The sequence below is a fragment of the Paramisgurnus dabryanus genome, chromosome 12, assembly GCF_030506205.2.
Source record: "Paramisgurnus dabryanus chromosome 12, PD_genome_1.1, whole genome shotgun sequence".
NCBI classification, from domain to species: Eukaryota; Metazoa; Chordata; class Actinopteri; order Cypriniformes; family Cobitidae; genus Paramisgurnus; species Paramisgurnus dabryanus.
The window spans coordinates 2,867,804-2,938,987 of NC_133348.1; the positions used below are offsets into that span (position 1 = coordinate 2,867,804).

General features: G+C 37.5%; 7 protein-coding genes across 7 annotated transcripts; all 7 read left to right on the top strand.

Moving 5' to 3' along the window:
- The first annotated feature begins 16,497 nt into the window (after window positions 1–16,497).
- Window positions 16,498–17,416, top strand: LOC135737851 (C-C motif chemokine 14-like). The gene is made up of 3 exons (XM_065255730.2): window positions 16,498–16,811; window positions 16,947–17,058; window positions 17,151–17,416. The coding sequence occupies exons 1-3, from the start codon at window positions 16,742–16,744 to the stop codon at window positions 17,278–17,280; spliced, it is 312 nt and encodes a 103-aa protein (XP_065111802.2). The 5' UTR covers window positions 16,498–16,741; the 3' UTR covers window positions 17,281–17,416.
- Window positions 17,417–21,585: 4,169 nt separating this feature from the next.
- Window positions 21,586–22,417, top strand: LOC135737852 (C-C motif chemokine 13-like). Its single transcript, XM_065255731.2, has 3 exons — window positions 21,586–21,745; window positions 21,904–22,015; window positions 22,107–22,417. The coding sequence occupies exons 1-3, from the start codon at window positions 21,676–21,678 to the stop codon at window positions 22,231–22,233; spliced, it is 309 nt and encodes a 102-aa protein (XP_065111803.1). The 5' UTR covers window positions 21,586–21,675; the 3' UTR covers window positions 22,234–22,417.
- Window positions 22,418–26,849: 4,432 nt separating this feature from the next.
- LOC135737853 (C-C motif chemokine 4-like) lies at window positions 26,850–27,870 on the top strand. Its single transcript, XM_065255732.2, has 3 exons — window positions 26,850–27,098; window positions 27,369–27,480; window positions 27,567–27,870. Exons 1-3 carry the CDS (start codon window positions 27,029–27,031, stop codon window positions 27,682–27,684), a joined length of 300 nt encoding a protein of 99 aa, XP_065111804.2. The 5' UTR covers window positions 26,850–27,028; the 3' UTR covers window positions 27,685–27,870.
- A 5,879-nt stretch (window positions 27,871–33,749) lies between these two features.
- On the top strand, window positions 33,750–34,563 carry LOC141283048 (C-C motif chemokine 18-like). The gene is made up of 3 exons (XM_073816298.1): window positions 33,750–34,041; window positions 34,182–34,293; window positions 34,385–34,563. The coding sequence occupies exons 1-3, from the start codon at window positions 33,972–33,974 to the stop codon at window positions 34,506–34,508; spliced, it is 306 nt and encodes a 101-aa protein (XP_073672399.1). The 5' UTR covers window positions 33,750–33,971; the 3' UTR covers window positions 34,509–34,563.
- Window positions 34,564–37,371: 2,808 nt separating this feature from the next.
- On the top strand, window positions 37,372–38,624 carry LOC135737854 (C-C motif chemokine 3-like). Its single transcript, XM_065255733.2, has 3 exons — window positions 37,372–37,551; window positions 37,706–37,820; window positions 37,913–38,624. The coding sequence occupies exons 1-3, from the start codon at window positions 37,485–37,487 to the stop codon at window positions 38,088–38,090; spliced, it is 360 nt and encodes a 119-aa protein (XP_065111805.2). The 5' UTR covers window positions 37,372–37,484; the 3' UTR covers window positions 38,091–38,624.
- Window positions 38,625–51,842: 13,218 nt separating this feature from the next.
- Window positions 51,843–52,797, top strand: LOC135737856 (C-C motif chemokine 14-like). Its single transcript, XM_065255735.2, has 3 exons — window positions 51,843–52,001; window positions 52,285–52,396; window positions 52,481–52,797. Exons 1-3 carry the CDS (start codon window positions 51,932–51,934, stop codon window positions 52,605–52,607), a joined length of 309 nt encoding a protein of 102 aa, XP_065111807.1. The 5' UTR covers window positions 51,843–51,931; the 3' UTR covers window positions 52,608–52,797.
- A 9,933-nt stretch (window positions 52,798–62,730) lies between these two features.
- Window positions 62,731–67,074, top strand: LOC135738229 (C-C motif chemokine 20-like). The gene is made up of 4 exons (XM_073816297.1): window positions 62,731–62,924; window positions 65,805–66,029; window positions 66,374–66,485; window positions 66,571–67,074. Exons 2-4 carry the CDS (start codon window positions 65,960–65,962, stop codon window positions 66,698–66,700), a joined length of 312 nt encoding a protein of 103 aa, XP_073672398.1. The 5' UTR covers window positions 62,731–62,924; window positions 65,805–65,959; the 3' UTR covers window positions 66,701–67,074.
- The last annotated feature ends 4,110 nt before the right edge of the window (window positions 67,075–71,184 follow it).

Consider the following 71,184-nt stretch of genomic DNA (forward strand, 5'->3'; position numbering starts at 1 on the left):
TGACGTAACTCACTGCCGAACCACCATAGTACGACACATAGTTGGCGAAACTAACTACCTTGGGTGCGTTTCCCGAACAACGACGTAACTCGCTGCTGAACCAACATAGTACGATGCATAGTTGGAGAAATGAATTACCTTGTCAAGACTGTTTCCCGAAAGCATAGTAACTTTGTCGCACATTCGTCATTTGACCCATGTTGGTTTAACACAGTTGATGTCACGTGGGAGGTGAAGTACTAATTAATCTGTGCAAATCAATTTAATGTCAGATTACTGCTGTAAAAAACATATTGCATCGGAAGACTGATTTTGTTACTGTGATTTAGTTATCTGTTGTTTATTTTCAAGATAATTAATTTCAAATGCAGTGCTATAATTCTGTTTAGAAACTTAAAGATGTAAAATAAAATGTGTATATATTTAGAATGATGGACATAGACTGTACTAAAGCAATAAGCCCCGCAAAGCAGTGGGTTACCAGTGCATTTTATAACAGCTAAGGGGCATTGTTAGGCACGACGCAAAGCGGAGCTGTTATAAGATATAACAGCTTATAAAAAATGCACTGTAACCCCACTGCTTTGCGGGACTTATTGCTTTTATAAAACGGTTACTTCATGTGCAGGATTTTATAAAATGAAACACAAATAAGTTGTAAATATATTAGTACAAAATATTACGCTTCCGCCAAACAAAGTAGTCCCCCGAATCAAGTGTGGCTGATACAGAGCGTAGTTCCCAACCAACACAGATGCAGCAAAGACACAATGAAAATATGATTTAAGACTGTGGTGTTTATATTTATAAATCAACATTCATCTAATTTATACATTAACATTTATATCGTGCAACTGTTTATGTGATGATCAAATATGCTTGGAAGCATGCTGAACTCTTTCCCCGTCAGCGTTTTTTTTTTTTAAGTTGCCACCCAGTTTTAGTTTAATGCCTTACAGAAAAATGATCTTCTTTAAATAAACATAACATATCACAGGAAAGAACAGACCATCCGCTTTCAAACAACAACAACAAAACCGTTTCATCCTACCTTCATTCGTTCTCTTATCACCTCTCAAATTTTCAGCTAAAAGCGGAGATGATTCCATTTTTGTGAAGAGCTTTTGTAAGAGATCAGATTCAGAGCCTGATGAAAACACGCTGTTTTTTTAGTGTTGAGTGAATGCGTCCGTGTTTAAGTTGGGTAAGATCGCCAACCAGTGGATAGCGGAAATATGAATTTGAGGTAGAAACTCCTCAGCGAACGTTTTCTTTTTATTGACGAGATGACTCAACAATATTTATTGACATTTATCTGGATATCGCCTTTAATTGTGCAATTAGACAAATTAAAAATATGATTAAAGACTGTGATGTTTATTTTCATAAATCAGTACGCAGCAACAGTGGCGCAGTGATACTTGTATAATGCGGTCTGAACCGTGGGTTTACCAGGGAATTTTATCATGGCTTAGAACGCATTTCAACCAATCGGAAATGAAGAACCAGAACTGCCCGTTATATGATACATGTTTTTTGCTTATTTTGTTCAAAAGCATGATCAACGTAAGTCTACAAATTATAATAACAAGGAACAATGCTTCAAACGACAGATGAAGAGCTGGCGGAAATATATGTCCCTTACCAAAACACAGCATCTCCATGACATGGCAATACTACAGCAAAAATAAAAGTTACGCTTTCTTTCTTTGCATATACATTTGGACAGTGTTGTCCAAATCTTCCCACAAAGTGACGTAGATATGTGGGAGCGTGTTTGAATGAGGCGTGTGGATGAGCCTTAATTTTTACCAAGAATATCTCTTTCGGTTGATTCTTTGCACCTTTACGCATCTTCTATGCACAGCTTTTAACACTTCAAGGACAAAGGAAAACGTGAAATCGCATCATATGAATTTAAAATTTGACCCTTTTAGCTCACAAACAGCCCTGGTAAGTGAGAAAAACAAGACAGATGGGCATACAGCTTGAAAAAACTGATATAGTGGAGACAGTGCATAATGCTTTCAGCAGATCCTGTCTAAGTGTTAACAGGACCTTCACTATGAGTGATGACTTCCTGTTTATGGCATCATTTACTGTATGTACTAGGAAACACCCAAGTACAGGGTGGATTTTCATCTGGACATAATATTCTTGACACCAGGATATGATAAGCAGGGATCACCTGATCTTTGGTCACTACCGGTCACGAAATATTCCAACTCCAAAATATCCCCAAGCGATGGAACATGCAGTACTTGCTTATGAACAAGCTAGATGTGTAATATTGTATAATGTACTATTGTGTACTATAAATGTACTATTCAAATGCAAAATTTGATTATTTAAAATTAAAATGTATTTCTTTACCAAACAGAATTATAAAAATGACAGTTTTTGGTGTAAGTCACCAGGGGTTTATTGAAGATATGCATGTTGTTAAGTCTCCAATAACCATACCGAATGCCTTTATATTTCAAAACTACGTATAAAACTATTTTACAAAAAGTCAATATACTGTAACCTGACTCAGTGTTCAAATTGAGGGGGGCTGGGGTGGTCCCGGACAAAATGGTTACGGTTCGAGTTAAGGATTATTTCTTTGATTAAATGTTGATTTAAGATTACATCTTAGTTTGTGAAATTATGGCAACCCTATACGAAGGGGGGGGGGCAGTGAGTCAATATATGAGTTATATGTAGGACATCTTTGACCTTGAATTCTTCCCATGTCTAAGAGGAAAGTGATTTTTTCCCTGATGCAAAAGCTTCAAACATCCACTGCCACTGAATCCCTCAGGAAGAGAGGCTCTCCATCACAGCTGGTTAGTGACACCATCTGTACTGTATGTGCGTGTCTGTATACATCTGTATGTCCATGTGAATGAGTGAGTGGGAATGTGTGTGCATGTGCAAGTGACTAAGGTCATGAGATTATGTAAAAGGCTTTCAACTTTTGACAAAAGTATTCTACAATTTAATTCGCTCATTAAAATATTCAGAGTTGAATAGCTTGTAAAAGAGCAGGCAAAATAAATATCACAACTGTTTTATTATCACTGATTAAAAGAATTCAATCATTTTTGACAGAACTGAATATGATTGTTAAGATAAGGATATTAGAAAGGAGGATATATAGTCATCTTATCAGGTAAAGACCATTAGTAATGCTGATAAGATCTAGGAATGCAGCTGTAATGTATCTAACCGCACATTATACGGTACATATACTGAAAAAAGAGAAAGTATTTGCTCTCATGTCTGTTCACAATTATTTCATGTTATGAAACCATTCCTACGTCATCTTACTGGCACCCGAACAACATATTTTGACCTGTCAAGTCAAACGAAAACACTTTTCTGGAGAGAATGAGAAAGATCTGATGTGTCCGAACACATTCTTGAGAAGGGTCAAAGAGTTTAAAACTAATTTATAACTTGGTTATTCAAGGAATCATTTACATGAAACATTGCACAATAAATGGTCCCAAGCTGTGACTGGGGCAGTACCCTTTAAACAGGCTATATGTGTACCATTAAGGTACCAATATATACATTTGAGTTATTAATATGCACTCTTCGGTACCATTATGTAACTCTGAGGTATCTGTACTTTTGAAAGGGTAGCGCCCTAGTGACAGATTTTTTATACAAAAAAATTTCCTGGCATTGTAGGTCAGACAGAATTTTCTTTTAATTAATAAAGGCCAAAGCATTTGGAAATAAATCACACAAAGTAGATGATATAGAGATGGCAATGAAATTGACTCAGAGGTACCATGAGTGAAAGAATGTGGCACAAGTATCAAGGTTGTTAAAGTTCACATCAGATTGCTAATTGTTTGCACCCAGACTCTCAATGGAAAGATGAAAATGAGCTGGTCAACAGTGAGGTGGTATTGGACCTGAACCCGGGACACGAGGATTCACGAGTCGATTACTAAGCAATGTGACCTGAAGACGCTTCAGAAATGTTTGCACTCTTTATTATGTAAGGAATTGCTTAAAGCAATAGTGAATCAAAAGTAAAATAAAAAACAAATCAAACATAAGCTGTTGTTGGCTTCAAAAGACTACAGTATATCATTTGGGATGTCCGCGGGTTCAAGCACTCCACCCTAATAATGTGACATTTAGCCCTGTGAATGTATACCCTGCCAAAAATGCAGATTTTACACCAGTACGTGATTTTTACTGGAGACCCCCTTTCGAAACGCGATTGGGGATGTGTCCGAAATGCATCAAGGCAGGAAGGCATCAAGGCATGTACAAATAATGTTTGCTTTACTTTCTGACTTCTGAGATACCTTCATCGTCTTGTCCCACAATTCTATGCGTGCGTGTGTGTGTGTGTGCGCGGGGAATGTGATTGGTCAAGCCTGGATGAGTTCGAAATAATAAAATGGCGGCCAAGAAAGCATTTGGATCACAAATTTTGTCGATAAAAGTATATTAGCACTTTTTACATCTTTTGATTGCATTTCTAGAGAGAAATTATATTACAGTTTATTTAATATGGGATAAGTTATCACAAAGATGCTCTCTGTTTATATTTCAAACAGAATTCCATTAAGCTGCCTATAGACGGTTTCATCTGGCGCACGTGGGGTGACGCAATAAGCGTCTGGTCGGAACTTTTCTTCCGGTTTCTGTTTGTTTAATGGTCTGACTAGTTGGACTGAACTCTTAAAGAGATAGTTCGGCCAAAAATGATATTAAACCCATGATTTACTCACCCCCAAACTGTCCGAGTTGCATATGTCCATCGTTTTTCAGACAAACATTTTAGAAAATGTTTTAGATCTTTCAGTTGATTAAATGTAATGTTACGGGGTCCACGACCTTCAAGTCTAAAAAAAGTGTGTCCATCCTTCACAAAATAAATCCAAACGGCTCCAGGATGATAAACAAAGGTCTTCTGAGGGTAATCCACGCGGTGTTGTTGTAGAAATATCCATATTTAAAACTTTATTAACGAAAATAAATACCTTCCGGTAGCGCCGCCATCTTAGACTCCTCTGTATTCAGGAGAGAGTATTAGCGTAGTGTACGCACTTTTCTTAGTGACGTATGACAAATTCGGAGGACGGGGGCACAGAGCAGCAGCAGAGTAGCCTCCGTAGGCTGCGTAAGCTCTCATCCTGAATGTGGACGCGAGTAAGATGGCGGCGCTACCGGAAGGTAGTTATTTTCGTTAATAAAGTTTTAAATATGGATATTTCTACAACAACACCGCGCGGATTACCCTCAGAAGACCTTTGTTTATCATCCTGGAGCCGTTTGGTTTATTTTGTGAAGGATGGACGCACTTTTTTTGGACTATGGGTGGACCCCGTAACATTACATTTAATCAACAGAAAGATCTAAAATATTTTCTAAAATATCCGAAAATATGTTTGTCTGAACAACGATGGACATATGCAACTCGGACAGCTTGGGGGTGAGTAAATCATGGGTTTAATATCATTTTTGGCCGAACTATCCCACCTTGTTGAAAAGAACAAATGTTTTGGGTTCCTATGTAATCTACGTGTTGTTTATTTTGCTTGTTATATAAATAAACTACTTTAAAAGGAAATTGTTGTTATTTATTCGTCGCAGAGTTTACCGGAAGTTACGTGATGACCACAAAAGCCACGTGTTTTTGTTGTTACTGCTGAAACCGTCTATAAAGGCTGTCAGAATTCCGCGGAGCAGCCTTCATGCCGCCAAAGTCATTGCCTCATGAGGCAGCGAGGCAACAAGTCAGCTGCCATTGGTTTCGGGCGCAGCCTAAGCTAGTTTTGAGTAGCAATTTCAGTGGGTCTTGCTCTGAAAACCTGGCAACCCTGCTATCAATATAGTTGTAGTATCAACAGCTTTATGGTGCTTTTACTTCTTCTTTTAGTGCTTGACAGCCTGTATAGCTACTATAAACCGATATTGTCTGGAGGCAATTATATGAGGATAATTCATCAATGTTCCTGTGGCTCAGCTGGTCAAGCATTGCGCTAAGAGTGTTATGGGTTTTATCTAAGGGAACATATCGCTTTGGATAAAAGTATCTGCAAAAATTCACAGATGTAAAATGTAATGTAAATATTAGTGCTGGGCAAAGATTAATCACGATTAAATGCATACAAAATAATATTTTGTATGCAATAAATCGCAATTAATCTATGCCCAGCACTAGTAAATATGTAGGTGAGCTATGTAAATCAATTTAATTATTTTTAGATGAACTGTCATTTGTGTATACTCTTTGGTGTCTAAGATTTTTTTAAAGAAACATTTTCATGCTGCTGTCTGTAGGCTATGGTTTTCCATAGTGGGTTGAAGTGTAGGCTACTGTGTGTGACTGGACAGTGCTGGTTTAATTTTGAAAAACAAAACTGGTCCGCATCATACTTTCCAACATTAGTCTTCTTAACACCTACAATAGTACACACCTACAATGAACTAAGTCATTATTAGGTTGTTGCTGTTTGTATTTGTCGCCCCCTAATGCATGACAATAAGTAACGCACCTAAAGCTTTAATGACGTGGGATTGAAAAAGATGCACCCTTTCTAATACCAGTGTCATGGGAAAATGAACAAATTACAGCCTTGAGACGTGACTTCCAGCTCAGGATAGACCTAATGAAAAATAAAAACCTATATTTTCATTTTCAAACAGAAAGATTTGAAGAAAATTAAAGAGATTACGGAGCATAATCAGGAGCATTAAGGAATATTGAGAACAAAGTGGAGATTAAGGAATATCAAGGTCAAGGTATCTTTATTGGTACCCGAAGGTAAATTTGTTGCGCAGACCGGACATTTAGCAATCCATCCTTAAAAACAATTCATAAGACATAATAACATACAATAACAATAAAATATTACAATATGTAAAAAGGTCATGACAATTTGCTTCTGCACACACCCTCAACACCCAACTAAAATATATAAAATAATCATACATATCATCTCCTGCTTTTTTCGTTCAAATTGTATAGCAGCAGGTACTTTTTGAGAGAACAATATTGAGAGAAAATGACATGAAACTTTTAGGGGCGGTTTCGCGGACAGGGATTAGACTAGTCCTAGACTAAAATAAATGTAAGAGCTGTCCAAACTGAAAACAACTTGCACTGACATATCTTAAAATACATCAGTGCCCTTTGTTTTGCCTCAAAAAGCACACAAGTAATGTTTTTAGTAAGGCATGAATTTTTAATCAAGTTAAATTTCCTAATTAAACTAAGGCCTAGTCCTGGTTTAAGATGATCCCTGTCCGCGAAACCACCCCATACTGTTTAAAACCATAATGGGGTGGTTTCCCGGACAGGGATTAGCTTAAACTACATAGGCCTTATAGTTTAATTAGGAAATATAACTAGTTTTAACAAACATGCCTTACTAAAAACATTACTGGTGTGGATTTTAAGGCAACATAAATGGCACTGATGTATTTTAAGATATGTCAGTGCAAGTTGTTTTCAGTTTGGACAGCTTTTAAATTTATTTTAGTCTAGGACTAGTCTAATCCCTGTCTGGGAAACCGCCCCAATAGGTTTACAAATCTACTTACTTACAGTAATATAAAACTTAATGTTTAATTTGAATGGATTTAGATTTGGAATCGTTTCAACAAATTAAAAAAGAAATTGATTCAGTATTATTGCCTCCAGTAAATGCAAAAAAAAAAAAAAAAAAAACTGTAATTAGTTAACATTAGTTAACTACATTAGAACTACATTAGCTAACATGACCTAATAATGAACTGCACTTATAATGAATTTATTAATCTTTGTGGATGTTAATTTCAACAATTACTAATAGGCCCTACTTTATTAAAAAATTGTAAACGTTGGTTAATGCACTGTGAACTAACATAAACAACCAATTATAAGCTTTATTTCTATTAACTAACATTAACAAAGATTAATAAATACTGTAACAAATGTATTGCTCATGGTTTGTTCATGTTAGGTAATCCATTAACTAATGTTAACTAATGAACTTTATTGTAAAGTGTTACCAAATAAACATAGGCCTAATAGATCTGCCAAAAGGGTCTTATTTTTTATTTTATTTTTTCAATTTAACCTCAATTTTAAAAAGGAATCACTTTTTATCAGGGCTGTGTTTAAGATGTTTTTGTGGACATACAGTTATCATTTCACAGCACACTGCTTCAAGCAAACCCAAATAGTTTAAATCTATATATATATAGTTTTATTTATACATGCAGTTTGACATTGTGACATCTGTATGATTGCATATATTACTCTCTTATCTATGTGTTTGGGAGGAAAAACAGGATGCAGTGGAAATCTGTGAATGGGATAGGAGCAACGTCCCTGTGGGCAGCCCTGGTGAGACTTTTCTGGCCGTGGCCAAATATTGAACCTCTCTCCTTAGGATGGTTGAAGGACGCCCAAGGTCAGTGTTTCATCTCTCATGGCCAAATTTACAACCCGGCCCACTCATGCCTAGATACAATAGCCCATTCAGATTTATCACCACCCTCACATTACTGAGCTCAAGTCTGTTTCGATGCATCTCTGCAAACTTCCTGTTGTGGTTATTATTATCGCAAATGATGACTTGGTTGTACGGGGAATTATTCCGGCAGGCAAAACTTCTAAGAACATAGTAGCATACTAAATTCAATAAGATGGTTTTTTTTTAATGCTATGTTTTAATAGTTTTTGGTGCTCAAATCTAACGCTGATGTTAATCCTACTTTTACTCAGTTTAAAGCTGTGCCTGGCATAGCCTGCTTCATGACTGCCATGCTTCAGAGTATTTGTTTAAACTAGATGTCTTTCTGTACTATCTACAACCTGTCAAAGCACACTTGAGTCACCTTTAAAGCACTTTTCTAAGAAATGTCAGTAAAGAATGTTAACTAGACGTAAGGTTTTATAGGTGCGCTTGCAGCAAAGATTGACCTTTGAGTAGAGGTTACATGCGGAGGATGGAACGGAGAGGATCACAAAAGTCCCGTGTGCATGGGCAAAGTTCATCAAGTGATTTTTTTTCACTGGGATATTTTACATACTTGAGTAAACTAATGAAGTGATACGCACACAAGGGTTAAATCAAGAAAAATATTGAAAATATGTTTTTTGTTTTTTTTTTTGGACAAGAGGGAGTAAACTGATACATAAGAGAGAGATGGAAAGAATTATGATCCATTACTGTTTCAAATCTCAAGGGTGACCGTAACAAAACAAACAAAATGTTTGTAATGCAAGACACTTTTTATAGAAGCATCTGCCAATTGCAACAGTATTATTAAATGTAACAGTATGTATGTAAATGTAACAGTATATACCTCCCAAAGCCAATAGCTCAGTAAAACTTTAAAATACATTCAGATCCTCAGATCCAAACTTCTTGTGCTTATCCATTCACAATTAGAAGTGCATTGATGATCATCATTTCCAAAATAAGTTTAAAAGCACCATTTCTGGGATGTTTCCGACAATCTTCTTATGCTCTTGTCAGGGCTTGTTTACATTTTCAAAGTCTCATCTCATGAGAAATTTTCCCAAACTAACTTCTGCTCAGCAGTAAGAACTCCCAGCTGTGTTTATGGGTCAAAGCCTCTGCTCCTATCAAGAGAGGCTGATGTGTGTTTGGACATGTTTTAAGATATTCCTCCAGCCTCAACTGTCCTTTTGTAAATATTTGAAAATAAAAGGAATTAAAAAAAATATATACTGTGCTATTTATTCAAGTACCCTTTTAAATAGTTTATATTAGCACCTCAGTAAATATTGGCACCAAATGTATGGGCCTACATACAGTATCGCTACCTACAGTAAATGGTACCTGACTTTTTTAAATGCTACGGTCCCAGTGATGACTGAGGACCTTTTTTCTGACTATGCCAGTGTGAAACATTCCTAAATTCAGTTCATAGTTGGCAAATAGTGAGACCGACTTAGCCAACACTGGTACATGCCAACAAAATACCTCTTATGGAGTTGTTTTCCAGTCTTCTGTGCACTTGAATTCATCCCAGGCCACAGTGTTCATCTCGAACAGTCGTCTTTGTTAAAAAATTTCCCATGACCTGATGTTGTGGGCAGAATGGAGTTTCTGTTGTGGCTTTTTTGCAGGGTAACCTTTAGGAAATGTATTGGTGTTTGAAAATAGATCTTTCAAACAGATAATCAAACCACAACCACATCATTGGCTTTAATCATCAAACGTGTCATATTGTATATACAGTAGTACACAGTCATGTACTGTCTGTATTATGACATACTGAAGGAGATCTTATTATTTTATATTAAGAAATTTGGGAGTTGTATGAAGTTATTGTCGTGTAAGTGTGTCATAAAATATCATTGTTGTTTTAATCTTGATGATGGATGAAATGGTTTGTTTCTCAATTGATAACAGTGACGAACAACATGCAATGAATGAAATAAATGACATTCCAAGGGGACCACGATGTATCCTATGTATCCTACCTACGTAAACAGATAAGAAAGGATTGAGGAAAGTCAAAAATACAGACAGTACTCTTTAAAAAGGTACATATTCCTGTTTTCCTATTTTTATCAGTCTCTTGTATCCTGTGTAAAGAAAAATTGCCCATGGGCGTGAAGGGGGACAGGATGTATTTCACTAGATGAAATGGTATGGTTGATACTGAGAATTCCAGTGTAGTAATTTTAATAAAATCACAGTAATTATTTCATACATTTGAAAGTTTCCTGGATAGGGATTAGACTATTCCTGGACCAAAATAAATGTAAGAGCTGTCCAAACTGAAAACAACTTGCACTGAAATATCTTAAAATACATCAGTCCCCTTTGTTTTGCCTCAAAATGCACACAAATATGTTTTTAGTAAGGCATGTTTGTTAAAACTATTTATATTACCTAATTAAACTAAGGTAGTCCTGGTTTAACCTAATCTCTGTCCGGGACAGACTACACATGTTCGTGACATGATTTTGGAAATTTATAATACACTTATGTCCAATTAAAATCTATACACTGTAAAAAAATCTTTTTACTCTCAAGTTTGTAAGTATAATTAACTTTGACAAAATTACTATTTTTTAATCTTGACTAGTGATGAGTTGTTGTAGCATAAAATAAAATTGAATAAGCTAGTCAAGATAAAAAAATTTTTTTTAAATGATTTGTAAATCCAAATCAATTATACTTTAAATTTAAGTGCAACATCAATTTTTACAGAGTACTTTCTGTGAACTTTTTGTGAAGAGCAATAAAATTTAAGGAGTCTAAATTACTTCACATGCAACAGCGCTTCCTAGTGGCTCTTTTCTGTAAATGCTTCCATGATTTATCCCATTTGATGCCGTTCATTTTTGCTGTAAGATATCCTGATATCTAGTTGTTTATCCTGATATTCTTATTTGTGAGTATCAAATGTCATGGTTTTTAGTTTATTGTTTAAATTATGTTGCTCAATTGATAGAGCATTGTGTTAGCAACAAAGGTTATGGGTTTGATCCCAAGGAACACATACTGCTAAAATGTATAGCTTGAATACTCTAAGTCACTTTGGATAAAATCGCTTGCCAAATGCATAAATGTAAAATTTTATAAAGTACTGAATAGTTTTTGAACAAAAATATAAAATCAGAGTTTTTGCTGACACACTACACATCAGCAAATGTTTATTAAAAAAACCACTGTAAAATGCAGGCTTACAGCTGTTGGAACACATTTTAAAGCATTTTAATTATTCCCCTATTCACTGTAAAAAAAAAATGTGGCATGAAGTTATAACAACTTGGTCAATTGGTCAAACAAGTTATTTTCTAATTTTAACCTGTGAATAGTTGACATTACTTATAGGGGTGGTTTCCCAGACAAGGATTAGACTAGTCCTAGACTAAAATAAATTTTAGAACTGTCCAAATTGAACACAAATTGTACTCGCATATCTTAAAATACATCAGTGCCATTTGTTTAGCCTCAAAATGCACACCAGTAATGTTTTTAGTAAGACATGTTTGTTGAAACTAGTTATATTTCCTAATTAAACTAAGGCCTAGTCCTGGCTTAAAGGAACACGCCCACATTTTGGGAATTTAGCTTATTCACCGTATCCCCCAGAGTTAGATAAGTCCATACATACCTCTCTCATCTCCGTGCGTGCTGTAACTCTGTCTGACGCAGCCCCCGCTAGCTTAGCTTAGCACAAAGACTGGAAATGCATGGCTCCAGCTAGTATACTGCTCCCAATAAGTGACAAAATAACGCGATCAATTTTCCTATTTATGTGTTGTGATTTGGATAGTCAAACCGTGTACAAATAACAAGGTGATATGAGACACAGCGATCTTTTAACAGTATACATACTGAGAACTATATTCTCTGAAGACGAAGCACTGCCGCATGGGCGGAGTGATCTGCTCGCAGCACACGAGAAGCCCCTGGTGAGGAGCAGAGAGTTCGGAAAGAGTTGTGCAAATCACTCCGCCCATGCGGCAGTGCTTCGTCTTCAGAGAATATAGTTCCCAGTATGTATACTGTTAAAAGATCGCTGTGTCTCATATCACCTTGTTATTTGTACACGGTTTGACTATACAAATCACAACACATAAATAGGAAAATGATCGCGTTATTTTGTCACTTATTGGGAGCAGTATGCTAGCTGGAGCCATGCATTTCCAGTCTTTGTGCTAAGCTAAGCTAGCGGGGGCTGCGTCAGACAGAGTTACAGCACGCACGGAGATGAGAGAGGTATGTATGGACTTATCTAACTCTGGGGGATACGGTGAATAAGCTAAATTCCCAAAATGTGGGCATGTTCCTTTAAGCTAATCCCTGTCCGGGAAACCCATAAAAACTAGTTGAAGCTGTTTAACTTAATTGCTTAAGCGTTTAAAAATTTGTTGATTTGACAAAAATGCTGCATTTTTTACAGTGTATTGTTGATCATATATATTATGCATTTGGACCAGGAATATTACAATACATTGTTTATAAAACCAGGTGAGAATGTTTCTTATTTAAGATCTGTGTGATTAACTAGATATAGCCTTAAATACATATATAGTTGTACAAAAGAATAACAATTATCTTATATACTGTATATCTACACTCACCTAAAGGATTATTAGGAACACCTGTTCAATTTCTCATTAATGCAATTATCTAATCAACCAATCACATGGCAGTTGCCTCAATGCATTTAGGGGTGTGGTCCTGGTCAAGACAATCTCCTGAACTCCAAACTGAATGTCAGAATGGGAAAGAAAGGTGATTTAAGCAATGTTGAGCCTGGCATGTTTTTTTGCTCAGACAGGCCGGTCTGAGTATTTCACAATCTGCTCAGTTACTGGGATTTTTTATGCCCAACCATTTCTAGGGTTTACAAAGAATGGTGTGAAAAGGGAAAAACTTACAGTATCCGGCAGTCCTGTGGGCAAAAATGCCTTGTTGATGCTAGAGGTCAGAGGAGAATGGCCCGACTGATTCAAGCTGACAGAAGAGCAACTTTGACTGAAATAACCACTCGTTACAACCGAGGTATGCAGCAAAGCATTTGTGAAGCCACAACACGCACAACCTTAAGGCGGATGGGCTATAACAGCAGACGACCCCACCGGGTATCACTCAACTCCACTACAAATAGGAAAAAGAGGCTACAATTTGCACAAGCTCACCAAAATTGAACAGTTGAAGATTGGAAAAATTTTGCCTGGTCTGATGAGTCTCGATTTCTGTTGAGATATTCAGATGGTAGAGTCAGAATTTGGCGTAAACAGAATGAAAACATGGATCCATCATGCCTTGTTACCACTGTGCAGGCTGGTGGTGGTGGTGTAATGGTGTGGGGTATGTTTTCTTGGCACACTTTAGGCACCTTAGTGCCAATTGGGCATTGTTTAAATGCCACGGCCTACCTGACCATTGTTTCTGACCATGTCCATCCCTTTATGACCACCATGTACCCATCCTCTGATGGCTACTTCCAGCAGGATAATGCACCATGTCACAAAGCTCGAATCATTTCAAATTGGTTTCTTGAACATGACAATGAGTTCACTGTACTAAAATGGCCCCCACAGTCACCAGATCTCAACCCAATAGAGCATCTTTGGGATGTGGTGGAACGGGACCTTCCTGCCCTGGATGTCTATCACAAATCTCGATCAACTGCAAGATGCTATCCTATCAATATGAGCCAACATTTCTAAAGAATGCTTTCAGCACCTTGTTGAATCAATGCCATGTAGAATGAATTAAGGCAGTTCTGAAGGTGAATGGGGGTCAAACACAGTATTAGTATGGTGTTTCTAATAATCCTTTAGGTATAAACCAGTGTTTCTCAAAGTGTGGGGCGGCCCCCACTGGTGGGGAATGGGAACATTATTTAGGCATTTTTGTGCTCATCTCTATAAATTCATTTTTTTAAAGGTAAAAATGACATTTAAATATAAGCCTAACTTTAAAACTGTGGAACCATGGCCTAATGAAAAACTGCTGATAAGAAAGTATGATGACTTTAGTCAGAGACAAAATGCAAACACAGTTATTTCATTCAAAGTGATAATACAGTTGCACGTTTATTTTCTCCATTGAAAGTGGTCTCATAAAATATGATTAAATTTAAACAGTTAAACTTAAAGCCTAGTTGATTATCATTTTGTTGGGGTGATTTGGGACAGGTGGGGCTCAAAACCCTTCCCCTCCAAAGTGGGGAATGTCAGAAAAAGTTTGAGAAACACTGCTACGGAGATGGGAATTAAATATCATTTGACTACCAGGTAACTGTGAGGTTGAAAGGGGAAAATTCAGAGTCAGTTCTCAGACCTTTCCACCCCCTGTGGTTCTATTTAGAGCACTGTGGTTCCATATCTCACTTTTGCAAAAACCCACATCTACCTTTGCACCAAAGATTACTAAAATCTTAACTTAATTTAGAAAGAGAGACAAAAACATCAAATGACACTGAGCAATATTTATTATAAGTACACTGTAAAAAAAATCCGTAGAAATTGCAGCTGGGTTGCCGGTAACTTACCGTAGATTTAAATTTATGTTTTTTACTGGCAACATTTTGTTCAAAGTTAAATGAAAATTAAACATTTACAAGTCTTTGTCTTTACAGAGTAAAACTAAAAAAACAGCATCAAGCAAAACATTCTGGGAAACAAAATCTGAAGCAAAAAATAGAAAAAGGTTGATGATGATTTCTGGTTCCCAGAATGCTTTGCATGAGGCTGTTATTGTATAGTTTTATTCTGTAAAGATAAAGACTTGTTAATATTTAAAATTTATTTAACTTTGAACAAACTCTTGCCAGTAAATAACATAATTGTAAATCTACGGTAAATTACCGGCAACCCAGCTGCAATAACATTGTCATTTCTACGGATTTTTTTTACAGTGTAGCAGTGTAGTTAAAAATGTATAATGTTATAGAAATGCTGTAACCGTATCTTTAAAAAGATCTTTAGTCCATGATATTTAAATTGAACCACTTAACTTTAAAATCATGTTCTTGGTACATTCTCTCTTTCCGAACAAAGAAATAATACATATGAGTTATCATTTATAAGATCAAATGGCATGAAATACTTTAATACAAGAACCTGTAATAAAAGACTTTTTCTGGCACTGAGCTACCCAAAAAATAACCAAATATAATATACATAAATGTAACCATGAATATAAAGCTGACATTTCAGGTCATATTGATCATAACATGAATATTTGTTTTTGGGGTGACGTGACGTTGTGGTTTTCTAAACATACTCAAATTGAATATCCATTTTAGCCAAGAAATAATTGTTAAAGATGCACAAGACGCAGTGCAAAAAATGGAAATCCAGCTGTCTTTTATTCTTTCATGGAAAAAACATGGTTTTAGATACAATGTCATGATGGGGTTAAGTGATGTAATGTGGGAACATTTAAAAGGTAAAGATGACTAATGACCCATGTGTAAAAACCAGAATTGCTCAAATTCTGGTAAAAAAATACATTTCAGACTGTAAGAAAAAAAGAAACTTATGTAAACATATACAGTGTTATTCAAGCATGCGGTTTCAATCTTAAACTGATTACATATGATAGTAAACCATGATAAAGCATTATCTGTTTGTGTAATATAAACTCAATGAGTAACTGTTGATATTAACCGAGCTCAGATGACACTGTGTGCAGATCTGTTAACCACACTCAACATTTTCAGTCTAACCACTTTCCACCTTCACCCATCAGTAGAGTGAACATTTCCTGCATCACGAGCCCCAGACTCATTTTAGACCATGCATCTGCAGAAAGGGACTTTTCTTGCAATGCATTGCACTTAACAACATGGGGCAGAATTTGTAACCTCAAAATGCAGACGTAAGACGAATTTAAGATGTTTAAAACTGGCTTGATTTGTGAGTGGGGTCCTTCACAAATCCCTTAAGATATTTTACTTGGACTGTGCCTGTAAAAGAGCCAAACGTTTAATAGTACAATCTCAAATCAGGTCCTTTTTTAAGGTTACCATTGTCAGCAATTCAGACAGGTTCACAGAAATGGGGAGGGGTACAGGACGTAAAAACCTCTATAGACCACATCATGGTTTTCCCCAGGCTTGTGATGTCACTTGGACCGAACCTAGGGGTTTGTGTAGTGAAAAAAGTACCGTGCAAACTTGTGGACGCACACCTTATAAAGCGGGGGGCATCGGTAAGATGATCAAACTCAAGACGACCTGCCACTGACAACACAACTAAATCTATTGAACAACAACAACCAGAGACTCCAACATGAGACTTCAGTGCATCTTCATCGCCTGTCTCGTCCTCGTCGCCCTCTGCTCACTTGCAAACAGCGAATGTACGGCTTTCTCCTAACCTTGATTCTTCTTTTACGAATGACGGCCTAAACTTTAAAACAAGCATTATTGACAAAGTTAAATTTTTTAAGTTAATGAATATACTGTTATATTGTTTTTCTTTCTTTTTCTTGCAGTCATCCAAGGTCCTGATAAATGCTGCTTTTCTTATTCCAATGTGAGAATCCCACTGAAGCAGGTTGTCAGTTACCATACAACTCATCTTGAATGCCACAGGAGTGGAATCGTGTAAGTTTATCTTCTTGTGTGTTAATTCAAATCAATAGCAATTCTGAATCTGTGATGTGAAATTAAGTGACATCGTATTTTTGAAAATCCAGTTTTGTCACAAACGCTGGAAATGAGATCTGTACCAACCCGAACGAGAGATGGGTTCAGAGACTGGTGAACTTGGTGGACGCTCGCAACCTGAAAGAGATATCAGATGACAGCTTTGACGGAAGTGTTTAAGATGTGAATGGCTGTTTGTTTTCAAACTAAGTGTTTTTGGAACAGATTTTTGAGCTTTTATTTAAAAAGGAAAATGAATTGGTATTCAAAGCCTGTTTAAGCTGTGAATTTTTTATTTTATTTAACCTGTTCAATTTTTTTACTATACAAATAAACAATATATAAAAACTTGTACGATTTTTGTGATTGTTTGGAAAAAAGGTGTTTTCTTTCTTTTATAAAACCTTATGGGTCAGTTTCCTGAACAGAGCTTAAGTTTAGGCCTATAGACTAAATACATTCTGCCTTAACTAAAGATAGTTTGTACTGACATAACTTAAAGGGGACCTTTCACAAGACTTTTTTAAGTTGCAAATAAATCTTTGGTGTCCCCAGAGTACATATGTGAAATTATAGCTCAAAATATCATATAGATAATTTATTAACATGTTAAAATTGATACTTGTGCAGGTGTGAGCAAAAATTTGCCGTTTTTGGAATGCAAATGAGCTGATCTCTGCACTTAATGGCAGTGCCATGGTTGGATAGTGCAAATAAAGGGGTGGGATTATCCCCTTCTGACATCACAAGGGGAGCCAAATCTCCATTACCTATTTTTTCACATGCTTGCAAAGAATGGTTTACCAAAACTAAGTTACAGGGTTGTTGTTTTTTACATTTTCTAGGTTGTTAGAAGTACTGTGGACCCAATTATAGCACTTGACATGAGTTTCATGATATGTCCCCTTAAAATATATCAGTGTCTGCTTCCAAGAAAAATTATATATAAATAATAAATTATATACATTGATGAAAATATATTTTAGTAACTGAGGGTGAAGCACTGGTCCAATCAGGAAGTGACAATACTTTTTACTTGCCCGAACGTCTCTCACGGTTGCCCCGGGCCACCGGGCAGCCTTTATGCTGAGCCTTGCCTAATCCTGTATTAATCTAAACCCTGTCTGAGAAACCAACGACCCATGTACAGGTGCTGGTCGTATAACTAGAATATCTAAAAATCCTTTCTTTGTATTGGTCTTAAGTAATATGCTAATTTTCTGATATACTGATTTTGGGATTTTCCTTAGTTGTCATTTATAATCATCAAAATTAAAAGAAATAAACCTTTGAAATATATCAGTCTGTGCGTAATGAATGATTGAATATAATATATATATAATAAGTTTCTGTTTTTGATTGGAATTAATCAACTTTTTTATGAAAAACTCCACCATGAATTCTATTGGTGACCATAACTAAAGCATTGTTTATATACTCGCTGACAGCACACTTTCCTCTCTGTGTTTATGACGCTGCTGTGCGATTCTTTAAAATGACTAAGGTCGACTCCAGAAATCGGGTCACGAAGTAGTGCTAAGTAGTTTACTGAAATAATACTCAAACCTTAGGAAAATTTACCATGGTTTTCCTATGGTATTTGTAGTTAAACCATATTAACCGCAACTTCTTCACTGTCTCACAAGATTTAGTTTAACCATTATATTTTAGCTATTAACTAAATTATTAACTAAAATATGTTTACTATATTTTTATTATAGTAAACCCATTTAATATATATATATGTATAATAAAGAATATTTGTGAAATTAGAACAAAATAATAATATACAGGCTAAATTTACAAGGATGTCCACGCCGAATTTAACAATTATCTCTAATACTCTATTTCATTTGTTAAATATTTTTATTTAACCTCCTCAGACCTGATGTGTCCACATACAGTACGTGGATATCACATTTTTTGCTGTATGCACCATAATTCTGTGTAACTGGAACCTGTTGAACACAAACGTGGACACTAAAACTGCTTCATGTTCAAAGAAAAATATTTGCTTATTATATAGAGTATTGATTTGTTCTTCCTAACCCCAAAATAGTTGGAAGAAATCTGAAATAAAAGACAAACCAAAGCTCGGGTCTTAGGAGGTTAAGAATTTTATAAAACGTACGCTTTTGATTTCATTCCTCATCCAACAGTAAATACAAAACAAGCCAAAAGTTTATTAAAACCTTATATAAATTATTAATTTTAAGTTCACTTAAATTATTGTTTAAAGACTTAATATCTTGTTCCGCATAGACGGATCATAGAGTTGGCGGTGCCTCGAAACTGTGAGCGTGGGATATAGATCCACACCAAGTGTTGCAAAAATGCTCATGTGCAAAGCCACAAAAATTAGGCCTTGTGCACACAAAGCACACGACCACCCACTCCACCATGACATAATTTTTGCCATGCGGACTATGTGCTCATGTTGACGCATAAATATACACTATAATTCAGAATCCATGGGTCTTTAAAAATAGCTCTCCGACCCCTAACGTGTGGTTTTACTACAGTAAAAAAAAAAAAAAAAAACATGGTTACTGTAGTAAAACCATGGTAACCACAAAATTACCATGGTTCTGACAACCATGGTTTTCAAAAATCATAGTTAAACCATGATTAGTGTAGTAAACACTCGGATTAAGCTTTTAACACATTATGTGTAATTTTAACACATTATGTGTCATTTTGTGTTGATTTTGTGTTAAAATTTAACACACGTTGTGTTAAAAGTAACACAAAATGTGTTGTTTCACTAAAAACACACAGAGATAGGTGGATTCTAGGACAACACATGAAACCATAGTTTTGCTGATAGCAATTAATACACCAAAAAACATGGTTACTACACTTTTACCACAATAAAACCATGCTAATTTTCACAAGGGGACCTCTGTGGCTTAACGGTGGTAAATCTGCATTATTGGTTGGAAACAATCTCGTTTTTTTTTTATTACACAAATTAACAAGATTTATTACAAATTGGGTTACCAACCAAAGCTTAAGCTTTGCTAAATGATTCATTGCCATGCTCACATTAAAAAAACACAGTCACATTTATGTCTAACCTTTAGTGGGAGAAAGTGCACTGAGTGATGCTGATTTTTTTGCTTTGACAATTTCCTGTCAACACATGAAGAGACACATGAATAGAGAAATCTAGGCATTTATTACTCTTCCAAAACAGCTAATACAGTGCTGTGGTTTAGGTTGCATTGCTAGGTCATTTTCAGATTATATCACATGAGTGTTTGTTTTTGTGGTGACATTGTGGTTTGAGGAACATACAGTACTTTTGATCAGTGGTCTCCAACATGAGTCTGTGAGATGCCCGCAAAAGCACGTTCCATTAATAGCCTCAATTTGAATATTTATTTATTACATATTTATAATATTAATTTTTTTTTAAACAATGATAAAACAAGTAAAATAAAATAAAATCAACAAGTAAAACAAAAACGCTTTGACTAGGCTATATCAAAAAAGTTGTCCTCCATATACACTGTTGTGTTACACACAAAGAAACACACAGTAACTATCATTGCTGGGCTTTTTTACTCACCTCACGTGCACAACACACTCAGTTATGGGAAATACACACACACACGGTATACATGTGGAGCATATCAACCACAAAAGCTGATGAAGCCTGGATTAAACCATTAAATGCGTATACTATAGCACAACTTAAATAAAAATCCTGTCTTCTTTTATTCCCTTCATAGAAAACATCTTTATTACTTATCATTAAAAAACATAATGTCCATAGACAATACAAGTGATGGTGTTAAGAAAGTGATGTAAAGACACGTGTAAAGACCACATTAGCTCTAAATGTGTGAAGACAATATTCAAAAACTTTATACATTAAGAAACTAAAGTAAAGAAATATACAGTATAACTGATCACACAGATGATAGCAAATAATAAATCATTATCTGTTCATGTAACTTTTCATATTTACTGACTTCAGATGACACTGTGTGCAGATCTGTTAACCACACAAGACACTTTCAGTCTAACCACTTTCCACCTTCAGCCATCACAAATAAACGATTTCCTGCATCACCAACCCCAGACTCATCTTACAGCATGCATCTACAGAAAGGGGTTTTTGTTGCATTGTACCTTAGAACATGCAACTGTAAAATGCAGACTTATAAGACTGATATGATAAACAAAACTGGCTTGATTTTTAAGTGGGGTCCTTATGAGGGTCCTTAAAAAAAAAACAGGACATTTTACTTGGAATGTAGTCAGAAAAGGCCCAATATGACAAATTTAAACGAGACGCATTTGTCAGGTTACCTCTGTCAGCAATTCAGACAGGTTCACAGAAATGGGGAGGGGTACAAGCGTAAAACCACCATAGACCACATCATGGTTTTCCCCAGGCCTGTGATGTCACTTTCTCCTTATGGACCAAACCTAAAGGTTTGTGGTGGCAAAAAGTACCGTCCCACTTGTGGACGCACACCTTATAAAATGGACCGCTTCGGTGAAGTGATCAAACTCAAGACGACCCGCCGCTGACAACACAACAAAATCTGACTAACAACGACCAACATGAGGCTTCACTGCATCTTCATCGCCTGTTTCGTCCTCTTCGCCCTCTGCTCACTGGCAAACAGCGAAGGTACGGCTTTTTCATAACCTTAATTTTACTTTTACAAGTGATGGCGTAAAATGTTAAATAATCTATATTTGCAAGGTTACATTTCTAACAAAATTATTTTTTATACTGTTAGTAACTGAATAAACTGTATTTACGGTTATGTTTTTTTTCCCATTTAGCCGCCCAAGGTCCTGATAAATGCTGCTTTTCTTTTTCCAATGTGAGAATTCCAGTAAAGCAAGTTGCCGCTTACCATATAACTCATCTTGAATGTCGTGGAAGAGGAATCATGTAAGTTTCTCTTGTGTTGGGTTATTTTAAATCAATATCAATTGTGAATGTTCGGTAATAACTGAGAAACATTGTCTTTTTGAAAATCCAGTTTCGTCACAAATGTTGGAAAAGAGATCTGTACTGACCTTAATGAGAAATGGGTTCAGAGACTGAAGAACATGGTGGACGCTCGCAACCTGAAAGAGACAGAAACCAGCACTGAGAAAAGTGTTTAAGATGTGAACCGCTCTTTGCTATTCAAACTCTATACTCAACAGTTTTTGATACAAAACATATTTTTAAGTTTTTATTTAAAAGAGAAAAATGCATGCACCTGTTCATTGATTTTGGACATTGTTATAATATATTAAAACCATGTTTAAGCTATTTTTTTTTTACATTCAACCTGTTACATTTTTTATATAACTATACAAATAAAAATATTTAAAAAAAAAGTCAGATTTTGGTCATTTATTGGAAAGCCGCACCATCCTCACATGCACGTGGTGTTTACTTCATGCCCTTGGCCCTGTGCTATTCTTTAAACATGACATACGGTGACTCAGTAGTTTACTAGAACAACGCTTTTATGAAAATGTCATGTTATATGGTATTGGTAGTACAACAATAGTGACCACATTTTCCATTGTTAAATTTTTGCCATGATATTTTAGCAATAAAACAGCAATCTGCTACAAACATGTTCACCATACTATACTATAGTAAAACCATGGATACTGTATCAACCGATAATGCAGATTCCCGTAGTACCACTATAGAGGCCTAGGGGTCACAGAGACACTCTAAAAAAAATCCTTAATACTTTAAAGGCGGATTAAACTTGACTCTTCCACATGATAAGGTGTCTGTGGGCAAAATGACATCATCCATCATCGTGGCTGGTCAATCTCAAGGCCTGATTTCAGGTGCATGTGAGAATGCTTGTAACTTTTTGTACACTCTTAAAACGAATGTGTTAGAACAACACATTTTATTATCTCGGTGTTATTATTGGAACAACACACTTTGTGTTGTTTTAACACATCTTGTGTTGTCCTTTTTTTATTTGAACACAAAATTAACACGAAATGACACTTAATGTTAAAATAACACATAAAGTGTTAAATAGGATAACACAAAACAATGTGTAAAAAAACCCCACATAATTTCTTAGGGGGCGTGCACACCAAAGCTTTTACGCACATGACCGGTGCATGTTTTCAATTGTTTCCAATGAAGCTCCCGTTTTTCCAAAAGCCAGCAGCTAGCATTTTTTTCCACGCTGAAAGCCGGCACTCAGCGATTTTTCCACGCTCCTCGCTGGGCGGACACTGAAAAAAATTATACATTTAATTAACTACATTTTTTAAGGAAAGTGGTTGCAATCAAATTATTTAAGCTTTTAAAAAGAAAATGTTTAAATGTAGCTGAAATAAATTGATTGCAACCACTTTTTTAAAAAAAAATTGTCAAATTGAGTAAATTGAATTATTATTTTTTTCTTCAGTGCAGCGATTTGAAAAATATTCAACTTTGGGTGAAAAGCTCAGCTCATCAATTTCAGTTCACATATTACAGCAACCAACCGGCGCATTGTACAACGACTGATAAACAAAGCCGAAGTATCACAGCAACCAAAGCGCTCAGCTGAAGAGAGTTAGCGCTCAGCTAAAAAAACGCTGGCATTCGGCGTCCGGCGGGCGTTTTCAGCCACATAAAAAGCTTTGGTGTGCACACCCCCTTTGAGTGTATGGATAGAAAAGTTTAAAAAGTGAGCAAGTACAGTATAGCAAAGCACACACATTTATGATCCTTCTATGCAGAGTAAGGCATCTTTATTCGAAACATTATAAATAAAGTTTAATAGTGAGAAAATGTATAGGCCAGAGGCGATTCTAGGGTTAGAGCTTTAGGGGTGCTGAGCACCCAATGAGCTCCGCTGCCACCATCCACTCTTTTTTCCTACAGAAACCAATAATATGTCTATTGTAAAATAACTATCATTTTAACATTGGTTCAACTAACTCCAAAATCCAGATTTTTTTGGAGACCTTTCAGGCATGAAAACGGGTCAGGGGTGAAAAAGATGAGAAGAAAATTACCCCTCTTGGGTCTGGGAGCATGCTCCCCCTTAGAACATTTTTTAAAATTACATATTTTAAAGCATCAATCTGATGAGTTTTGAGATGCATTTTTTTGCCAACCTTTTTATTTCTAATTAGTGGCGAGCTAGCACTTTTTTGCCTAAAACAAAACACTTGTGACTCCTGCACTAAGGGTTAAAAACGTTACCCCTTCATATTAATCTACATGTGACAAACAAACAAAGCACCCCTGAAGCACCCCTAAAAAGAGGCTAGCCTCGCCCATGGTATATGCTATTTGTTTTGTAGCCACTGTTGGAAGAGGAATAAAAACAAAAGCTTAAAAGTTGTGTGTTATAAAAATATTTAGTAAAGAAATGTTCATGATGTTCAATTTAGTTTGCACATGCTCTTATAGTTTTATCGGACACATGCACATCATCTTCAGGACAATACAGGAGTCAAACTCAAATAACTCATGTAGTGAAGTGGTTACACTTGATATAAAATTATTTATAATTGTATAAACACTGTTGGATTTAATTAAAAATATTATGTCATCAAGTCCCACGCAATTTTGTTCATTTTACAAATGAAGTTTAAGTAAACTTAACAAACCTTAGTAGAGTCAACAAACAACAATTGAGTTAATTGTACATGAAAATTTTAATTAATGATAACAAAAAGTGATAATGATGAATAATGCCATTTTATAAACTCCACCCCTCTTATTAGGATCTAATAAGTCCATAACACAGAATCAATCAATCAAAGTGCATCTGCTCAATACAACTCATCATATAGGCCTTTTTAATAAAAATTTATAATACATATGAAAAACATTTAAAAAAGCAAGTTGTTTGTTTGTTTTGTTCTAAAATACATCAGAACAAGTTCATTGACTCATACTTGACCACTTATATTACTCACGTACCTATCTAATGGTGCTACACTTTTGCAAGAGGGTGCCTGAACAACAATTACCCATAATACACTGCAATGAGATGCAAGTCTGTATTGGTTTTATTAATCTGTTACTTTTATGCAACAATGTTATGTTGGCTGAACAAATAACTTTTAAGTAAAGCGGACAAAACACACTTTTTGTTGAATGAATTAGAAATTAATTGTTAAATTAAATTTTTAAGTAATCACAACATGTAAGGTTTAGTAAAATTGACAAACGTTAAAGTTCATTTTTTTGTGAATGCAATAAGTTTTGTAAAATTTACTAAATATGAATCTAGAGCTGGCAATTACAAATAATTTGTCTACCAGGTAACTGTGGGGTTGAACAGGAAAAATTCAAACAACATTTTTCACACCTTCCCATTCTCTGTGGTTCTATTTAGAGCACCATGGTACCATTTCTCACCCTTTGCATCAGAATTTTGCAAGATTGCAAAACCTTTAATTTAATGTAGACAAAAGACAGACAGATAAAACAACAAATATAAATGAACACAAAGCAATATTCAGGTTATAAAGTAGCATTAACCCAGGTTAATAAATGCTGATAGTAGTGTGTTTGTTATGTAAGGAATAATTGATGACGGGCTGTTGAATTATTAGAAACTAATGCACAACCAAGGTGGAAATGTGGCACAACCCAAAGCGGAGTGCCTTTATACCGCAGGTGTGCATTATTTTCGAATAATTCAAAGGACCGGAGTCAATTATTCCCACGGATACCACAAACATTGCTCTGGTGCCTATTTTTAAGACATTTAAAAGGTGTGCGGTTTACAGATAAATAATCAACACCCACTGAACAGTTCTCAGCCAATTAGAATACAGCATTCAACAGGCCTGTGGTAACAAGTTGATAATATCTATTGGTTTGTGTTATTGGTCGTGTTGATTAAATCACTTGAGTGTTTGTTTTTGTGGTGATGTTGTGGTTTGATAAACATACACTGATCATAGCACAGTAAATACCAGTACTACAAACTACATATTTATTTTAGCAATTAATGATTGTGTTTGAGCCATGATTTGCATAGTGCATACTATAGCACAACTTAAATGAAAAATTCAATTTTTTTATTCCTTCCATAGAAAATTTCATGGTTACTTGTATGTACAGTGTATGTACCATATATACATGTGATGGGTGTTGAGGAAGTGATGTCATGGAAACAGTGGGTACACGGGACCAAAGACCCCCCACATAAAGATTAGAAAAGCTCAAATGTGTGAGGAGGACAATAAACAAAAGAAACCTAATACAGAAAGAAACTTAATGCAAAGAGATATACAGTATCATTTTAGCATGTGGTTTCAAAATAAAACAGATCACACAGATGATAGTAAACCATGATAAAGCATTATCTGTTTGTGTATCATAAACTCAATGAGTAACAGTTAGTTCAGACGACACTGTGTGCAGATCTGTTAACCACACAAAGCATTTTCAGTCACCACTTTCCAGCATCGGTAGGGTGAACATTTCCTGCACCATGAGCCCCAAAGTAGTCTTACAGCATGCATTTGCAAAAAGATGCTTTTGTTGCATTGCACTTAAGAACATGGGGCAGAACTTGCAATCTTAATTAAAACGCAGATTTAAGATATTTTATGCAGAAATTTGTGAGTGGGGAAAATTCCTTTCCTGGAATGCGTTTAGAAAAGAACAAACAACTTAATGACAAATTTAAATCAGCCTCAGGTTCCCCTTTGTCACCATTTCTTGCAGGTTCACAAAAATGGGGAGGGGTACAGGACGTACAACTTTTAAAAAGCACACCATTGTTTTCCACCAGGCCTTTGATGTCACCTGTTTCTGGTTGGACTGAACCATAGAGGTTTACGTAGTGGGGCAAGTACAGCCCCACTTGTGGACACACATCTTATAAAGCGGACAGCATCAGTGAAGTGATCAAACTCAAGACAGTCTGCCGCTGACAACACAACAAAATCTACTGAATAACAACAACCAGACTCCAACATGAAGCTTCACTGCATCTTCATCGCCTGTTTCGTCCTCTTTGCCCTCTGCTCACTGGCAAGCTCCCAAAGTTCGTCTTTTTCCTATTGTTTGTTTTTTTACAGATGGCTTTAACAAACAGCTTAATTGATTTTTATTTATATAAATGCATAAAATGTTATGGTAATTATAACAAATGCATCACTGTACATCATTTGTGCGCTCTCTTCAGCAAACTTTTTTTTAAATCCGTAACATTTTTAATAATCTATTACATTTTTGGTTACATTTTATTACAAAATATTTGGATACTGTTAGTAAATGAATAAACTAAACTGTATTTTTGTTTGTTCTTTTGTAGATTCCCAAGGTCCTAATAAATGTTGCTTTTCTTATTCCAATGTGAGAATCCCACTGAAGCTGGTTAACGGATACTTTACAACTCATCTTGAATGCCACAGGAGTGGAATCGTGTAAGTGTCTCTTGTTGTATGTTAATAAATAAAAATTGTGAATCTGTGATGTGAAATTAAGAAACGTCATCTTTTTGAAAATCCAGTTTCCTCACAAAAGCTGGAAAAGAGATCTGTACTAACTTTAATGAGAGATGGGTTCAGAGACTGAAGAACATGGTGGATGCTCGCAACCTGAAAGAGACATCAGATGACAGCTCTTAGATCAGTCCATAAATGTAAATCGCTCTTTGCTTTTCAAACTCAACAGTTTTTAAGCTTTCATTTAAACGAAAATGCAGGCGCTTTTAATTGATGTTAAACATTGTTATAATATATTCAAAGCATGTTTAAGCTTTTTTACATTTATTCTGTTTACATTTTTTATACAAATAAACTATATGAAGAATATTTCAGATTTTGGTCATTTATTGGAACAACATGTGTGTCATTTTCTTTAAAGTTTTATATTTATGACCATGAATTTGGTGACTAAAGCCTTGTTTATACTTTTTTTTTTTAAACGACAGAGTGCTGGTTATGGTTATTATTTTTAGAGGGATAATAGTGTGACATTAAAACAAAATAATATATAAATATAAGAGCATATGCAAATTGAATTAAACAACAATTTCATTAATATTTCGTTACTAATATTTTTTTATTCAACTTTTTTAGGAAACAAAACACCCTTAAGCATTTGTTTTTATTCCTCATTTAACAATGGGTAAATAGATTAGCAATATTTTTTTTTATCCTATATAATTTCTTATAATTTGGATAAAGAGCCCATGGCTTGTTTTGCATTTTGCCTTGAACTGATTTACTTTTACTTATCTCATGTGCACCTGAAATCGGGCCTTGTTATTAACCACCCACACCACTATGACATAATTTTGTCCTGATCATGCATGCCTATGAGTCAGGAATAAATCAGAGACATCAAAGTGGTTCTACGACCCCTAGGGGTCTATGGTGGTAGTGCAGGATATCTGCATTATTTGGTTGATATCAAAAATGTTTTTAAAAAATACGTAATGCTTAAAATGCTTTTCTTTGCATTGGCAATGCCCTCATTCTTAAAATAGCTGGGTCCTATAATGGATAAATATTAGAAAGAACACATGCTGGGTTAAAAATTACCAAAAGTTGGGTTGTTATGCAACCATGGGTTATAATAACCAAGCAGTTGGGTCAAATTTAACCCAGCGTTCTGTTCTGTCCAATATTTATTTAAAACACATTTTTAAAATAACCCAGCTATTTTTTGAGTGCTGACTGTCAAGTGTGAGGAAGAAATAACCCAAGTGCAGACAGCTCTCGACCAAAAGACGTTTATTATATAACAAAAACACCCTCGACGGGGTAAAACAAAAACAATAATCCAAAAGAATATTATAACATGCCACTAAACAGGGCAGGATGTGACAAAACAAGAACACACGACGTCATCACAGATGAACAATGATCCAGCACGAGACGGTAGACACAAGGGCAGGGGAGAACTAAACTAGGGAACAAGGACACACAGGTGAAGGGGGTTAACTAATAATGAATAAATAACAAGGAAACGAGGGGGCGAGATCAAGACTTAAGACACGAGAGCATGAGGCACACAAAACACAGACCACGTGACTCTCCACACAAAACAAGACAATAGGGCCATGACCCTGTCACATGAAACACTTAAAAAGACATAAAGGGATGACATGATCATGACACTGACAGTGAAGTAATGAGACTGTCCTCCAAAAATTACTACCTAATAGTTAATTTGTGCAAGCACCATAATACCACGTCAAGGGACGTATAAGGGATTAGTGCCCTCTAGCGGCCAAAGCTTATACGACCTGTGCTTACGTTTGAAGGTTTTTTACCTTATACGTCAGATGAGAGTGAGACACATTTATATTCTTCATTTGTAAATGTAGAAATAGTTTCATAGTTTTAAAGAAATTTTGGAGCATCCACCCCACCCTTACCCTAAACCCAACTAGTTCACAACCATATAAAACACAACACTCAAATAAAAGTATAGTCATGGGTATTTATAGTATGACTTTACAATATGACTCATAATACATGAATAATGTCCACTTGAGGACCCTTTAAATTAATATGTTAACTAACACCCATTTTGTCACTTTGTAGTTAATGACTCGTCATTAGGTTCTGATTAGTACATGCCTTAACTTATCATTAGTTTATATTTAAGTAAGAATTAATTTAGTTATTAGTTAATTAAGATTCATGGACTGTTAAAAAAAAACATTTCTGAAAAAAAGAAATGTATGCATTTCTTATTCTTTCACCTTCAGGACAAAACAGTAGCCAAACTCAAATACTAAACTCATGTGATGAGTTTAAATAAAATTAGATTACCAGGTAAAACTGTGGGGTTGAAAGGGAAACATTCAATATTATTTCTCAGATCTTCCCACCCTCTGTGGTTCTATTTAAAGCCCTGTGGTTTCTTATCTCACTTTGCAAAAACCCACATCTGCCTCTGCTTTACAAAACTTTATGTAGACAAAAAGACAGACAGGTCAAATATGAAGTAAGGTTAAGCAATATTTTAAGCAAAATGTGTTATTAAGTAGCCTTAACCTATTGATTAATGAATGTTGTAAAAGTGTTTATTACCAAGTTCATAATATTTATTATGCTAATGAACTAAACCACAAAAAGAATGTGTTAATTTTTTACACATCTTTGTGCGTTAAGCTTTTAACACATTATGTGTCATTTTGTGTTAAAATATAACACATAAATGCAGCATGTATATAAAGATGACATTACAACTATACACTTGGCAGACACTTTTATTCAATGCGACTGACAGTGCAGTAAAAGGTATTTGTTTTATCAGTATGTGTGCTCCCTGGGTTCAAACCCATGACAAAATGCGATACATTAGGTACAGGCAAATGACCGATACAAAAAAAGAGAAATGAGTTATCCGGTACTGGCATGACTGCATTGGTTACCTCTGCATTACAGAATCCAGTTTAAGATTCTAGTCTTTGTTTTTAAAACTTTAAATGGCCTGGTTCCTTATTTAACTGATTATTTAACTGAGTTACCAGCAGTCTGGCAGAGCACTACGATAAACAGTAAAATCTAAAAGAGATTGTGCTTTCTCTGTGGTGGGGCCAAGATGCTGAATGTGGGGGTCCTGGGCTGCTGTGGTTACATGTGGCTGCGGTTGTGTGGCCGGTTGGATTTACTACCAAATTCACTGAAACGCCTTTGGAGACGGCTTATGGTAGAGAAATGAACATTTAATTCACAGGCAACAGCTCTGGTGAACATTTGTGCAGTCAGCATGACAATTGCATGCTCCCTCAAAACTTGCAACATCTGAGGCATTGTGCTGTGTTATAAAACTACAACTGCCCATTAAAGAGTGGCCTTTTATTGTGGCCAGCCTAAGGCACACCTATGCAATTATCATGCTGTCTAAACAGCATCTTGCTATGCCACACCTGTGAGGTGGATGGATTATTTCTGCAAAGGAGAAGTGCTCACTAAAGGCCGTTTCACACGGTACGCGTCAAGCTTATCTTCAACGGCGCCTGCCATGAAGTGCTGTGTCCGGAGAAGGGACAGGATTTTGGGTGCACGAGGAAGGCGTGTGGACCAAATTCGCTTCACCTCTGTAACCGCCCCCATTTTGCCGCTTTCCTCACGTCTCCAATAGACCCTTTGCACGTGACGTCACGGTCTACTCGCGCGAATTATGGACGCCATGACGGACGGCGGAAGTGCTATATTGTAGACGGACGGCAAGCCGAACAAGTACGTGTTTGTGTTCGTTAGGGTCATAAAATGGTTATTTCGTGTTGCTATGATGCACCTACCATTACAGAAAAGTAGCATAAATACATTATTTTTACATGAATGTTATTGTTTAATGCTGCAGTGACACCATAAATCATAGCTGCTAACTCCCACGCATCGCAATTGACCCCATTCTCACGCCACACATCCATTTTCACGATGTAAGTAGCTAAACCAGTGCTCGCAGTACTGACACTTTAATATTTTAGCATACCTTCACTGTCTTTTGCGTGCCACCACTTCTCATGTTGCTGGTACTTTGCTGCAAAGAGTCAAAGAGCATTTCACTTTATGTGGCGCTGCGCAGGAAGTTCGGCAGCGAGGACATCAGAGTACCGCGAGAGCAAGTCGAAATGTTACAAAAGGGTCCGCCTTTACCTTTACTCTCGCGTTACTCTGATGTCATACGCCGATCAGTCAGCTCCGCACCAGTCGAACACACAAAGCGTCAAGGTCTGGATGAAAAGCAGAGACCTGCCCGGATTCCACGCACGCAGATACCCTCAGAAAACAGCAATTTTAAGCAACCATCACTCGCGTGTGCATGTTTGCAAGCAGTACAAGCCTGCGTGATGTTTGCGGTGACAGGTTTTAATAAAAAAAGTCAATTGATATTTGACATCTATAAACAATAATATATACGAAATATAATTATATGGTCTTGACATACACATTATCTGTTGCTTTAGTTTAATATAAACTACTCATTTGGTTTATTTGATTTTGACAGTCCCTCTATCACAAATCATCACTTTACGCTTCTCTTTCTCAGTGGATAAACTGAATCAAAGCTGCTGTTATCTGCAGTTATACATTTTACAGAGACCAGTAGCCCATTCATTAGATTTTATCAGAAGAAAAGCATAATAGAAGTGTATAAAATAATAGTAAAGACTCTAATCTCAGGCATTTAAACTCAGTAAAAGCTTTTATTTCAATTTAATTTCTAAAATATGATTCGATTTGTACTGTGAACCATTTTACCGCAGTCTTTTCCAACTATTTAACACAGAAATAGCTAAAATCCACACTATTATCAATTGGCAAATGGTTAGGACTCAGAAGTTGGCAGCTCTGCAGACTTTTAAAAGCCTTAAGATCAGCACCAGTGTATGGGGATATCCCGTTTACCACATAGTGGTACAAATCATGCGGGCTGAAGTCGGGCAGATTCGGCGATTTAATGAGGTCCGTGAAAATTGAAGGCGGAAGAAGGTAAGGGTCGGTATCCAGTCCCGCTATCTCTAACTTCTCTAAATAGCGCTTTTTGTGAGGACCTACCAAATGCCCTACCTCGACCGATAACGGCACAACAACTTCCTTAATATAAGAAGCCATGTATTTTAGTGTAATATATATTTAAACTGTTTAAAACTAATCAAAAATCCCGCTCGTCTATTACTAATCAACCTAGTGCGCCAGTGATTTTGCCGTCCAGCATGGCGTCGTCACGTGGTCTAGGTCACGTGTTTGCAAAGGGTCTATTGAAAAAGAACTAAACACTCGCGGTTGCCGCGTACCGTGTGAAACAGCCTTAACAGATTTAAGAATTCTGAACAATATTTTAGAGAAATAGGGGTTTTGTGTACATATAAAAAGTCTTAGATCTTTGAGTTAAGCTCAGCTTTTTCCTTTTTTATACAGGCACAGCAATTTGTTGTATAACTTTGTTGTTTTAAATGTATTATAGAAATAATATGACCTTGACCTTTTGCAATGCTTATGCAACGCTCTGCCACTACCACTTGAGTGTTTGTTTTTGAGGTTGTGGTTTGATGAACATCCTCAGATAATGCCTTAGTAAAACTGCTTAGTAAGACACTCAATATCCTTTTTAGCAGAGAATAAATCTGTTACTCTAAATGTTTAAATAACACCCAGAGAGTTGCTCTCATGCTTGGCTGCATTACAAGCATACAACACACTTGGTTTAAGGAGCACACAGTACATAACTACATAAACTGTGTCAGTGATGCCCGATTTATTCACAGAATATATTATAGCACAACTTTGAAAATCGAGGTCTATTATTCCTTTCACATTACACATCATGGTAACTTGTCTTTAAACAATGTTCACGTGTGATGGGTGATGAGGAAGTGATGTAATGGAAACACCGGGTAAGGGGAACAGTGACCCCTCACAAAAAGACCAGAATAGCCTGAGGACAATAAACAAATAAACTTAATTGAGAACCTAATGTAAAGAAATATATGACTTAAGCATGCTCTTCTAATATAACCATTCTAAAACATTCTCTGTTAACTGACAGTTAACATTTCCTGCATTATGAGCCCCAGACTCATCTTGCTCTATACATTAAAAAAGGCTACATGACAGGACTTTTCTTGAAATGCATTTCACTTGGTAACATGTGGGCAGGACTTGCAACCTCAAATTGCTAATAAAAGACCCTAGCAGAAAATTTGCTTGATTTATGAATGAGGTCCTATTATTATCATGGCACATCATGGTTTTCCACCAGGCCTGTAATGTCAATGGTTTCTCATTGTACTGAACCTATGGGGTTTGTGTAGTGGAAAAAGTACAGCCCCCCATTGTGAACGCAGACCTTATAAAGCGCAACCCATTAATGAAGTGATCAAACTCAAGACGACCTGCCGCTGACAATACAACAAATCCACTGATTAACAACAACCAAAGACTCCAACATGAAGCTTCACTGCATCTTCCTCGCCTGTCTCGTCCTCTTTTCCTGCTGCTCACTGGCAAACAGTGAATGTATGTGTTTTTCTTAATCTTTCTTTATGAATGACTAACAATCTGCAAACATTTTTTTCAAAATGATGTTTTATTTGCGTATATTGAACTACTGTTAATCAAAATTAATGAACTTTATTATCTCTGCATTCTTCCTGCAGATAGCCAAGGTCCTGACAAATGCTGCTTTGCTTTTTCCAATATGAAAATCCCATTAAAGCAAGTTGTTGGTTACCATACAACTCATTTTCAATGTGACAGGAGTGGAATCATGTAAGTTTCTTTTTGTGTGTTAATTAATATAAATAGCATTTGTGAATCTGATGTTAAATCTAAAAAAAACATTATCTTTTTGGAAATCCAGTTTCATCATGAAATCTGGAAAGAAAATCTGTGCTGACCTGAACGAGAAATGGGTTCAGAGGCTGAAGAACCTGGTGGACGAAAGCACCCAGATGATGACAGAGGGCTCTGGGGACAGCAATTAAGATTTAACTTTTAAGTTTTAGACTTTTTTATATTATATATAGAAACTAAAACCAACCCCTTTTAGAATGAACCTCCACAATGCTCTTCAATTTATTGATTGCTGAAAATATTGTGATTATACATTTATAGCAAATGTAAAATATATATTTTTTGAACTATGCACAAATAAACAAAATACAAAAGACAATCTAATAATCTTCTTTCTTTAGTTTAAGTTGTCTTCAAAATTGCACAATTTAAAGCCCATATATGCATTAAAGGCAACAACAAAATTTCTGTTGCCAGCACTACTTTAACATCGCTAATAAATAAAGCTAACCATTTCCTGTGGTTTAAAAGCGAATGGTTTCAAAGGTTTAGCGATGTCAGTAGATTCTGGTTGGAGAAAACAGAGGTAAGTGGTGAGAAGGTATGGGCCCATTTTTTAACAAATTTATGCATCATAATGGTAAAGACAGAGAAACGCCAAAAACAGAGAAAACTATTAGCAGACATGAGGGCCAAGAAAAGTAATATAACTAAATTCATATGCTGGAAGTATTGAATTATAAAATTTAATTTCTAACCTCATATTTCTTCTCCAGCCATCCAAGGCCCTCGATGAATGCTGAATTTTTCCAATGATAGAATCCAAATGCATCTAAGGTACACAAGCTGTTTAGTGTTTGACATGACGTGATTGATATGAAGATTTAATTAATGATAACGTTAGAACAGTTATGGTTTGGTATGTGTTAGAATACTTAAATTTGATAAGAAAACAGCATACATGATGTGTACCAATGAATCCTTATTTCCTCTTGTATTTGGTTGATGCTGAGCACCTATGAGATATGAATAGGCTATATAGCTCAATTATACAACAGTTCTTTCTGGTTCTCGAATCTGATTGGCTAAGAGCTATGCGATATTCTGCTGATAACGGCACAGTAACCGCTTCACCTTTCGTATCATTCTGCCACCTAGTGAATGGAGGTCCTTTAAACAGGCTCATCTCTGAATGGAAAAACTGAACGGACACACAGAGACGCGCTGTTTTTAAACACTCTCCGTGTGTCTCATTAGTTCACTAGCTTGTAAACCAGTCTGTGGATCCCAATCGGCAGTTATTATTCCGTCAAAGATCAGCGCTCTTGGATGTTACCTTAAACTTAATGGGAGTAATGTCTTGTCACATCGTGTGGACGATTAACACTTGGAAAGAGGGATGTAAACATTACTTTTTTTCTGGAGCGATCTCTCTCCTCAGAACGCAACAACACCTTGGAACTGCAGGTAAGCACAGCAGCTTTTAAATGTGGACATTGATCATTTATTTTGTCGTGACGTGACTATTAAAACATGTTATGAGATATTGCCACTGATATATTTATAAGCAGCATGCAACAACATCTCTCTGATCCCTGTAAAAAACAGTTTTATATAGTACTGATAAGACCAAAGTCTAATAACAAGCGAGTGCTCGTATCGCGTTAAGATTAAATGTGAAAGCAATAGTAGCATTATATAAGTATAGTTTTATTAACTTTTACCTCGCGCCAAAACAATAACAACACAAAAATATGAATAAGAAAACAAGTAATAGTTTGATCATGACACCAAATACTGCTGATTTGATCTCATTTTTGACCATCAAATACAGACAAGGCCAACATCAGAGCCAGGGAATCCCTGTCAGAGATGTAGCCCAGAGAGGGCGGTGGTCAGCGGGGCGAGTGAACACTGATGTCTGCTCATGCTCTGGTTCTCGTACCGAATCTTACTAAGCAAACGTTTAAACGGCGCTATCTTTACTAATCGACTGCAGATTTAAATATAATACATATATATTCTCGACTGAACTAATCTTAATACTACACTTTGTGACCAAGAAACGGTAATATAAAGAAAACGGCTATTCCGTCCATTGAGTTCTTATGAGATTCAAAGCAGCCGAAAGTTTTACCTGTCATTCTGGCCGCCCTTAAATCCGTGGCAGAAGAAAGTAGTTCCCAAACAAAGAGGCTTTTAAAATAACTCCGTTGTTGTTTTCTAGTTTTCGTTTTTTAAACATGTGCCGTCAAACTGTTGTATAAAAGCAATAACGCTCTCGGAGTCGTGTGATATAGCTCTATATCATCACGGCTGTGATTACCTGAGGCCTAATCACAGTCGTGATGATATAGAGCTATATCATACTCCTGCTCGAGCGATTTTGCTTTATTATATCACATTATATAACTGTGACACGAACATGATCTAACACAAACGGGACATCCCGGTTGGCCAACTGCATATCACGTGTTTTTGATAGAACAAATCAAACTTTGAGACAAAAACTTGTGCTGTGTTGAAAGATTTTGGAAGCTTTGGATTTTATTGTGGTTTGGGAAGGGTGGGGAAAAAAGGACAAAAGTTCTTGCTAGAGAGCATTGTCTTGAGTTTTGCTGTGGCAGCTGATGTTGTTTGTTGTTATAGTTATCGTGACCAAACAAATTCTGAACTAATTGTTGATCAAACATTTTGGGCGGGGGTTTCTTCTGTGAGTTTTGGACAGCTTTTGGGCTGAGAATCATCAGTTGTATCTGGCAACCTTGCTCTACGGAAAATCGTTAAAGGAACAGTATGTAAGAAATGTACATCAATTAATCATAAAATGGCCCTGATATGTCACTAGACATTTAGAAATTTTTCATTTCAAATACTTATATCACTGACAACAGTGGTCTGGCCAGGCTTTTGTCATTTAAAAAGTGGAGTTGCAGCCCTCAACTGATGTTTATGTTGTCATTTTGTGTATTGGCCACCAGTTGTGTGATTGCAGTACCAGTTTTAGCCACAAGTTTTGTTATTGCAATACCAGTTTTGGCCACAATCCTACATACTGTTCCTTTAACAAACGCCACAAAATTTTGTCACAGCTAATATCACTACTCAAGACAGTCTTAACAACACAACAAAATCCACAGATTACCATAACGACCACAGACTCCAACATGAGGCTTCACTGCATCTTCATCGCCTGTACCGTTGTCTTCGCCCTCAGCTGCTCACAGGCACAAAGTGAATATGCGTCTTTATCATGGGCCTACTTCTTTTACAAATGACGATAACAAAACGATCTAAGATTTATTTTAAAAGCATTATCGTTTACTGTTAGTAGATGAAATATAGTTTACTGTAAATAAAATGTATTAAACATCTCTGTTTCTTGCAGGTAACGCCCAACGTCCTAATAAATGCTGCTTTTCATATTCCAATTTGAGAATCCCAGTAAAGCAGGTTGTCGGTTACTATTCAACTAATTTTGAATGTCCTAGGAGTGGAATCATGTAAGTTTTTCTTGTTGTGTGTTACTTAGAATCAAAAGCAATTTTGAATCTGTGATGTGAAATCAAAAAACTTAATATTTTTGAAAATTCAGTTTCTTCTGGAAATCTGGAAAGGAGATCTGTGCTGACCCGAACGAGAGATGGGTTCAGAAACTGAAGAACTTGGTGGATGCTCGCGCCCAGGAGATGACAGAGGACGTAGACATTAATAAAAAACAAATCAAGTTTTCAGTAATTTTTTTATTCATTTTTCTTTTAAAGGCGCTCTAAGCGAATCTGTGCGACGTCACTTCTTGTTGATGTTTGAACTGTTTTAAAAAAAAACACCCCCAAATCTTTCTTGTCGTTTATTGGCTGGAACACTTTGTTATGTTTCGTTGTGCTAGGTTTGGTCATTGTGTTGTTATTGCTGTTTGTGAAGCCTGGGCTGTCTACAGAGAACGCGTTTTTTTACAGTTTGAACAGCGGTCAGGTAACAAGCAGATAGTGAGGAGATGTTTGCTGTATGTAACAAAAAATGTTTTATGGTCTAAAACGCGTGAATTCGCTTAGAGCACCTTTAAATAAAAAATCTAAATTTACCTTAAAAAAAAAAAACTGGTTAATGATTGCTGAAAAGATTGTGATTATACATTTATAACCTTTGTTTTTGTTTTTTTTACATAACTATCCACAAATAAACAATACAAAAGCCACTTTGTCAGAATTTTTTGAAAACTTTTGACAACTACTGGTACTACTACTACCAATAAATATGAAATTCTATAGTAAAATACGTATATTACTATGCTCCTGTTTTCCTATATGCTATACTGTTAAACTTCGTGTGGGTGTGTTCTGTATGTATTTTACCTAAAAAAAGACATTCGTACAGCTGAGGAGCTAACAATCTTCTAGTGTGAAGTCTGGTACAGCCAAAATTGGCAAATTTCAAAAGACTGTGTGACTGTCTGAATATACTGTAAAAGCATTAAATAGTCATTATACAATTATGTTTGCGGAAATCTACTTTTTGCACATAATATGAAAGATTATTTAGCGTTCTGTCTTTTCCGGCGCTTGTTACGTAATTTGGGTAGTTTTATCTGACTCCAAAAGATAAAATCTCACTGTTTTTTATACAAATCGATTGATTATTAATTTTTAACACTTACAGATTTGGATGGATGTTTGCTTATTCTGGTTAACTCTGGAATTACACTCGTTCATTTGGTTCCCAGTGTCGCACATGATGCAAGTCCTTAATATTTAATATACTGGTCAATGGTAAGCAAATCAGTATCAGTATTGGTTGCCGCCATCTCTTAAATCAACAGCTGATGCATTATCTGCTCTAACTGGGATTTAGGCCGATCCTAGCCTGATTTCAGCCCTTACGGTAACAAAGGATACATCATTATTACTTGCAGCATCAACATTTACATAGCATCCCAGAATAAGATCAAACATGACACTTTATTAACCAGGTAGGACGATCATAATTCAGAAGCCATTTCAAAGTTCAATTTAAATATAAACCTAAATCCATAAACAGATGTAATTTTTTTTATTTTTGGTTTTAATTTGAAAAAAAAAAACATTGAACGAATGAAACACGGATTATCATACCACGTGAGTGTTTGTTTTTGAGGTTGTGGTTTGATGAACATACTCTGATAATGCCTCACTTTTATACAAACAATAACAATAACACAGAGAGTTGCTCTCATGCCAGGCTGCATTACAGTACATGCATTCAACACACTTGGTTTAAGGAGCACACACAGTACATAACTACATGAACTGTGTCAGTGATGCCCGAGTCATTCACTGAATATATTATAGCACAACTTTGGAAATCAAGGTCTTTTATTCCTTTCACAGAACACATCATGGTTTCTTGTCTTTAAACAGATACAATGTTCACGAGTGATGGGTGATGAGGAAGTGATGATATAGAAACAGCAGGTAAGGGGGACCAATGACCCCACACAAAAATACCAGAATAGAGGACAATAAACAAAAAAAGTTAATTGAGAAAACTTTGTAAATAAATACACAGTATTACTTAAGCATGCTCGTATAATATAAAACTGATGATATAGTTGGCAAACCATGATAATGCTCACTGTTAACTGTGTAGTTTAAACTCAATGAGTAACTCAATTATTAACTGAGCTGTTTGCACATAAAACGTTGTTAACCACACAAAATATTTTCAGTCTAACCACTTTTCACCATAACAAGCCCCAGACTCATCTTACTCCACATAAAGGGACTTTTCTTGCAATGCATTGCACTTGAGAACATGGGGCAGGACTTGTGACCTCAAAATGCTAATGAAACATGTATTAGGCTTGATTTGAGGTTTTTATGAGCATCGTTGCACATCATGGTTTTCCGCCAGGCCTGTGATGTCACTTGCTCCTCATTGGACTGAACCTATGGGGTTTGTGTAGTGGAAAAAGTCCAGCCCCACTCATAAACGCACACCTTATAAAAGGCACGGCATCAGTGAGGTGATCAAACTGAAGACGACCTGCCGCTGACAACACAACAAAATTTACCGACTAACAACAACCAAAGACTTCAACATGAAGCTTCACTGCATCTTCATCGCCTGTCTCGCTCTCTTCGCCCTCTGCACACTGGCAAGCTCCCAAAGTTCGTCTTTTTCTTAATGTGTATTTTTCTTCTACAGATGGCTTTAACAAATTGCTTACATTTTATTTTGAAATCATTTTTACTTGAAATTTTTTATCACTCTACAAGACCTGTTTCGCTGTCTTTGCTGCGCTTATTGACAAACAGCGAATGTACGCCTTTATCTTGATTTTTCATTTATGAATGATGGCCCAAAATTTTAAATATTTGCAAAGTTACATTTAATTACAAAATTATTTTTATACTGTTAGTAAATGAATAAATGAATGTATTTACTGTTATAATGTACTTTTGTTTGTTCTTTTGTAGATTCAAAAGGTCCTGATAAATGCTGCTTTTCTTATTCCAATATGAGAATCCCAGTAAAGCAGGTTGTCGGTTACCAAACAACTGTTCCTGCATGTATAAACAAAGGAATTATGTAAGTCTCTTTTGTTGTATTTTCATTAAAGTCAATAGCAATTGTGAATTTGTAGTAAAATTATTATTATTATTTTTTAATAATCTAGTTTCTTCATGAAATCTGGAAATGAGATCTGTGCTGACCTAAATGAGAGATGGGCTGAAAGACTGAAGAACCTGGTGGATGCTCGCACCCTGACAAATATGACAGAGGTCATCTCTGGGGACAGCAATTAAGATTTAACTGAAGTTTAAAATAATTTTCATTTTATGTTAAAGAAATAAAGCCAGCACATTTTGGAATGTACCTCCACAATGCTATTCATTGATTGCTGAAAAGATTGTGATACATTTAAAGCAAATTCTATATATTTTTTATTTTATTTGAACTTTTAACATAACTATCCACAAATAAACATTGCAAATGACAAATTGTCAAAATTGTGATTTTTCGTTTTGAAAACACACTTTAAAGACAAATATTGAGATCAATTTAACTCACATAAATGAATAAGTAGTTCAAAAGCAGCAAGAGTAACATAAATTATTTATAATACAAAATAACCCTTTACCAGCTACTGGAGAAAAGTGCATACACCCGCGAGTCTCTCCAGTCTTCAGCATGCAGGACAAAAACGTCCTGCAGACGGTTGAATTACAGCGACTCATTAGGAATCCAACAAACAAGCCGCGCTTTTTGGAACGAGGTCCACATTTTCTGCAGATACTGCTTGGGTCCACCATCATCGACCTACAGATGGATATTTTTATAGTTGCTTGTTTTATCACAGCATTGGCAAAGATCATGTTACACTTACTCTTTATGAATGCCCTTTATTTCTTGTTTGGTTTTATAACAATTGCCAGGAACACAATACAAATCTAACAAACCCTAGGGATAGACAAGCACTGTTTATGTCAGATGTGAAATATTTGCAAAGTGTACAATACTGAGTTGCATATCGGGGATTTTTTAGTAGGAATCACAAAGGAGATCTCTATTGTTTCTCACAGACTTACAACTAGTGATGCACCAATGTATCGGCCGCCGATATTTATCGGCCGATTTTTGATGAATTTGAAACCATCGGCATATCGGCAATAGCACGAGAAAGGCTGATACCGATTGTTTATTAATAAAATGCATAAAGAAATCCATTATATGTAAAAAAAAAAAAAAAATGAGTTAATGTTGTTAATAAAATAAATGCTGAATAGCAAAAACCACCTTTGAAGGTTATCATGCTGTCTTATTATATTTGTTTTAGCTTAATTTGTGTCTCTCCTATTATGTTGGTCAGTTGAATGTTAATTAGATCCAATCCATGTTCAGTAAAAATAATTTGATGCAGAAATAAACTAGCAAATAGACCAACTGTATAGTATTGTATACAAGTGTTTAATATCGGCATCGGTATCGGCATCGGTATCGGCCGGAAGTTGTCTGTTTAAATCGGTATCGGTATCGGCCCCAAAAAATCCTATCGGTGCATCCCTACTTACAACATCAAGAAATGATGCCATTCATCCTTCATTGAAATGTGTAGGAAGAATAAAATGTCCTGCATGCATTTTTGTAGGTTACTTTCCACAATGCATTAAAGGTGCATTATACCACGGGCTGTTTAAATACTCGATTCTGATTGGCTTTTAGACACATCAAACTTGCAACACTGTTTTTGCGTCCAGCGGTAGACTGAACAGAGGCATAGAGGCAGAGTAGATCACGAAATCACAATTGTTTTTTGTCTTTGGCGCAAAAACTCACTAAAAGTGTTAACTATCCATTTAGTTGTCATTTCGCAATGATCTCATCTTTGTCGTAGACTTTAAAGAAGAGACGCACACTGGTAACTCACGCACGCATCTCTCCCTCTCTCTCTCTCTCTCTCTCTCTCTCTCTCTCTCTCTCTCTCTCTCTCTCTCTCTCTCTCTCTCTCTCTCTCCCTCTCCCTCTCCCTCTCCTCTCTCTCTCTCTCTCTCTCTCTCCCTCTCTGGTGCATGCTGGGAATTGGGAAGAGGGTGAACTAGGTGAGAGGAAACTTTCTAACTTTACTTTCCGGTTTTTATCCTCTATTTTGAAAAAACAAAAAACAAAAACAAACAAAAAAAATATAAAAAAAAAAAAAAAAAAAAAAATCTGCCGCGAGAGTTTCTTGTGTCGGAGGTAGGGATGGCGTCTCGCACGAACGTGCAGGCGTCAGGCCTGTCGCTCCGGCATGGGATTAGGTGTGTGACCCAAGCAGGTGTGCCTGTAGAGGATGTGTTGCTGGACGTGGCAGAACGTGTGGGGCATGAGAACATCATTTCGGCATCTCGGATGAACAAGGCTGTAGTGGTTTTTTTGAAAGAAGAAAACCTGGTTCATAGTTTGATCGAGAGCGGCGTTTCGGTAAGTGGCACTTTTGTTCCTGTTCAGCCATTAGTTTCAGTTACGACGAAGGTAACAGTTTCTAATGTTCCGACGTTTATTCCGGACGCCGATATTGAACGAGAGCTTTCTCGGTTTGGAAAACTAGCCAGTGGAATCAGAACGGTCTCACTTGGTTGTAAACATGCCGCTTTAAAACATGTATTGTCGTTCAGGCGACAGGTGTATATGTTTTTAAATGAACCGACGCTGAATATTTCCTTCCGCTGTGTTTTTGATGGTAAATCGTACATGATGTATGCGAGCACGGGAGAGATGCGTTGTTTTGATTGCGGATGTATTGGACATGTTAGACTGTCTTGTCCTCATAGATTTGACACTGAGAATGAAGCAGGCCCTAGCAATATTTCAGATAAGAGTAAGGAAAATGAAAATGAAAATGATGTGCAAAAGAGTAATGAAGTAAATATACCAAATGAAGCAGCAATGATAAACAATGAGGATCAGAATATGGCTTCAAAATCAAAGGAAGGGATGATAATGGCAGGTTTGTCCTCTAATAATGAAAAAGATGTAGAGGAAGCTTCTGGAAGTAAGCCAAAACAGCGGAAAATGAAGGACATTAATGTTGTAACTGATGTGACTATTGAGAAAAGCACTGTGGTACAGGAGGCTGAGCAGGGTGATGCTGTGGAGAGTTTAGAGAGTAATAGACAGAGCCAGACAAATGAGGATGAAATTCGGTTGGAAAGTAAAACTTTGGAAAAAGGGAAGAGAATATCTTCTAGCAAAAAGGTGCAAGTTGAAGCGGTTGATGAAGAAATGGATGGTGTCGACGGTGATGAGGATGATGATGATGGTGGTGGATTGTCTGATTTTTCAGACGTGTCAGATGTTTCACAAATAAGTGGTGAGCAGGTTTATTCATTAGATGAGATAAATAGCTTTTTGGATGAAACATTTGGAAAATCTGTTGATGTGCGGAATCATTTTTCTGATTTAAAGAGGTTTGAGTCTTCTGTTTGTTATTGGCAGAGGAAGGTTGGAGATGATGAACTTAGTCAAAGAAAGAGGTTTCGCTTAAAAAAGTTTCTTGGGAAACTGCGAAGGGATAAAACCCTTATGAAACGTAAATTCAAATAACTTAATCAATGGCTAATACATCACTCAGGGTGACTTTACTATACCCTTTTTTCTCTGTCTCTCTTTTCTACCTCTTTATATTTTCTATGGAGATGATAAGGGTAGCCTCTTTGAACATTAATGGGGGGAGAGACAGGAGCAAGAGAGCAATGGTGGGAGAATTTATCAACATAAAAAATATAAATGTTTCTTTTTTGCAAGAAACGCATACAGATGGTAACAATGAAGTGGAATGGTGTAGATGGTGGGAGGGGGAGAGTGTTTTTAGTCATGGGTCAAATATAAGTGCGGGGGTAGCCATTCTATTTTCAAAGAGTTTGAACTTGAAAATTGTGTCAACTGAAGAAATAGAAAAGGGTAGAGTTTTAATGGTCACCGGAGAAATAAATGAATTAAAAATTATTTTTATAAATGTATATGCCCCAAATAATGGATCAGATCGTGTTGAATTGTTTAGAAAATTGCAGAATGCTATAAGAAATTGTGACAATGATTCTTGCATAATAATGGGTGGGGATTGGAACTGCACCACAAATTTTCTTTTAGATAGAAATACAGAGGAGTCTCACTCATTGTCTAGTAATGCTCTTGTTAATATCATCAAGGAGTTTGCGTTAATGGATGTGTGGAGGAATATGAATCAGATAACCAAACAGTATACATGGGTGAAAATATTAGATTCTAATGTAACGGGAGCAAGATTAGACAGAATATATTTAAGTAAAACAAACATTAATAGAGTATCTAATGTGAATATTTTTCCTAATGGTTTTTCTGATCATCATGCTGCAACTATGGATTTTAATATTTCTACTTTAGCACACCCCAGTTTTTATTGGCATTTTAATTCTAAATTACTGCAGGATAGGTCTTTTTGTGAGAAGTTTGGTGTTTTTTGGGAAATGTGGAAATTGAATAAAAGTAAGTTTGAAAAAGTGACACAATGGTGGGAGGTGGGAAAAACACAAATAAAGGTTTTTTTGTCAAAATTTTTCCTACAATACTACTGTGTGTGTTAAAAAGAAAATTGAGCAGTTGGAGAAGGAAATTATATGTATGGAAAGTGTTTTGGATATTAATCTTTTGGGTGCATCTAATGTCTTAAAGAGTAAGAAGTTTGAATTGAGATCTATTTTGGAGGAAAGAGCGAAGGGTGCTCTAATAAGAGCAAGAATTTCTTCTATTAAGGACATAGATGCTCCTACTTCCTATTTCTTTAATCTTGAGAGGAAAGTTGCACAGCAAAAGCGCATACTTCATCTGCGCAAAGACAATGGAACATTAACATCGAATCCAACAGAAATGAGGCAAATGGCAATGAATTTTTACGCTGATTTGTATGGACATACTGACTGTGATTCTGAGAACATGACACAATTATTACAAGGACTTCCAAAATTGCAACCTGGAGATAAGAAAAAGCTTGACACTATGATAACTTTTAATGAACTTACAGATGCAGTTCAGCAACTGTCCACAGGGCGTTCACCGGGAATAGACGGTTTACCGGCTGAATTTTATAAGACTTTTTGGACTGTTTTAGGTGAAGATTTTTATGAAGTCTGTTGTGAATGTTTTGAAAAAGGCACATTACCAACTAGCTGTCAGAGGGCTGTGATCTCTCTTTTACCAAAGTGTGGAGATCTTGGTTCTTTAAAGAATTGGCGCCCGGTTTCTTTGATGTGCTCCGAATACAAAATATTGGCTAAAGCTTTAGCCAACAGATTAAAAAAGTATATACACATTGTGGTCAAAGGACAGCAAACATATTGTATTCCGGGTCGCACAATAATGGATAATCTGTTTTTAATAAGAGATGTTATTGATGTTTCCATAAATGAAAAGTGCAATGTGGGAGTTTTATCCATCGATCAGGAGAAAGCTTTTGATCGGGTGGGTCATGAGTATATTTTTAAAGTTCTGGAATCTTTTGGGTTTGGGGATGTTTTTATTTCATGGATACGTTTGTTATATAAAGGTGCCTCAATAATGCTCAAGATGGGGAATGGTTTGACCTATCCATTGCCTGTTAAAAGGGGGATTCGACAGGGGTGTCCTCTCTCAGGGCAATTATATAGTTTAGCTATTGAACCGCTTTTATGTAAATTAAGGAATGAACTAAAGGGTTTTGTAGTTCCAGGAGACCCAAATGAGTCGAGAGTTTCTGTTTCAGCCTATGCAGATGATGTGTCTATTTTTATCACTGGGCAAGAAGACATACAAACCTTATGTAAGAGTCTGGATGTTTACGAGAAAGCATCTTCGGCTAAAGTCAATTGGGGAAAAAGTTATGGTTTTATTGTGGGACAATGGGAAAATGGTGGGCCACCCAAACTTCCTGGAGGTTTGCATTGGGGAAGAGAAGGAATAAAGGTTCTTGGAGTGTTTCTAGGAGTAGATAGTTATAAGGAAAAGAACTGGGAGGGTATGCTGGAGAAGGTGTCTGCTAAGTTGTCTAAGTGGAAATGGCTATTGCCAGAGCTATCCTACAGGGGTAGAGTTTTGGTTACAAATAACCTGGCCGCCTCCATGTTGTGGCACAGACTGAACGTTTTAGAGCCACCAGATGACATTGTTAAGAGCATCCAGAGAAAGTTGGTGGATTTCTTTTGGTCAGGGCAGCATTGGATTCCTGCGTCAGCTCTGTATCTTCCAATTCAAGAGGGGGGACAAAGTCTGATTGACGTAAGGAGCAGGATCCACACTTTTCGATTACAGGCAGCACAGAGACTGTTGTATGAGGAGGACGTGGAGTGGACGACTGTGGCATGTGCTCTGCTAAGGAGAACCTCGAATCTGGGATATGACAAGCAGCTGTTTTTACTGAAAGTCAATGAACTGGATTGTAATCATTTATCTCCTTTTTACAAATCCATGCTGAAAGTGTGGAGAATGACTTTTACTGTGACCAGAGAGATTTTGCGACCACAGGACTGGATCAGGGGAGAACCCTTGTTCCATAATTCTTTGATGCAAATGAACATTTTGTCTTCGGAAAGTGTGAGGAATTGTCTGGTCAAAGCGGGATGTACAAAGATTGAACATTTAAGGGACGACAATGGGTGGAAGACCGCTGTCTCACTTCAGCATGAGACAGGAATCCGATCTGTACGTCTCTTGGATCAGATGCTGGAGGAAGTACGCTCAGCGCTGCCTGGAGCCTGCAGAGAAGCACTGGAGACTCATTCGCAGCAAGGCTGGAGCTGCAGTTTTCCACCAATAAGTGTTTCTGCTGTACAAGAAAGTCAGGGGGATGAAGATACGTTTTTGTCCTTTAAAACTCCAGAGCTGGGCTTATTTCAGGACGTTGGCAAAAAGGCACTGTACATTGTGTGCGTCAAAGTGGCTCATCAGACTGTTTTGAGAAGAGTCAGAACGTGGAGGTGGACAGAAGTGTTTGGGCCAGACTTCAGAGGAAGCTGGAGATCTCTGTACAAGCCTCCTATTGAGAAACGTACAGCAGATTTGCAGTGGAGACTGATGTATGGTATAATAGCTACAAACAGACACGTGGCGCACCTGAATCCAGAAGTGGGAAGGCAGTGTCCTTTTTGTGGGACAGATGAAACTGTAGAGCACTTGTTTATCAAATGTGGAAGGTTAAGAGGTCTTTTTTATTTTTTAACAGTGTGTTTAGAAAATATGGGTGAGGATTTTTCTTACAAAGTTTTTATAAGTGGTCCAAAGTATAAAGCCAGTGAAAGAAGAAAAGTGGTCTTGCTAAATTACCTGTTGGGATCAGCTAAGTTGGCAATTTGGAAGACACGGACAAATAAGATTGTGGGTACTGGCTCAATTGATGCAGAAAGAGTTATGAAAGGGTTGGTGGCTGCTCGAATTAAAATTGAGTTTGTTTATTTTAAATTAGTTAATGATATGATACAATTCCTCTGAAATTTGGGCTGTTGATAATTTTTTGTGTGAGGTTGGAGAGGATGAAATGTTGGTTTTAAAGATGTAAAGAACTGCAATCTGAATTGACTGATTTGTTGCTGTTGTTTTTTAAGATGTTCTGTAGTGATTTATGATGAATGAGTAAATAAATATGTTTTTAAGCCTCTCTCCCTCTCTCCCTCTCCCTCTCTCCCTCTCTCCCTCTCTCCCTCTCTCCCTCTCTCCCTCTCTCCCTCTCTCCCTCTCTCCCTCTCTCCCTCTCTCTCTCTCTCTCTCTCTCTCTCTCTCTCTCTCTCTCTCTCTCTCTCTCTCTCTCTCTCTCTCTCTCTCTCCTCTCCCTCTCCCTCTCCCTCTCCCTCTCCCTCTCCCTCTCCCTCTCCCTCTCCCTCTCTCTCTCTCTCTCTCTCTCTCTCTCTCTCTCTCTCTCTCTCTCTCTCTCTCTCTCTCTCTCTCTCTCTCTCTCTCTCTCTCTGGTCCTTCTCTTTTAGTTCTCTGTCTCTCTCTTTTAATAATGAATTTAAATAAATGTGATAATTTATTCAAATAAAAGCAATCTGATGGCTCTACTTTATTTAAGATGCTGTTTTTGTCAATTGGATCACAAGTGGACGATGCTAAATTACACCTGTAAACGGGGGTGTAAAACATTTTGAGCTCATCCACTTCCTCCCACATTCAGGGTGACGAATGTGTTCAAATGTATGATTGTACTAAGCACAATGTTTTCCATCATTCCTGACTTTCTAGCGGTGAACCCACATGTTTGGTGCGGACTATCATTGATAAAACTAAAGTGGCTTCTATCTGCCTCTTTCATTATTGTTTCATTTTTCGAGCATCTAAAAGTTGTGCAAACCTCATCAATTGCTAAGAAATGTACAAAACTCTGTGCAGCATATTTACTTAGGTTTAAGATGTTAATGAGCATATTAACATCTTAAATATCAGGGCCCGTATTCATAAAGATTCTAAGAGTCCAGAAGTCTCTCAGAAAACTCTTAATTTAGCTTAAAAACTTTTACATAGGAGTCTTAGCTTAAGAGGGATTTGGGACTGATCTGAGAACAACTCTGAGTAAGGAAAAGACACAAACTTTTATCTTAGTGAGGAGGCGGGGTTGACCCCGTTGCTACGTGTGACACAATCTTTTGAAGACTGTGATTGGTTGGTTGTCCAAGAAGGAAGAAGTGGCTTTTTAGTATAGGATCTATATTAGCCATCAATTTGAAATTCAAGGTATAATTTTGCAACAACGCTGCCCATTGGCCAGAGGTGTCTTACCCGGACATTTACTTGTACCTCATCAAGTCAACAGGGAAGACAGTGAATGATTTTACTTCATATTTGACAGTTAATTCGTATTTATATATTTTGTCTTTATATTTAGAGTACTGAGCTCACTTTTCCGTCCAGCCATACAACTAACTGGCTTAGCGATATTTCCAGCAATCACTGGATAGCGCTGTTACACAAATTTGACGCTGGGAGAATGAAAGGGACATGTTTTTATATTGACCAAATTAAATGTGTTAATGTATCTTTCGCGCTCTATGGCAGGCAGGGTGGACAGATAATTACTCGACATGTTTAATCTGAGTGATTTCATAAGTTATTTACGCCTGCCGGCTGTGTACAAACGTTGCTTAATTCCGCTATTTTGAAAGTAAGTCAATGGGAAGTCTGGTTTATTTTCCCAAAAAAAGGGGCGGTGATGAAATTTACAGTCAAGTTCCCGGATGTGCCGGTAGTCCGTATATAATTTAAATGGATGAGTTTCAAAAAATTTCACCCTTCACAGTTGGTTAGCAGCCTTATTTTGTTTAGGTTTAATTACACAGAATTTATGATTTGAATTAATGTATGTTATAAAATGTCATAAACCGGGGGCCCCCCTGGCACCATCTCGCGGCCCCCCAGTTTGAGAACCACTGCTGTAGTCAACACTCCCTCAAAACTTCTGAGGCAAAAATACAACTGCATATTAAAGAGTGGCCTTTTATTGTGGCCAGCCTAAGGCACACCTATGCAATAATCATGCAGTCTAAGCAGCATCTTGAAATGTCACACCTGTGAGGTGGATGGATTATCTCAGCGAAGTGCTCACTAACGCAGATTTAGACAGATTTGTGAACAATATTTAAGAGAAATAGTCCTTGTGTGTACATAGTTCAGCTCATTAAAAATGGGGGCAAAAACAAAAGTTGCATTTATAATTTATTTAGTGTAAAAACGGCTCAATCTAAGGTTATAAAAACACTACAGTTCATTATGTCTTTATGCATCACTGATAATATATTTATATCATATTGCATTTTTGTCAAGAGACCCTTCTAAAAGTTACAAATTGCACTTTTAAATCATGTCTGAAGATTTATTTATATTCTCTGGTCTTTGTATAAGTGCATGGTGTGTTTTATTGTAATTGTTTTTATTTTTATTTATATTTATTTATTATTTTTTTCTTTATGTACTTTGGTGTAATAGAACTGACCTTGACCTTTTGCAATGCTAATGCAACGCTCTGACACTGAGCTGTACAGGAGAACCACTAGGTTGCATTGCTAGGTTGTGTTGATCATACCACTTGAGTGTTTGTTTTTGAGATTGTGGTTGTGGTTGATGAACATGCTCTGATAATGCCTCAGTAAACAACACTCAATATCCTTTTTAGCAGAGAAAAAAGTGTTGTGTTCTCTGTTAATCTAAATGTTTACATAAAGACACACAAAGAGTTGCTCTCATGCCGGGCTGCATTACAGTACATGCATTCAACACACTTGGTTTAAGGAGCACACACAGTACATAACTACATAAACTGTGTCAGTGATGCCGAAGTCATTCAATGCATATACGCACAACTTCGAAAATCGAGCTGTCTTTTATTCCTTTCACAGAACACATGGTTACTTGTCTTTAAACAGATACAATGTTCACATGTGATGGGTGATGAGGAAGTGATGTAATAGAAACAGCGGGTAAGGGGAACAGTGACCCCACACAAAAAAGACCAGAATAGCCTGAGGACAATAAATAAATAAACTTAACAGAGAAACTATATGTAAAGAAATATACAGTATTACTTAAGCATGCTCCTAACATAAAACTGATGACATAGATAGCAAACCATGATAAAGCATTATCTGTTACCTGGGTAGTTTAAACTCGATGAGTAACTCGATTATTAACTGAGCTGTTTGCAGATGTGTTAACCACACAAATTATTTTCAGTCTAACCACTTTTCACCTTCAGCCATCAGTAGAGTAAACTGCAGTTTCCTGCATCACAAACCCCAGACTCATCTTACTCCATATATTTACATATAGGGACTTTTCTTGCAATGCATTTTACTTGAGAACATGGGGCGGGACTTGCAACCTCAAAATGCTGATGAAAGACTAATAAAGAAAAAATTTATTAGGCTTGATTTGAGGTTTTTATGATCATCATGGCACATCATGGTTTTCCGCCAGGCCTGTGATGTCACTTGTTCCTCATTGGACTGAACCTATGGGGTTTGTGTAGTGGAAAAAGTCCAGCCCCACTCATAAACGCACACCTTATAAATGGCATGGCATCAGTGAGGTGATCAAACTGAAGACGACCTGCCACTGACAACACAACAAAATTGACTGACTAACAACAACCAAAGACTCCAACATGAGGATTCACTGCATCTTCATCGCCTGTCTCGCTCTCTTCGCCCTCTGCACACTGGCACTCGACCCAAGTTCGTCTTTTTCTTAATGCGTATTTTCCTTTTACAGACTGCTTTAACAGTAAATTTTTATCACTCTGCTACACCTGTCTCGATCTCTTTGCCACGATTTTTGGCAAACAGTGAATGTACAACTTTACCTTGATTTTTCATATATGAATGACTGCCTAAAATTTCAAATAATCAATATTTGCAAGGTTACATTTTATTACCAAAAAATATTTTTCATAATGTTAGTAAATGAATAAATGAGTGTATTTACTGTTATAATGTATTTTTGTTTGTTCTTTTGTAGATCCACAAGATCCTGGTAAATGCTGCTTTTTTTATTCCAATATGAGAATCCCAGTAAAGCAGGTTGACAGTTACCAAACAACTTTTTCTGGATGCACAAAAGAAGGAATTATGTAAGTCTCTTTTGTTGTGTTTGAATAAGAATCAATAGCAACTATGAATTTGTTGTGAAATAAAAAATCTTTTTGAAAATCTAGTTTCTTCATGAAATCTGGAATTGAGATCTGTGTTAACCCAAACGACAGATGGGTTCAGAGACTGAAGAAACTGGTGGATGCTCGCGCCCTGAAAGACATAGAGGTCAGCTCTGGGGACAGCAATTAAGATTTAACTGAAGTTTTAAATCATTTTCAGTTCATTTAAAGAAACAAAACCAGCACATTTTGGAATGTACCTCCACAATGCTATTCATTTAATGTTGAAAAGATTGTAATTATACATTTATAGCCAATGCAATTTTTTTGTATTTGAACTTAACATAACTATCCACAAATAAACATTACAAAAGACAAATTGTAAAGATTGTATTTTTACACATGATGACACTACTACTAACTCTACTACAATCAATTCTGATGTCAACTACCAATTCATACTTTCTACTAATAAATGACATAGATAATAAATGTCTATAATAAACGTTATATTACTATGCCTCTGTATTCTATGAATGCTACTGTTAAATGATGTTGCTTACAAAAATTGGTGTTTTCTGCATGTATTTTAACTAACAAGGGACAATTAGTAGCTGAGGAGCTGACAATGTTCAAGTATAAAGTCTGGTACAGACAACACGCATACTTTTAAAAAATCCTTCGAAAAACATGTACAAAAATAAAAAATAAATCTTAGATTTAGACCCATTTAAGTAATTTGATAGGAACTAGCACAACAGCATTCATTAGGGTTGTTTTAGATCTTCACCTTTACCATCATACACACAATTAAAATCACTTTGGGAAGAAGATATAATCCAAGAGCAAAACATTAATGAACGTAAATAGTCTTGCACATGTTAAACATGTTTTAGAGGTTGGCATTACATTGCTGTTCATTGTATCTTAGTTCTCTTTTGTGTGAATCGCACAGTCTACTGCATCAAATACTTTTAGTTTTTCTTCAGAATTGCACAGTTAAAACCCCATAAAAAGCCCATTATACTGTAGGCAACAAACTAAATTGTAACTGAGCCACGCCAACACTAACTTTGCAAGCACTACTTTAATACCTCTAATAAATAAAGCCAACCATTTCCTGCTTCAAGCCTGTGTGGTTTCAAACCATGCGATGACACTTGTTCCTGGTTGGGTAAAACAGAGGTAAGCGGAGAAAAGTTATGGGCCCATTTTTAAGAAATTGATACAGCAGATAAAAATGGTGAGATCATCATATGCAAGATGACCAACCAACAACAGGACAGACATAAGTGCCAAGCAATGTAATGCCCCTAAATTCATATGCTGTTGGAAATATTGAATTATAAAATAAAATTTCTAACAGGAGTGCAGACTCATCAAGGATGAAAAAGGTGACAAACATACAAGGACTTATTGCAGAGAATGAGATCTGTTAACTGTACCACAAATGGACAGATACTTATATCCCTCGGGGACAAGGAGATTCAACTGCAGAAAATCATCCAAGTTTCAGTGAGAAGAAAAAGGTTAAGCTTATTGTGAGTGATCATTTAATTGAGATAAGGAGTTTAGTCCAGAATTGATCGGAGGTTTAGAAGCGCAAAATGACGATGAAGGGAATTCAAGTTGGTGGTACGTTTCTGGACATCAGTGAGATAAATTAAAGAGCGATGTATGGTATTGACAGCGGGTACTTGTCTGGGCATGGACGAAAATCTGTCATTTGTCTGACGTGTATATTTTTGTTTGTAAACTTTATATTGTGTTCCCACGAGCAGTTCCTTTTATGTCCATTCATTTTCTTTTGTGTGTTGTATGCATATGTTTATAAATGCACAAAAGCCATGGGAGCTAAAGTTGGCTTTAGTCTGGGGTGAGGAATACCAACATTGGTTTCAGAAGAACAAATTAAAGATAATGTTAAAGGGGCAAAAGTACCGGAAGTGAAACGTCTTAAAACAAAGTGGAATGGAGAGTTATGTGACGTTTGTCTGTGATGATCAGGTTTGATGAGGGTAGATTAACAAGTAAGCTGTACATAGGATACTTGTGTTATGAAGTTAGGCCATATATCCTCAAACCACTGAGGTGTTTTTAATGCCAAAAGTTTGGCTATGTGGCAGCAATATGTAGGGGTACACAGATGTGCGGTAGATGTGCAGAGGAGCAAGAGTACGGCCAGTGTGGTGATGGGGGAAACTTAAATGTTGTAACTTTGGAGGGGAGCAACAGCCAAACGTGAATACTGTAGACAGTTTTGCAATAAAATTGGGGGGGAAACAGTTATCTGATATATGGAAGACATTAAGAAAATGATGGAATAAGATGCAATTTGGAAATACCGGTGCTACGTAATGACAATAAAAATGCGATAATAATGCAGAGCGGAAATTCTAGCAGAGACATTTGTTAAAATTCACAGCACTGAAAATATCTGCAATTGCTAAACAGTATAGAGACCAAACATTGGCTCAAAATTCTCAGTAGTGGAAATTAACACAATATCAGAGGGAGAGTTAGACCAACCATTTACTTTGTTTGAGTTGAAAAGAGCAATATGTTACGACATATAAGAGATGACAACTTGGGATAAGTGGCGAACCGTGGGTACTTCAGCTGGGCCTTCAAAATATGCAATGAAGTGCAAATGCCTCTCCATCCATAATACTAGGCTATTCGTATTTCGTTAAATCATACAGTGAACGTGTAAAAATTCTGAGCACGCAAAGTTAAATTACAGAATGGGCATTGTCTGCCTTTAAATGCAGTTTTAAAGTTTAAAATTACTTTAATCTAACTGATAAACACAAATACAGACTCTGCTGCTCTGTAATGACAGTCAGGGGCTCTGTAAATTTGCATTTAACAAGCTTAAATTATGTTCTTTAATTTATTTTTTATTTTTTGGAAATATATATTTAGCTGTAGGATACCTTGTTAGCCTTTTTCATAAGGGGAAATATAGCACACTGCGTTCTCAGACATCTCAGTGCACCTCCTTGTGGCTTATAACGCTTAGGTTACTCACGTAACCCCGGTTCCCTGAAATAACGGGAACGAAGCATTGCGTCAGTTAGCTGACGCTATGGGGGAAACTCCTGTTTACTCCGTGACTGAAGCCTATTGGTTAACGTCTGTACAAAGTACAGACCAATGACGTTTGAACCCGCGCGCGGGAGGAACGCGTCCCTATATAAGCGCGGTTCAATCGTCAGGAGCTCATTATTATTCGACTGAAGCGCGCAGCCGAATAACACTCGCTGCGTAGACGTTTGTAGCACGGCAAGAGACGCAATGCTTCGTTCCCGTTATTTCAGGGAACCGGGGTTACGTGAGTAACCTAAGCGTTCCCTTTCAATACGGTTCACTTCGCATTGCGTCAGTTAGCTGACGCTATGGGGGAACGTAATCCCATCACGCCGTGCATACACAACGTACTGAAGTGCCTTACCGGAGAGACACTGCGTGTGGCCCTATACCCGGCATATTCACAGCTTTAAAAGCAAATGTGTAAGCACCATATAAATTGTTGACGCGCACACGGTGGGGTTTTAAACGCACCGGGGGCACATAACATAGCACAAGACGGCGAGGTACCGAGCGCGCCGCGGCTGTGCGAGATAAGTAAATTCAGAGTCACTTTGGTGAGCTCGCTGAGCGCACCGTGGTGTACACATAAAACGCATGAGCGTGCATGATTGAGCCGAGAGAACCTGCGCTCGTAGGGCAGGGACGTCTAAGCTGTACAATCTGACAACGTAGACGGCGAAGACCAGCCGGCCGCGTAGCAGATATCAAATATAGATATAGATACCCCTGTAGACCAAGTTCATGAAGAAGCCAAACTCGCACAGAGTGGGCTCTATATAGAACATAGCTCATAGAGGGGCGTGAGCCAGTGCGATGGTTTCAACGATCCATCTAAATAACCACTGTTAGCAACAGACATACGTAGTGAGTGATCTGCGCAGCTCACGAACGGCCGATCTGACTATAATATGTGGCAGAACGGTTCGTAGCGTGGGATTATACAGATACCACAATAGTGTGAACCCAGGTGCACCCTCGAGCGCATCGGGATGCATATAGGTAGTATTATAGTGCACAGATCGGTGAGCTTTCCAAGCGCGCCGTAAATGTGTATTGACTATAAATTGCACGGGCACAGGTGAACACTTGAATACATCGTGAATGCATATAGATGAATCAGAGTGTTATAATGCACAGGCCGGCAAGATTCTCGAGTGCGCCGTCATGTGTTCTGATAATAAATTGTGCGCACACGGGTGAACTCTTCAGTGCACCGTGAATGCGTATAGATAAATCAGTGCACAGAACGCGCCGTGAATGTGTACAGATATGATTGATGAACGTAACGGTGGGCACCCAACGCACCGTGAACGTACACAGATGAACAACAATGTATGTGTCACAAAGCATAACACAGCTGTGTATACAGGTGAGCTTTCCCAAGCGCATCTTATTGTATACCAAAATGTTATAGCGTGTACATGTGAGCTTCTCTAAGCGCACGGTGGACGCATATAATTAAAAACCATATCGTGCATACAGGTGAGCTAATGGGCGCACCTTTAATGCAACAAACCTCAGTAGTGCGCGAAGCAGGGATGTCGAAGCTGTAAACTGACAACGTGGACGGCGGGGACCAGCCGGCCGTGTCACAATTGTCAAATGAGAAACCTCTAAGACCATGCCCATGCTCTAAGACAAGTGAGCATAATTGTCACGGGAGGTGATAACGTCAACGATCCATAAATAGCCTGTATTGACAGGTGCTCTAGTGAGTGATCTGTGACGCAGATGAACAGCTGATCGTCTGATGTACGTCAGACGTATGTGTCATACAGGACCTTGGACAGTTCCAGAGCGCTGTGCCTCGGGCACCGTCCGCATCTGAGAAATGACAGGCTTATGAATAAAGTGAATGGCCAGCCGTAAAAGCATGGTTCGCTGTTACCGCCGCCGTCCGCATCTGAGAGATGACAGGCTTGTGAATTAAATGAATGGTCGGTCGTAAAAGCGTGGTTCGCTGTTATCACGGCCACATAGATATAGGTAGGGGAGAGAGCCGCCGTGCCTCTGTAGTGAGGAGAAAAGTGTTCCACCGGCGATTCGCGGGGGGTTTTTGACTTTCAAATGTCACTAGACAGAATGGATCAGACTTTGCATAAGGACGCCTCGTGAAAGGGGTCCTAGCAGCTTGTGTCAATGTGTCATAAGGCACGTAATGTAGGTCGTGTCCCACGGATGCCATCTCCGCACGCCCATCGTAATGGGTTAATATTGGTAGTTAAGCATGAGATGCGTATCACTAGCTTATAAAGCGATGCAATGAGTTTATAAAGGAGATGACTCGTCAGCTTGTTCAGGGGGCGAGATCTCAGTCTGGTTCGGTAAATAATGAAACCACCGTAGATTGCCCGACCGCATTATCACAATAACACGGTCGAGAGTGCTGCAGTGCTAAATCATCCTATTAATGTACCGTATTCACAGTACAAGGTGATTTATATGAGACAAACGGCGTTCCACGCGCCGAAGGCTGATTGCCGTCGTAAAGCGTGTTCAACCCACAGCAAATGCTGGGCTAGCTCGTAATGACAGCACTTCATGCAGCCGTGTGTAACTTAAGCAAGCTTCCCGGCCGTCAGCTCGGGGCGGGACCTTTGCTTAGTCAAACTGAAGTGGACTTATGAATAGAATGCCACGATATTCAGCTTTCTGAGGCTCGTTAGAGGGGTACGTGTGCCCGTCTTAAACGAGATGCCGCGCGCGTCTGACTGTGCGCGCGCTTTAAGCTTTGAAACTTATTGTGGCGGGTAGCAAGCTCACTTGAGGTTGATATTACCCTTAATATCTCCGAGTATTGGAGCGGAGGTGTGAGCGTCTTCGGATCCGCTAATATAAATCAGCTATATGGCCGAAAAACGTCATAAACCGCTTGGCTGTAAGCCTTTGAGTGGCCGTCCGGAGAGGGCGCGATTCAAACGCTTGGAGCCATGCAAAAGTCTGAGGCTGTCCTTCCTCTAGGAAGAGAGAATAACAGCCGTAAGACCGTGCTCGTTTGCGCCATCAGCATCGTAGTGGAGAAACTGAGGTGGGCTGCGAGCGAATTTGGCAGAAAGGTGTTAGAGACACCGTACAGTCGTGGGGTGTCAATACACAGTATATGGCCAAACCGGGGTTTTTTCGGCTAGCGTCGATAGAATTATGGACAGCGGGCCGTGTGTGCGTATTACTGATTGCTTGTCAGTAAGGCGATAAAGTGTTTAGAGACACCGTACAACCGTGGGTGTCAAAACACAGTATAGTAAGCACGGAAATTACTCTTTTTAGAGGAATTAAATACCGTTCGCCACTATAGTGAGGTCGCATAGCCGACAGTATTACACAGTATGTTTGGATAAACAGCACACAGAAAACATTTCAGGGCAGTCCAGCCGAGGCGCGACATAACCCCTTTTCTCCCAGACAGTTTCGTTCTCTGTTGATGCAGCTGTGCTGCGGAGACCAGAGCTCAGCCGTTCAGGTGCACAAGCCTCAGTAGTGACGGTGACCGAACGGCTCACGGAGCAGGGTAGTATGTCTAGGTGGTTTAATGTCAGACTGAACCCATCGCAGAGAGGAAGTCTGCCGTGAGGCCCGTGGTTTTGCCGTTTATTAAAAGGGCAGAAAAACCGGGTATATATATAAGAATGTACCAATATTCAGCGCACTGATATAGGACGGGACTGAATAAAGGGAGGTATTCGGGCCTCAGTATATTATAAACAAATTCGTTCTGCCTCTGATTCCGTCTAAACCAGAGAGAAATTACCAGGCAGACAAAGAATGAGCTATCTGAAGTGAGATCGGCTCAGGCCAGTAAAGCTCTATAATAAGTGTTTTAGCGCTCCAATAGAGGCGTGTCCGCCTTATCGAGCAGACGAATGAGATCGTGCCGCCCCAGGAGGGGAGGGGCATGAAGCTCTCTTATAATGAGTGTTCTTGGTGCTCCAATAGCGGCGAATCGGCCCTATCGAGCAGACGAATGAGATCGCGCCGCTCCAGGAGGGGAGGGGCATGAAGCTCTGTAATCGTTGAACACTGGACAGCTGCATTTAGAGGCAGCGAGCCGTAATACCGCGTGCTAGCTAAGCCGTTAAGAGACCTCACCACTGTGGGGAAAGGAGCGAGGGACTCCGCGAGCGTGGAGCACGAGTGGCTGTGCTATGACAGAGACAGGGGCAGACCGCCCGTGTTTGCTTGTCGTATGCATCTATCCAGGTCTACAGTTCCCCGCTTGTTCATCTCAACAAGAGAGGAACGGCAGAGGGGAGCAGCAACACAGACAGAACAGCCATGCGTCGTGACGGTATCACCCGATGCACTCGGGGGATTAATATATGTGCCAGAGATCTCGCCACTGAATGTGAGAGGAGCGAAGGGACTCTGTAAGCATCAACGGTTGCGGTGTGACAGAACACAGGGGGGGTTAGTCCGTGTGTGCTTGTCTATGCATCCATCTAGTCTCATGGCTCGCCGTGTGTTCATCCCGGCGAGAGAGGAACAGCAGGGGGAGCACGAAACATGGATAAGACAACCAAAGCATAAGCGCGGTCCCGGCGTGGGAGGTGCCAGACCGGTAACGCGCTCGGAGGAAAATCATAGCAGAGAGGCTCACCGAGCCGCTGTGCTGGACGCTATTACAACAGCGCCTGCTCTTTTAGCTTATAGCTTTATATTAAAAATATTGATCTTACCGGGCGGCCGCAGGGGAGACCTCGTCAGGCGTGTGTCCGCTGCACAGGGCTCGTACCACGGCAAGCGAAGGCTATCTTCGGTTCTCGGCCGGAAAGCGGCAGGGGAAGACGCTAGACCTGGACTCTGCTATCTTCGGTTCTCAGCCGGAAAACGGCAGGGGAAGACGCTAGGCCTGGACTCCGCTGCAGGGCTTTTGTCAACGGCGAGGTAAGGCTTCTTCTTTTTCTTCGGAGCAGCGAGAGGTTCGCGCTGAAGGAGAAAATAATGAGCTCCTGACGATTGAACCGCGCTTATATAGGGACGCGTTCCTCCCGCGCGCGGGTTCAAACGTCATTGGTCTGTACTTTGTACAGACGTTAACCAATAGGCTTCAGTCACGGAGTAAACAGGAGTTTCCCCCATAGCGTCAGCTAACTGACGCAATGCGAAGTGAACCGTATTGAAAGGGAACTGTTGTTATAAGATATACAGGGCTCGCAAAATCTCTAGCCCGAGCCCCGAGGGCTACCAAAATGTATCTCCGCCCTGCCCATCGAGTATAGCGGGGAAAAAAATATTTGAATGTTTTCGCATTCTCTCAGATTTAGTTAGGAAATTATATTGTATGTAATTCGGCGTCTTCTGTCAGTCATTACTATCCTCACGTAACAAGTGAAACTGTCAGGAAGTAAAAGTATAATTAAACCCATTATTTTTCTCGTGTTCGCGTCATATGCACAGGCTCCTCTGCACGCGCTTCTCCCGGCTGTGCTCTTCACGAGTACGCGCTTAAGTTATTTCGTTTTTACCTCAGCCCTATCAAGCTAACCACAACGTCAATCACGTTTTCCGCCATTTACCTCAACCACTCTCACCGCAGAGATTCGGGCCATTAGACTGTATTAATATTAACGGTCTATGATCTTCGTCTTTGGTGTTCAACGGCTGCTCGCATCCAGTTTGTTGCATGCTTAGGACTTCATGAAGTCTTTCAATGTTTTGTTTTTTACCCGCCCCCTTGAAATCAAAACGTGATTGGTCGATTTGCCCGTCACTCTCCACACCAAAACACATAGCTTGGCCTTCCCTGGGATTCATGAAGTCCTAACCAATGAATGAGCCAGATAACCGGGCCTTAATAGAGACAGACGATTCTGATTGGATTAGATGTTTTCATGACATGAACCTGACAGTAAGCTTAACGTTAGAACAGATGAGAGAAAATATATTACATGTATTGTATTAAATTGAATTAAATAGAAATTTTAAAATGTAAAAACATATTTTTATTGAATACTATATTATTTATTTGTATTATTATTATAAAAAATATTTTTATTAATTTTTTTAGGCCTTCTCTGAAGGCGTAGAAGGCCCTGAAGGTTCCCCACTGGATAATACTGAGATTATTTAATATGGTATGATATGCTGGGAAAGTCCCTTTAGCATGAAAGCAGTCTGTGATAGTTCCAATACTCAAACCTGGGAAAAACTCATCAGATCCATCTAGTTACAGTTTGTGACAATATCATCAATACCACCTTGGAGTATCATATAACCGTTAGTAGATAAAGCTTACAACAAAGGCTAAAAGAGAATTCTGTAATAATATCACAGTGGATAATTGTGCAAGATTATCTGAAAATTTAACTAAATAAATTACTTATATAAGGATGGGTCAAAGGAACCAGAGTCAGGCCGTACTGGGGATGCATTTTACATTCCCCCATGAAGTAGGAATTGAAAAGAGAGCAACAGGTAATTTTTTGTGTATACCGTAGACTTGTTGGGTATTGTGTGCATTACAATGGTTGGAAGAAAACAGAAAATCAGAATTAAAGTCTGGACATAGCCTCAGACAGTCTATCTGCATTGTCAAGCCTACAATCCGGAAACGCATCATGCAGGGATGCACATATCTACCAAATATTTCAGTTGCTTCTTACACTACATAACAGATGGCTAGAGGTCTCATTCTTTGGGTTTCCGCCCATGTAGGGGTGGAAGGAAATGAAATTGTTCATGGCTTGGGAAAAAGATCAATAAAGCATGGAAGAGTTGACATACAAGTTCCACTGTGTAAAACAGAAATTAAAAACATTTATAAATGTCACACACTAAAACTATGACAGGAATTTTGGGACATATCAGACACTGGGAGACACTTTTACAATATACAACAACAAGTCGGTGTCAATTTGAGACAGGGCAGAAATCCAAAAGAGCAGATGGCAATTACAAGACATCCTACTGGATTCTGTGACTACTGTAATCCACAAGAAAATGTATAACACATTCTGATACACTGCAAGAAAAATGAGTAGGCTAGAAATAAGTTGGAAAATCAAATCAGACGACAAAACATGACATTAAAATATTTATTGGGAAAAACATCTTATAAAAGTCTAGATTATGTAATTATATACCTAAAACTACTGGATTAATTGACAGATTATAATGGGATAGGTTAATTTTTATTTTATTATATTTTAATCCGCTGCTCACACTCCAGTCCAGTAGGTGGCGGTAATGCGTCTTTAAGCTGGTTTGCCAACCGCCAAAAAACACCGAAGAAGAAGAAGGGTGAATGTTGTTATTGGGGCACTGATTGGGGACGCACGCAGTAACGTTAGCACTTTTCCGTGAGAGAGACGCTATCTCTACAAAAGACTGTGAGCTGAGCAGCAGCACAGATAAGACTGTACGGAACTGACGCGTGACTGAGCTACCTGCAAAACAGCATTTATAATCATTTACCTGGGTATTGTTTGATCCTCATTTGTTTTGAAACTGGACTATTTGGACAAATAAACATACATAGCTCAGCTGTGCAGACTATTTTACCTAAACGGACAGTATGACAAACAGTTAATAAGTAGTTATAATAGACCCTTTTACAGCGCACGTGATCAAATAGCCTGCGCGCGTATTGGCAACGTAAGTGGTGTAATTCCACAGTGATTATTACGTGTAAGCAACTCAGAAATTTTATCAAAATGGTTTCTCTGCATCAAAATGTCTGGTTTTTGGTGTTGTACTAATATAATAAACTAATATATGTATCGTTCACTTTATTTTTGGCCATCTGCTAATGTCTTCTATCCACTTCACTATAGTACACGGATCTGGAGCTGTGTTAAAAATGTTGATAAAGTCAACTTTTTAAAATAACTTTCTCTGTCTGTGTTGGTTCACTGCTGATTCCTGCCATACTTCTGTTGCCAAAATGCGCGAATACGCTGCCACGTCATCATTGTGTACAAACGGTAAAAGGGTCTATTGGTCACGTTCAGTCACTGTTAAATAAGTTTTGCTGTCTGACAACAGAAGCAGAGAATATAGAATCGAAAAACCTTTTTAGGCATTCGGCTGTATTAAAATATAGTTCGTGATAGTTCAGCGAGTAAGAGATTTGAAGTGTCAATTAGCTCTAAGAGCCGATTCCCCTCAGCAAGAGAGCCGAATCTTCAGACGTAGGCATAGGCGGGACCTATTTTGTATGTGGCATACGATGTGTCCAATCAAATGAGAAGACAGACTAGGATTATGTGAAAGAAGAAAGGGGGAGAGACGCTCCAAAAGGCCAGTGTATAGAGGCCAGTTACACAGAGCGATAGAGATAATTAAAGTTTTAAATAATTGTAACTGTATTTTTTTCTAACAAAAAAAATCATAAAAATAAAACTTTTATATAAACAATTGATACACACATTGCATACCAACACACAAACCATTTAGGGTGACCATACGTGCCCTCTTTCCCGGACGCATCCCGTCCAGGATTTTGTGTTAGTCTTCCGGAAGTCGTATTTGTCGACCGCATACGTCATAGAGGATTATTATTATTATTACAGAAAAGCAACAGTTACATTTTAAGGTAAGAATGAAACTACGATTGTATATCTTATGTTTTTAACTGAATGGCGTATGCGGTCAACAAATACGACTTCCGGAAGATGCACCGAAATCCTGGACGGGATGCGTCCGGGAAGAATGGCACGTATGGTCACCCTAAAACCATCTACAATTGCTAAATTGGACTTACAAAAATAATAATAATTATTATTATTAAATGAAGAGCCGGAGCCGTAAGAGCCGGATCTTTGAAAAGAGCCGGACTGCCCATCACTATTGTCAATGTAGTCGGAATGCAAATACGACGTGGGGACGTCACTCATATGCTAATTACGTAATGAAGTTATTTAGCGACTTTTCAAGCAAGCTTTAGCTACTTTCCATTGAAAATAGGCCTGATTGAGATTGGCAAATTCTGCTGTGAATCGATCACCGGTAACTGCAGCGAGATGCATGCCGGTTAGAAAAGTGTCCGATTTACAACCGACTTGGTCTGAAGTCACGCTGAAGTGTGCCAAAAAACTCTCACAATTGATAGGTGGGCTTGTAGAATTCTGCAGCCGAGCGCAGTTGCTCTCCACCGACTCCGTTGATGAAAAAACATTGAGAAAAGACTTGCTGATGACACAGCTTAATGCTCATTGGCACAGGGATGTCAACTCCACTACCTAGTTTTTATATTTTTTTAACTTGTTATTGACTTATGACATTTATATTTTAACAACTTTTGTATTGGTGTTGAATTATTTGTACTGTGAGTTGTTTATATTTCACACAAGAGAAAATAATTTTTATTACCACTAGACTTCGATTTATACATCCCAACGTTTACTCGTCTTTTCCAGTAATGAACAGTTCATCTCCATTGATTCTCCTTATGAACATCTTTATGTAAATGCATTTATTGGTATTTCAATCTCTTTAATCCGCAATAAAATCTGCGAACGTGATCTATGCCTCTGCTGAGGTTTATAGTTGACTGAACTGCAAGATTGATGAAGTGTCTGACTTAAAAGCTCTTTTTTCAGTCCTTCTCTCACTGCTGCCGTCTGCTCTCATCTACATTTCTCTACATTACTGTGGGTTCATACCAGACGCGAGTTTAACAAGTTGCGCGAGTAAATAACATACAAAGTCAATTCAAAGACGCATCTTCGCGTGGGGCGATGCGAATGATGCAATATGGGTGGTGCTTTTAGCCGTGAAAACACATGCTATTTGCCTCAAAATATTCAACTTGAGCGAAAATTTCGCATGACACAAAGTTAAATCCCGCAAGTTATCTAGAGCGAGTTACGGGATGCCACGCGTTTGGTGTGTAGGTACATTTTAAAACTTTACATTTTATTTATATGTAACGTTAAACTCCACGGACGAATAAGTTAACCAAGGCCATTTCTCAATCCAAAGGCTGCGGCCTCCGGAGGTTGCATTTGTAGGCTGCATATGTCTTATTTAAACAATTCTAAAGTTGACTTATTATTCTTTGTAATTTGTTGTAATAGGCTAACGACTTGCGAATGCTTAGTAAACTTAAGTAAATCAGGCTTGATGATGTATACAACATTTCCCAGACCCAGGTGCATCACATTTTGTAATCCCCAGAAACACAGCAGTTGTCATTTCTTCTGCTTGCAGCGGGTTTCTGTATTTGTTCGTGTTGTGAGAATTTGCAATGCGTTTCTGTATTTGTTTGAGTTGCAGGTATCTGCAACACAAACTGATGAAGATGTTTCCTTGATTTGCTCGTGTTTTTTCTATTTGCCTGTGTTTTCTTTCGTTGCAGTGCAGTGACTCCTGTCGGCCACCGTACACTTGTTCACCACTCATAAACGCACATCATATAAATGGCACGGCATCAGTGAGGTGATCAAACTGAAGACGACCTGACACTGACAACACAACAAAATCTACAGATTAACAACAACCAGAGACTCCAACATGAAACTTTACTGCATCTTCATCGCCTGTCTCGCTCTCTTCGCCCTCTGCTCACAGGCATTCGAGCAAAGTTCGTCTTTTTCTTAATGTGTTTTTTTCTTTTACAGATGACTTTAAAAAATTGCTTAAGGTTTATTTTGAAATTATTTTTATTTATATGAATACATAAAATGTAACGCTAATTTTAACACATTTTATCATTGTACAACACCTGTTTCGCTCTCTTTGCCTTGTTGACTGGCAAACAGAATGTACGTCTTTATCTTGATTTTTCTTGATGAGGCCTAAAATTTCAAATAATCAATATTTGCAAGGTTTCATTTTCTTACCAAAAATTACTTTTCATAATGTTAGTAAATGAACAAATGAATGCATTTACTGTTATAATTGTATTTTTTGTTTGTTCTTTTGTAGGTCCACAAGGTCCTGATAAATGCTGCTTTTCTTTTTACAATTTGAGAATCCCAGTAAAGCAGGTTGTCGGTTACCAAACATGTGATTTTAAATGCCAAATAAAAGGAATTATGTAAGTATCTTTTGTTGTGTTTGAATAAGAATCAATAGCAATTGTGAATTTGTTGTGAAATAAAAAAATATTTTTGAAAATCTAGTTTTATCACGGAATCTGGAAATGAGATCTGTGCTGACCCAAACGAGAGATGGGTTAAGAGACTAAAGAACCTGCTGGATGCTCGCACCCTGAAAGAGATGACGGAGGTCAGCTTTGGAGACAGCACTTAAGATTTAACTGAAGTTTTAAATCATTTTCATTTTATGTAAAGAAAGAAAAACAGCACATTTTGGAATGTACCTCCACAATGCTATTCATTTAATGCTGAAAAGATTGCAATTATACATTTATAGCAAATGCAATATTTTTTTTTGTATTTCAATTTAGCATGTATATCTACAAATTAGTGTTGTAGTTCTCGAGACAGGTCTCGGTCTCAAGACCCATTTTTAAAGGTCTTGTCTTGGAATCGACCGCATTTTTACTCTGTCTCGTCTTGGTCTCAGACAAAGAGGACTCTACATTTTTTTATAAAACCGGTAAAGACCACAACTGATGGCACACTGCAAAAAAATTATTTTCAAGAAAATAAATCTTAGTATTTTTGTCTTGTTTTCAGTAAAAATATAAAAAAATTCCTAAATTAAGATGCTTTTTCTTGATGAACAAAACGACCCAAGAAAATAAGTCTAGTTTTTAGAGCAAAAATATCAAATTGTGCATAAAGCAAGCAAAAAAATCTGCCAATGGGGTAAGCACATTTTTCTTGAATTTTGTGTTTAAAAAAAGGTTCAAGATTTTTTTTCTTACCCCATTGGCAGATTTTTTTGCTTGTTTTATTCACAAAATCACTTAAATTTGATATTTTTGGTCTAAAAACTAGACTTGTGTAGTTTTGCTCATCAAGAAAAAGCATCTTAATTTAAGAATTGTTTATATTTTTACTGAAAACAAGACAAAAATGCTAAGAATTTTTTTCTTGAAAATTATTTTTTTGCAGTACACATCACAACTTTATTTTTTATCATTATTTTTATGCAGATATATTCAGGTTTGGCATATGATGTTGGCATTGTTTAAGCATTGTTTAAGTTTCTCCCAATGACAGTTTTTCTAATTTTATTACCAATGCCTTTGATTATTTTATCAACTTCTCTGATAGCACACACACATACGCACGCAAGCACACACACAGACAAGAAGTGCCTTATCATATGCATATTCCACATTTTATCATAAGTGTTTTAATGCAGTGATTTGCAATGGTCTTGGTCTTGACTTGGTCTCGGCCTGTCTTGGTCTTGGTCATGATTTGGTCTCCGTTTCGGTGGTCTTGACTAGAACACTACAAATAAACATTTTAAAAAAAAGATAAATTGTCAAGATTGTATTTTTTGAAAACACACTTTAAAGACAAAAATTGAGATCAAGTCACGTAAATGAATAAGTTGTTCAAAAATAGCAGCAAGACAAATTACAATACAGTAGTACACGACACTAACTCTACTACAATTCTGATGTCAACTACCAATTCATACTTTCTACTATTAAATGAAAAATATAATAAATGTCTATAATATAATAAACATTATATTACTATGCCTCTGTATTATATACTGATTAATTGTATTGCTTATAAAATTGGGTGTGTTCTGCATGTATTTTAACTAACATGGGACAATTGGTAGGTGAGGAGCTGACAATGTTCAAGTATGAAGTCTGGTACAGCCAATACTTCAAAGTTCAACATGAGACTCTCTGAGTCAAAAGGATTAACTAGTTATTATGAAATTATGTTTGTGAATATCTATTGCAACTAAGGCTGCTTTCACACGGTACCACAATACGGTTGTCAAACCCATATTTGAGTCCTTTAGACGGTTCCGTTCACACGCAGTTCGGCTTTTTACGGGTTTGAAAACCGCATTCTATAACCGACCTCACACCCGTAAATTTTTGGGTTTCACAACCGTATTTACAGAACCGCTGTGGCGTGTGAACGGAATCGCACTGGACCAGTTGTCTGTCACGTCATCCATTCCCTTTTTTAGCAGGACTGCAAACTACAGTACGCAGCAGGATTCCTCCATAAGGTTAATAAGATATTACCTTCATAGATGCTACAGAGCATATACATTAAATCTTGGTATCCCAGTAAGTGAGAGCCAAGTAATAAAACCTTATGGATGATATAATGTTCGGTGTAAAATAAAAGGGATAGTTCACCCAAAAAAAAACTTTGCTCTTCAGTACAGCTTTTCTTACTTTTTCTTCAGTACAGCAATTAAGAAGATATTTTGCAGAAAACCCATCTGTGATTCATATGAATGGAAGTTAACCGCCACTTTGATAGCTCAAAAAGCAGATATATCCAATACAAAAGTAATCCCCATGACTCTTGGTTTTTGCAGGATGTTGAACGTTATTTACAACATTATTAGCATTTCTGCTTAGCACATCTTTGGAAACATATAAAGTGCACTTTACGTTCCCGCTGTAGGTGGCGCTAAGAGGCTGGTTTTGTCTGCGGTTGGTAAACCATACTCTCAGTGCCACCTACAGAGCGGGAGCGTAAGCCACTTCCTATGTGACTGCGTTAATAATGCTGTAAATAAAGTTTACTTTCTTTCAAAAACGGATCGATTTGCTTCACAAGACGTCAATATATCACCAGTCATTGGGTTACTTTTGTACTGGATATATCTGCTTTGGTCAAACGTGAAGTTGCTTCATTCATTTTGCAGATTAAAACTTTAAATATGGAACCACCCTTGTTTATTTTTCTCTGCACAATGGTAAGTGTTACACACGCCAGCTGTTTTTGTTAATTACATAATTTAAGTTTTGTCCATTGTATAATACTTTCATTTTTATATTTACGTCCGTCACTATGGTTACAGGCACCGCGTGCGAATAGCATACTGGTTTTGCTCGTTTATACAGACAGTGTTCTATTTGTGTTGTAATGTGCTGTCTGAACAGGACACTTCCAGACTCACACCTGTAAGCAAATACGGTTGTCACTCCTGAAAGTTTGTTGTGTGAACGCACTATAAGATAAGGTGACTATGGCGTTATGTGGGTGAAGCTGAGGTGGCTGGTTGCTGAAACCACGCCCACCTAGCTAAACTCTAGTGACAGCAGTGGCAGTTCACCCGTCACTCAAGTGACCACGCCTTTAATTATGCAGAACTTTAATGCTTAATTATAATTTCGACAGATAGTTACAAAAAAATTCACCCCCCTCACAGTTGTCATAGAGGGCAAAACTAGGTATATTAGACCAAAACACTTTTTTCCCTGGCTATAAACATATTATTCTACTGTAAAGTTGGGCATTTTAACATGGAGGTCTATGAGAATTTCCCTTTTGGAGCCAGTCTCTAGTGGCCAGTCAATGAATTGCAGTTTAAGTCACTTATGTATTGGCTTCATCAGAGAAATCGGAAGGTTGCCCCTTGAAAAAAACATACAAAAGTAAAAAAAATCTTAGGTTTAGATCCATTTAAGTATTCTGATAGGAACTAGCACAACAACTGCATTCAGTTAACAATTAAACAATTAAAATCACTTTGGGAAGAAGATATAATCAAAGAGAAAAACATTAATGAACGTAAATATTCTGGCACACGATAAACATGTTTTAGAGGTTGGCAATACATTGCTGTTCATTGTATCTTAGTTCTCTTTTGTGTTAATTGCACAGTCTGCTGCATCAAATACTTTTAGTTTATTTTTCTTTAGAATTGCACAATTAAAAGCCCATAAAGCCATTATACTGTAGGCAACAACTAAATTGAAACTGAGCCACGCCAACACTAACTTTGCAAACACTACTTTAACACATCTAATAAATAAAGCCAACCATTTCCTGCAACAAGCCTGTGTGGTTTCAAACCATGCGATGACACTTGTTCCTGGTTGGACAAAACAGAGGTAAGTGATGAAAAGGTCAATTTTTTAAGAAATTGTCACAACAGATCACAATGGTCGGTGTATTCAATACCGAGCTCCGAGCCCTCTCCTTGGACCGCTCACCAACTACGCATTTCAATAACTTATTTGAACGTGTGAACTCATGAATTAATCATTTTTTTTCTGTTTGGTTAATGACAAGCCAACCACCTGTAGGAGCTACATGACTGATCATCTGACTCACTTTTACCATGATGTTAACAAAGTCTTCCAGAATAATAAACCCAGTCAAGCAGTAAGTGACATTACTGTACATATCAGGCAGTGTTAATTTTAGCAGCAAATTCTGATTTAGTCTTAGTCTTAGTCTTTTGAATAACACACCATTTAGTTTTAGTCTTATTTTAGTCATCTGAAATCTTTTAGTTTTAGTCTAGTTTTAGTCGACGAAATATCATAAGAGTTTTAGTCTAGTCTTAAGTTTTTTAGTCTGTTATGGAATGGTATTAAGGTTTGAATATGCAATACAGACACAGATTTAATGGTTGTTATAGAAAACACGTATTTTATTTTATTTTATTCTTTAATGTCAAAAAAACTGCCCGTGGCTTTTTCACCAAAAAAATATCACATAAAATAAGCATAAGGCCCGCTCTACCTAAAAATATACATGGTCCCTGAAAAAGATATGCATTGTCCCTAAATGACATGCACACACAGACGCACGCAGACACACAGACAGAGACACACACACGCACTTACGCACGCACTTTGTCCAGTCATGTAAAACCACAACATC

Excerpts from the sequence above, each read along its gene's own strand:
- LOC135737852 (XM_065255731.2), top strand. The coding sequence starts at position 21,676 with ATGAGGCTTCACTGCATCTTCATCGCCTGTTTCGTCCTCTTCGCCCTC. Across the intron at positions 21,746-21,903 it reads CTCACTGGCAAACAGCGAAG|CCGCCCAAGGTCCTGATAAA; the intron begins GTACGGCTTTTT and ends TTTCCCATTTAG. Across the intron at positions 22,016-22,106 it reads TGTCGTGGAAGAGGAATCAT|TTTCGTCACAAATGTTGGAA; the intron begins GTAAGTTTCTCT and ends TTGAAAATCCAG.
- LOC135737851 (XM_065255730.2), top strand. The coding sequence starts at position 16,742 with ATGAGACTTCAGTGCATCTTCATCGCCTGTCTCGTCCTCGTCGCCCTC. Across the intron at positions 16,812-16,946 it reads CTCACTTGCAAACAGCGAAT|TCATCCAAGGTCCTGATAAA; the intron begins GTACGGCTTTCT and ends TTTTTCTTGCAG. Across the intron at positions 17,059-17,150 it reads TGCCACAGGAGTGGAATCGT|TTTTGTCACAAACGCTGGAA; the intron begins GTAAGTTTATCT and ends TTGAAAATCCAG.
- LOC135738229 (XM_073816297.1), top strand. The coding sequence starts at position 65,960 with ATGAAACTTTACTGCATCTTCATCGCCTGTCTCGCTCTCTTCGCCCTC. Across the intron at positions 66,030-66,373 it reads CTCACAGGCATTCGAGCAAA|GTCCACAAGGTCCTGATAAA; the intron begins GTTCGTCTTTTT and ends GTTCTTTTGTAG. Across the intron at positions 66,486-66,570 it reads TGCCAAATAAAAGGAATTAT|TTTTATCACGGAATCTGGAA; the intron begins GTAAGTATCTTT and ends TTGAAAATCTAG.
- LOC135737853 (XM_065255732.2), top strand. The coding sequence starts at position 27,029 with ATGAAGCTTCACTGCATCTTCATCGCCTGTTTCGTCCTCTTTGCCCTC. Across the intron at positions 27,099-27,368 it reads CTCACTGGCAAGCTCCCAAA|ATTCCCAAGGTCCTAATAAA; the intron begins GTTCGTCTTTTT and ends GTTCTTTTGTAG. Across the intron at positions 27,481-27,566 it reads TGCCACAGGAGTGGAATCGT|TTTCCTCACAAAAGCTGGAA; the intron begins GTAAGTGTCTCT and ends TTGAAAATCCAG.
- LOC141283048 (XM_073816298.1), top strand. The coding sequence starts at position 33,972 with ATGAAGCTTCACTGCATCTTCCTCGCCTGTCTCGTCCTCTTTTCCTGC. Across the intron at positions 34,042-34,181 it reads CTCACTGGCAAACAGTGAAT|ATAGCCAAGGTCCTGACAAA; the intron begins GTATGTGTTTTT and ends TTCTTCCTGCAG. Across the intron at positions 34,294-34,384 it reads TGTGACAGGAGTGGAATCAT|TTTCATCATGAAATCTGGAA; the intron begins GTAAGTTTCTTT and ends TTGGAAATCCAG.
- LOC135737856 (XM_065255735.2), top strand. The coding sequence starts at position 51,932 with ATGAGGATTCACTGCATCTTCATCGCCTGTCTCGCTCTCTTCGCCCTC. Across the intron at positions 52,002-52,284 it reads CACACTGGCACTCGACCCAA|ATCCACAAGATCCTGGTAAA; the intron begins GTTCGTCTTTTT and ends GTTCTTTTGTAG. Across the intron at positions 52,397-52,480 it reads TGCACAAAAGAAGGAATTAT|TTTCTTCATGAAATCTGGAA; the intron begins GTAAGTCTCTTT and ends TTGAAAATCTAG.
- LOC135737854 (XM_065255733.2), top strand. The coding sequence starts at position 37,485 with ATGAGGCTTCACTGCATCTTCATCGCCTGTACCGTTGTCTTCGCCCTC. Across the intron at positions 37,552-37,705 it reads CAGCTGCTCACAGGCACAAA|GTAACGCCCAACGTCCTAAT; the intron begins GTGAATATGCGT and ends TGTTTCTTGCAG. Across the intron at positions 37,821-37,912 it reads TGTCCTAGGAGTGGAATCAT|TTTCTTCTGGAAATCTGGAA; the intron begins GTAAGTTTTTCT and ends TTGAAAATTCAG.